General features: G+C 38.5%; 6 pseudogenes; 3 read left to right on the top strand and 3 right to left on the bottom strand.

Annotated features, from left to right (window-relative positions):
• LOC117794868 (nuclear factor 1 B-type-like) overlaps positions 1-3,770 on the bottom strand; it is a 5,604-nt pseudogene extending 1,834 nt beyond the window's left edge.
• LOC139707857 (cGMP-inhibited 3',5'-cyclic phosphodiesterase 3B pseudogene) lies at positions 853-2,622 on the bottom strand (annotated as a pseudogene).
• Positions 3,771-8,919: 5,149 nt separating the features above from the next.
• Positions 8,920-16,345, top strand: LOC114087060 (glucose-induced degradation protein 8 homolog pseudogene; annotated as a pseudogene).
• Positions 16,346-23,843: 7,498 nt separating this feature from the next.
• Positions 23,844-26,292, top strand: LOC114082272 (thymidylate synthase pseudogene; annotated as a pseudogene).
• Positions 26,293-35,655: 9,363 nt separating this feature from the next.
• Positions 35,656-37,445, bottom strand: LOC114087059 (TRAF3-interacting protein 1 pseudogene; annotated as a pseudogene).
• Positions 37,446-47,529: 10,084 nt separating this feature from the next.
• LOC114087058 (phospholipid phosphatase 2 pseudogene) lies at positions 47,530-48,383 on the top strand (annotated as a pseudogene).
• Positions 48,384-72,089: the final 23,706 nt, after the last annotated feature.

Raw genomic sequence — 72,089 nt, 5'->3', positions numbered from 1 at the left:
CTAATAATAATCAAATAAAACAAATAAAAGCACAATGAAAAAGCATGACATATACCTATTTAGAATAGTAATATTATTTCCTAAAGGAAAAAATTCCTATTTTTTAGTACTGATAGAGAGAAATTAATTCCAAATCTAATATTGAAAAAATCAGTGCCTCTTGGTTTATCACAATCTCCAGTGGGTTAAATGGGTGAGGGACAAACAGGGTTCATAAAAATTATTTTTAAGTAACACTGTATAATTCATAAAATGAATATAGGAATTATGTATGGTTTGGGGTTCAATAAGAACAATTTCTGGATTCTAAAGAGTACAACAAAGTAATGCTAGTTTGTTATACAAGCCTAGAACTAAATGTTTTTATTGTTCATACTTCTTAACAATAGCAATAATAATATAAAGTTGTTACCATACAAGCTCTAACTCCTAATATTATTTTTTTAAAATATTAATATTTTAATATTATTTTTTTAAAAGACCTAAATATTCATCTAGAATTTATTTGAGTTTATAAAACCTCATATAAGGTCCCATGCAGGTCAATAAAAGGTAAAAGATTTCAAAAGGAAATTGTATGTAATATAACTTTAAAAGAAGGAGTTTTAGCCAGGTGCAATGACATGCACCTATAATCCCAGTGGGTCAGGAGGCTGAGTGAGACTGGAGGATCAGGAGTTCAAAGCTACTCTCAGCAATAGAGAGTCACTAAGCACCTCTTTGAGACCTTGTCTCTAAATAAAGCACAAAATAAGGCTGGGGATATGGCTCAATGGTTGAGTGCCCCTGAGTTCAATTCCCCCCCTCCCAAAAAATGAAGGAATTTTAATCTGAAAATGTCATTAAATGTTATCAATAGGGATAAAATTGTATTTTAACCTTGTGAAGTTTTCGATCTCCTTTCTCGGTTGGATTCTCTATTTCAGGGTAGGGATAAAATCCAGGAAATGGTGTGAGAGGATTAATCTTCGGCCTACAAGACCCAGAGAATGCACCCATCAAGCTACTCATACTTCGTAGGGAAGAAATGACTTGCGGAGGAAGGCTTGGGTCACTCAGAAGATCTGACACCATATTGCAAGCCTCATTTAGCAATGAAAGATCAACTCCATTTCCACCTCCGGAATTCCGGTAATGAGGCTTACACCACTGCTTCAAGTCCCAATCCCAGCGAATCATCTATTCTCTCGAAATACAAGGCAACGAAGGTCTCCTGAACATTTTGCCACTGCCATAGTGATCGGCTGCCATTTCTCCTAGCGACGCGCACCTGGACCTCCTCCCTGGTCTGATCACGGGCACTTTTTCTTCCATGGTACTGGACAACCAGGAATGATGAGCGGCTTCCCCGAGGTAAAAGAAGTGATCCAACCCAGGGCCAGCAGGCATCTGACGGCCCCGACCAGGAAGGAGAGCAGCGGCCTGAAGGCAGAGAGCAGCGCCCAGAGTCTGGCAAAGGAGACCCACCAGACCAAGCTGGCGACGAGCAGCACCAGGATGCTGTGCCCGAGCCGCACGGGGTGCGCAAGCGTCAGCAGTCACATGCAGCTCAGCACCAACAACCTGCCGCCGCCGGGGGCGTGTGCGGGGCAGCAGCCGCTTCCCCCCCCCGCCCCCCCCCCCCCCCCAGGCCAAGACCACCAGTGCCACACCAAGAAGTTCCCAGGTAGCAGCAGGCGGGCAGCGCCAGTTGCCACCAGGAGCCGCCGCTCCGGCCAGGGCCAGGCCCCGCTAGGTCCGCGTCAGGAAGCAGGTGAGGAAGAAGAAGGCACAGGCGACGCTGAAGAGAGGGCTGAGGCTGTGCGAGCACACACTCGGCAGCGTCCGCAGCCTGGCGGCCCCTGCAGCCCAGCTCCCGGGCCCCACGCCAAGCAGGGCGAAGACAGAGGCGGCCAGGGCGCCCAGCGAGAGGCGCGCCTGGGAGAAGGGGGAGCCGGGCCGCGGCTGCGGGAGGTAGGCCAGCGGTGGCTCCATGTTGCAGAGGTGAAAGAAGAAGCCTCGCGGAGTGTCCTGCCGCAGCGGGCCCACGCAGCTCTTCTCATAGTCGTTCCTCAGAGTGGCGAGCCGGCTCCGTCTGGCGACTGTGGGTACCTCATGGCCTTGGCGTCTCCCTTGTCCCTCCTTATGGCCAACACTGCAGGGAGCCTGGGCTCAGCGCACTCCACTCGGACTACAGCGGCCACTCGCGCTCCAGGACCCCTGTTTCCCGGTTCGGGGCGCGTCAGGGCAGCGCCCGCTGCTGCCACTCGGGGTCTCCGCCGCGCGGGCTGTTGTCGCTCAGCCACGACACTCTGGCTGAGCAGAGGTGCATCAGGAGCTTCTCCCCGGACCCCTACAGCCGCCGCCTCCTTTTCCTTCGGGCACCTCTCGGGACTGGAGACTGGGTGTCACCTCCCAGCTCCTGCTGGCTGCAACAGATACCTCACAGCCCCAGCCTGGTCCACTGGGTGTGGAGCCCACTTTCTGTTTTTGTCTATAATGTTCCTTAAGGAAAGCTTCAACTCTCTCCTTGGTAAGTTTTATGAATTTAAATTCAAGTAAACTAACACTATAAAGGGTTCTAAAGTCACTCTGGAAAAATATTATATACGTACACAAAAAATATTATTCCATTACATCCATAGCGCATATTGCACAATTAAAAGTAGGTGTTGATAGAAATATTAAAATCAAATAAATCTAGTTCTACCTAGATTATGCTTTGATAGTGGCTATCTTATACATTTTACAATAGTAAATGTTAATTCTATTTTTGGTTCCAATAGCACTAGATTCCTGAAAAAAGTTCACTAAGCTTGTTAGTTATGAGGTTAACACAAAGATTACTAAATAGAAGTTTCACTATTCATAAATAAAGTTATATTCCAAATTGGGAAAAGATGACTAAATACAAGAGACATAGCCTAGCACAGAAAGTAAAGTGTGATGAACTAGATGTTGTAGACTACTCTGTGTGTACTCATGAGGGGAAAAAAAAGTAGTCTTTGTGGTCTTTCTTTAAATACCCAAGTCTAGCCAGGTGTGAAAGCTCCGTGTCTATTTACATGACTGACATATGACAGTGGACATGTGAATGGAAGAGGGCACAACACTGTACCCAGATAGGGCAGAGGACATCTAAGGGCCTCGAGGACCATCTAACTCAAGCCAGATATTCCCTAAGCCAGGGTTGTGGACTGTCATGCTAGAAGAAAGAATGATCTGCTCCTACCTTGCTCCTGCACGTAGTACTGCCAAAAATAAGTCAAGCTTCTTAACTGATACTGTGATATGATGTGGCTGGACACAAAATGCTGGGTTTGTGCAATGTGGGGATTTCATGAGCCGCTCTCCATTAGTACTTTCCAAAGGGATGACTTTGAACAGGATCACCATGTCTGGAGCCAGATGCCAGACTTTGTCTGCCTGTCCCAGGATGTGGATTCTTCTAATCTTACCCTTTCTAGTCAGGGATTGGATAAAACACAGCATGGTGCTTCTTGCCAATCAAGGTGAGCACAGAGTCCTCCTGGTACTCCTGGCAGATATCTTTGAGTAGTTTGGCTGGGAGCCTGGATGCCCACTTCTGCTAATTTCAGGCGTTTCACTGAGAAGCTCATCTTTGTCTGCTCTTTCTTCATCCTTTGACATTTGCTTCTCATGCTTTTTAAAGCACTTGGGTTTTCCAACCTTCAGGTTGAACCAAGTATAGGCGATTGCGTGGATATGTGGAAGAAGTGCCTCGATGAATGAGTGAAATTCATCCTGAGACAGATTGGAGAATTCATCATGACTTCGCCTTCAAACACTCTTTCCCAGCGATGACCAAGAAAATCTTCGAGAAGGTAGAATTTCATCTATTCATTTTACAGTCATCTGAGCCCCGAGATGCGATTGATCAGGACCAGACTCTGCGCTGGATTACCACGACTTCACAACAAACCCAGTCCTCCTTAAATAGGGAAAGATTCAAATTCGCGTGGCGTGCGGGGGGGGGGGGGGGGGGGGGGGGATCCAGTGTACACTTTTAACCCTTTGGCAGTCGGAGCGCGCTGGCCTTGCTCGCTGTGCCTATGCCTCTGGTGTCAGCTGCTTTTTGCCTAGGTTTCGGGATTCGTTTCCTGTTTTGCAGTTGTTTTTGCTGCTGTTGTTGGGGGGTTGGGGGTGAGCGAAAGTTCGGTGTGGGTTGGATTGGGGTGGTGGTTGATGATGAAATGCTTTTAAAAAAAAAAAAAGGGCGGGGAGGGGGACGCAGGAGGGCAGCGGCAGGGAAAAAGAGAATGTGTCACCGCATTGGGAAAGTTCAAGGTTACAGTCCTCGGAACACTGCCGCAGGAGTGGCGATCGCAGGATAAATTTTGCAGGGAGATGACCGTGTGTGCGCAAGGGGGACCGTGACTGAGTGAGGGGGGGCGCCCGTGAGCGTGTAAGCGGGGTGGCGGGGCGCGCCACGGGAGAGGGCCGGATGGGGGCGGGGTGGGTAGGGGAGAAAGGAGAGCCTGGGTTGAGGGAGAAGGCAAGAGAGCAGATCTCCTGGGCGGAAGAGTTAAGTGCCCCGTGGTTCCAGGCTGCAGCCGCCGCGGGCCCGCGCAGGGCCTTAAGTGCCTGCCTGCTCGCCCTGCCCCAAGCTTGACCCGGCTGAGCGAAGAGGCAGCTGCTGCAGCTGTTGCTGCTGCTGGCACCGCCGTCGCCCACAGCCCAGGGGGATCAAAAAGATCTCCAGAAAAATCCCAAACATAAATCCTGCTCTCCCGCTTGGCTTCAAACTCCTCTCTTTTCTGCTCTGGGCTCTCTTTTTCCCCCTCCCTCTCTTGCTCCTATTGTTGCAAAACTTGAAAAATTCAAAAGTTGAAAAATTCACCGGTTCCACCCTCTGGACCCCGCTAGAGCTAAAGAAATATTATAATCTTAATGCACTTTTTCAGGATGAGAGTAATAAAATATCCAAACTGAAATTTTCATTGGGTTTGACAGCAAATTTGAGCAGGCAGAAAAATCAATGAACTTAAAGACAAGTCATTTGATATTATATTCGAAGAAGCAAAAAGAAAAAGGAATGAAAAAAACCGAACAGAGAGCATAAAGGACTTATGAAACACCATCAAGCAGGTCACTAGATGCAGTATAAGCATTCAAGAAGAAGGAGGGACAGAGAAAGGAAGAAATATTGGCTAAAACCTTCACAAATTTAAGAAAAGGCATGGCCCTGTAAATCCAAGGGCTCAGTGAAGTGCATGTTAAACCCTAAGAAACTCATATACCAAGACACATTATTATCAAAGCGTCAAAAGACAAAGAGGAAATCCAAAAGTAGCAAAAGAAAAGCAACTCGTTACATACAAAGGACTCCTAATAAGTTTATCAGTGGATTTCTCCAATAGTCAGAAGAAATATTGCAAGCCAGAGACAATGGGACAATGTATTTGATGTGCTGGAAGAAAAACTGTCAACTGAGAATTCTGTGCCTGGCAAAACTGTCTTTCAAAAATGAGGAAGAAATTAAAACATTGTCAGATATACAAAAGTGGAGGGAGTTCATGACCATTTTATCTTTCCTATAAGAAATTATAAAGGAAACCTGTTAGGTAGAAATATGAAAGGGTGCTAGGCAGTAACATGAAATAAAAATGTAAAGTTGTCCAGTAAAAGTAATAATTATATGGACAAATATAAAAATCAGCCTTTTGTTATTTTAGTTTGTGACTTTTTAAAATTTTATTTTAGTTTGTGACTTTTTAAAATTTTGTATAGGATTTGAAACATAAAATGCATACATATACTTATAAATCTATGTTAATAAATACACAATATATAAAGATGTAATTTGTGACACCCATAACTTAAAGTTTGGGGGAAAAGCTAGAAAATGGAAGTGTTATGTGTAATTAAGTTAGTACCAGTTTAAAATGATTTTCTGCAATTTTAGGATGTTATATTTAACCTCCATGATAATAGCAAAGAAAATATCTATAAAATACACACACACACACACACACACACACACATACACACACAAATGAAACCCAAACATGTCACTGCAAAAACACTAAACATAAAAGATGATGGAACTGGAAGAAAAGAGTGATAAAAAAGCTATAATAGATACAGAAAACATTTTTTAAAGGCAATAGTAAGTCCTTTCCTATCAATATTTCAATTGTAAATGGATTAAATTCTCCAAATAAAGTCAGAGATTGGCAGAATGGGAAAAATCTTGATCCAACTATATGCTGTCTACAAGAGACATATTTTAGATTGAAGGACAAGAATAGGTTGAAAGAGAAAAGACAGAAAAAGATATTCCATATAAATAGCAACAAAAATGGAATAGGGATAGCTATACTAATATCGGACAAAATAGACTGTAATCCAAAAACTATTAATAAGATACAAAGGACATCATATGATTAAATTGTGAATTTGCCAAAAGATATAACAATTGTAAACATATATGCATCAAACATTAGTGCTCCAACATATATAAACATTAACTAAACTAAAAGGAGAAATTGATGTTCTGCAATAACATCCAAACAAACAAACAAACAGAATATACATTTTTCTCAATTGCATAAGGAACATTCTTTAGGACAAACCATATGTGAGGCTGCAAAACATGCCCTAAAACTTTTTTTTTAAGATGAAAATATGGAAAGTATCTTTTCTGATCAAAATGGAGTGCAACTAGGAGTTGACATTAGAAATACTGGAAATCTACAAAAAATGTTAAAATTAAATAGTATATGATAAACAATAAGTCATAGGGAAAAAATCAGAGAAATTAGAAAATGTATTGAGGCAATGAAAATACAACATAGAAAAACTTACAGGATGAGGAGAAAACAGTTTTGAGAGAAACTTGTAACTATCAACAGTAAATTTTTGAAAGGAGGAAAAATAGCAAATCAGTAACATAGCTTTACAACTTAAGGAATTGTAAGAAGAGAAACATAAGCCCAAAGGCAGCAAAAGGAAAAAAATAAAGATGAACGTGGAAATAAATAAAATATAGAACAAGAAAGAAAGGAGAAATCAATAACCAAGAGTAAATTCTTGAAAAAGATAAATAAAAAAAAATTATTAACAAGTCTTTAGGTAAATTTACTGAGAGAAATATAGAAGACATAAATAACTAAACCTGGAAACAAATAAGAAATTATTACTGATTTCAGAGAAATAAGAAAGATCACAAGAGAGTATTATAAACAATCATACACCAAAAATTGGATAAACTAGATGAAATGGACAAATACATAGAAATGTAAAAACTAACAAGACTGAAACATGAAGAAGCAGAAAGGTCTGAGTAGACCTAAAACAGTAAGGACATGAATCAGAAAATCTCTCAAAAACAACAACAACAACAACAAAAACCTTCTAGACTAGATCACTTCACTGGTGAATTACTACCAGGTGTTTAAATAATTAACACCAATCTTTCACAGATACTTTCAAAAATTTTAACAATAGAGAACATTTACTAACTCATTTGTGAAGCCTGCATTACCATTACCATGACACCAAAGCCAAATACATACACATAAAATAAATAAAAGAAAAAGAAAGAAGGAAGAAAACTGCAAACCAATATCTCAATGGACACTGATGCAAAAATCCTCAATGAAACAGTAGGAACCTGATTTTTAAGAGCATAGTGAAATTACCATATGCCATAGGTGATATGCTCCTGATATACAAGGATAGTTCAACATATGAAAATCAACCAATGAAAAACATCATATTAACAGAATGAAGAAAAAATCACATGGTCATTTAAATTGATACAATAAAAAAAAGAATTAAATTGAATCATTTGCTGGTAGATGGATGGAACAGAGAATATCACGCTAAGTGAAATAAGCCAGACTCAGAAAGCCAAGGGTCAAATGTATTTTCTCCTATATGCAGAAGCTAAAGAGATATAAGGAACTAAAAAAAGGGGAGAGAGGAGATCTCATGAAGACAAAAGGGAGACCGCTAGAATAAAGGTAGGGAATCCAGGCGGAGGAAGGACGGATGGGAAAGGGGAGGAACTGTAGAATAAAATTGATCAAACTATGCTATAGGCATGTGTGAATGTATCAAAATAAATTCCATTTTATGTATGTCTATACTGCAACAATTGAAAATAATAAATTAATGGAAGAAATATCAATAGAAGAGAGGAAGGGGTTGGTGGAGGGAGGAGGGAAAGGAAAGGGAAATGCTAGGAATTGAAATGGAGTAAATTATGTTGTATACATGTACGGATGTCAAAATGAACCCATTATTACATACAACTAATATTTTAAAAATTGATACAGAAAAAGCATTTGGCAAAGTTCAGTGCTGTCTCAAAATTAAAAAAAAAAAAAAAACACTCTACAGACTACACACAGATGAAACTTACCTCAACATAATAAAGGCATATGTGAAAAGCCCATAACTTTCATCATACTCGGTGGAAATACTGAAGACGTCTCCCCTGATAGGAGGAGGACGACAACGATGCCCACTTTCACTTCTGCTTAATATATTACTGGACACAGCAATCAGGCAAAATAAATAAATAAAAGAAATAAAAGGCTGGAAATAAGTAAAATTACCATGGTTTATGCACAACTTTTTTTATATGTAGAAAACCCTGAGGCGAGCATACACACACACACACACACACCCCGCGCATGCATGTCGGAGCTATTCCATCCCCAGCAGCAAAATGTGGGAGGAAAAAAAAAATTGTCAGAATGAGTAGAGCAAAGTTTCAGGAAATAAAACAAGCATGCAAAAATCAGTTGCATTGGTTCCCTGCCTGGCCTCCGCCTCCGCCCCCGCCTTGGCCTCCACTTCCCTCTGCTGGGCGGTGGCCGCAATTGCCCCTCCCTGGTTGGGTTAGCTGCTGCAGAGGCGCTGTGGCCACCGCCCAGCGCGGGAGGCGGGATCCGAAAGAAATAAACCAGAATGAGTTATGTAGAAGAGCCTGATGAAATCAGGAAAGATGAATGGATGGAAAAGCTCAACAACTGACACATCCAGCGGGCGGACATGAATCGCCTCATCATTAACTACTTGGTCACAGATGGCTTTAAGGAAGCAGCAGAGAACTGTCGCCTAGAATCTGGGATTGAACCCAGTGTGGATCCGGATACTCTTGATGAGAGAATCAGGATTCAGGAGTTGATTCCGGAGTCCACCGCATTGATTAACAGTCCCTGTCCGGAGCTCTTGGACACAAACTGGTAACAGCAACAGCATGTAATTGAGCTGATCCGCCAGCGACAGATCTAGGCGCGCTAGAGGAGAGAGCAGGGGGCAAGGAGAGCAGTGTGCCTTAGGGAGATGGAGCGCATGCTGACCCTGCTGGCCTTCTATAGCCCTGAGGAGGAGTCAAGCTTCGGAGAACTCCTTCAAAAGCAAAAGGTTTGGAGTGAGGTTAAACAAGCTTTTCTAGATTATGAAAATCGCAGGTCAACACCCAAGATGGCAAAATTATAGAAACTGTTATTTTGGGCTCAGAATGTGCTGGGCCAGAAGAAAATAAAATATCCCAAAATTATAGACCTTAGCAAAGGTGTGATCCAGGAGCCCAAGGAGAGCCTTGCAAGCCAACCCCGCACTGTCCCACGCACCGAACCCACCTTCCTTCCACGGAAACCAAAGACTTCCACTGCAGCAGGAACATTTTTTCCCTCTTGTAGATTTCTTTGTTTGTTTGTTTGTTTGTTTGACTCAGCATCTTTCTTAAAAGGAAAATGGCCCTTTTAAATGCTGGAAGCTCCACGGTGAAGGGCGCCTTCTGGGAAGGCTGTCTGTCCCTGCACTTGGTGTGTCCTGAGGACCTCCACACCTTGGGTCACAGTCTGGGAGCTCCTTTGTCTGGCTGCCATAGGGGCTGGGTTCCTAGGGCTGCTGTTATAACCAGGCCTCCCTGGAGGGACAAGAAAAGCACCCATCACTTACTTTCTGCTGGCTTGTAGGCAGACAATCCCTTTGTTAATTTTCCTAAGTCTTCCTTCAACTTGCAGTTTTTCCTCACACCATGTTTTTCATTTGTTTTCGTTTTGTTTTTCTCTTCTCTAGGAAAAAAAAAAACATATAAATTTATAAATCCTAAAAAAAAAAAAAAAATCAGTTGCATTTCATACACTAACAATGAACAATCTAAAAAGAAACAAGAAATTAAGAAAATGATTCTATTTATAGTAACAACAAAGAGAATAAAATACTTGGGTATAAACTAAATTGAGGATGTGAGAGACTTATACACTGAAAACTATAAAAGATTATTGAAATTAAAGAACACACAAATAAATGGAAAAACATCACATGTTCATAAATTGAAGGATTTAATACTGGTAAGATTTCAATATTGCCCAAAGTGATCTACAAATTCAATGCAATTGCTATCAAAACCTCAAACATTTTTTATTAGTTAGTTATAGTTATACATAATATGGGGATCCATATTGTTATAATTATATGAGACTGGAATATAATTTGCTCCAATTCCATCCCCCATACTTCCCCTTGCCCTCCCCTCCTACCATCCCCATTCATTACCCTTTACTGGCCTTTAACTTATTTACAGTTCTTTTTAAATTAATGATTTATAGATTACACATAAGGGTGAAATTCACTGTGGTGTATTCACATATACACATAGCATAGTTTGGTCAATTCCATTCCACCATTCCTCCCTATTCCCATCCCTCCCCCCTCCACTCCAGTGCCTTCCTGTACTCCCTCCCTGCACTCTACTGATCTCTTTTCTATTTTCATGGGATTCCCCTTCCCTCTTTTTTTTTTCCTTATTTTGGTCTAGCTTCTGCATATGAGAGAAAATATTTAACCCTTGATTTACTGAATTGGAATTATTTTAAGTTCCATCCATTTTCCAGCAAATGCCATAATTTCTTTTTTCTTAATGGCTGACTAAAATTCCATTGTGTATATGCTACATTTTCTGTATCCATTGCTCTGTCAATGGGCACCTGGGCTGTTTCCATAACTCAGCTACTATGAGTTGTGTTGCTGTAAACATTGATGTGGCTGTATCAATATAGTATGCTGATTTAATTCTTATCATAAATACTCAGGATTGGGATAGCTGGGTTACATGTGGAAAATAGTATGGTTTTCCTTAAACAATTGAACAGAACTATCTATCATATGACCCAGCAATTCTGTTTCTCCAAAATACCTCTAAAGAATTAAAAACATGAGCTCAAACAGATGCTTGTACCTCCATGTTTACAGCAGTGAAATGAGATACATGTCCACTGATGGATAAAGAGATAAACAAAATGTGTTATATCTGTATAGTGAAATATTCTTCAACCTTAAAAAGGAAAGAAATTTCAATGCATACTACAACATGGATGAGCCTATGAAAAATGCTAAGTGAAATAATCCAGTAACAAAAGAGAAATGAGGTGTCTAGAATAGTCAAATGCAAAGATAGAAAGTAGAATTGTAGGGGGAAGGGGAATGAGATTATTGTTGTATGGGTTCAATGAACTTAATTATCAGTGAATTGCACACAAAAATGGCTAGAAGGATATGTTTTATTCAGTATTTGTTTTACCAAAACAAAAAATTACCCAGAATACAATACAGGGGGACAAGACAATAGAAAATATAAAAAGCCAAGTTAAAAGATATGGAGAGAATTAAATGACTAGCTTGCTCACAGAATAATTCATGATTATTTGTGACCTGAATCTTTGAGGATGACATCTCGAAACTATATTCTCCATACTTGTTGCCCTACTGGCTTCAGAAACTAGAGGATAGGAGAAAGGGAGATGCCAGGATATTTCTCCTCTCTCTTCTCTGAGTTTTGTGGCAGTGTCTCCATCAATGAATGTGTGTCCTCTATCATACCTCTTCTTATAGAACAGAAACATAGTGTTTTTAGATACCCTACACTTCTAAGTTCTGGTAAAGGTATTTTCTCCTTGTATCCCTATAGTCTTAGGAAAGCCAATAGTTTTTTGCTATTTAGAAATAGCAAAAAAACTTTAGAAAGTTTAACTTGTCTCATTATCTCCTATTTGGCTTTTAGATGCACCAAAACATGTGTAACTAGTTCCCTGTATTGAATTCCTTTTGTCAAATTGCCTGGCTTTAACTCTCTTTTCCTGACTGCTTAAGTCAAGCACACATCTCATCTAAGTTTGAGAGGAGAGAGAATAGAGAATGGAAAAAAAAAGCTATCAGTGATGGCTGAGTTTTCCCAAATAAGTTCAAGGTGTAAAAACTCAAATTTAGGAAACTCAAATAGTATTATTAAAAGGAAATCCAGGGGCGGGGGGGGGGGGAACCATCAGAATGAAACACGAGGAAGAGGAGCTCTTAACACCAACTCACCAATGGAAAACAAAAAGAAATTAGTAGCCATAGGTGATTTATGAGAGATCCACATAAAACCTACAGACAAAGAAATATTGGAAGTAAAATAATGGCACCATAGAAATACTAATGAAAGAAAGTGGTGTGTCTCAATTAATATTGGACAAGATATGTTTTAAGACAGAAATATTTATTAGCAGTAAAAAGGGTCACTATATGTAATGAAGACTTAATCCACCAAAAAATGTAAAAGTCCAAAACTGTTGCAAAATACATAAGATATATAAAATTAAAAATGAAAGAAAAGGTAAAATGGAGAAATTCAGTTTTATTGGAAATGTTTAGTGTACTTCCTCTGTGGTGTCATTCAGGTGGTGGCATGGATACTGCAGGCCAAGTTTGTTGTGATAATCAGGAGCAGAAAGTAGGCAGAAAGATCTGAAAAACCTGCAGTTTGGCCAGAAAATTGGGAGAAAAACTGGGACTAAGAAGGTGTGGTTGTTAAAAGGAATATAGTTGTTAAAGTGAATATACACTAAAAAATTGCTAATTACTTCACCCAGAAACAATTGGAAAGATGGCTTGAGGGCATCTCATGCTTAAGGGGTAAAAGTAAAAATTTCATTGAGAAGACACCATAGGGGAACCTGGCTTACACAGGGGGGACCTAGGAAGTTGTTATGCCTTGCTTAGCCATCCATGCACTCAAAGACTGTTGCAGCCATGGTCCCAGGAGGCTTGACTACTGCTTCAGATGGTGGCAGACCTTGGTGTCAATCATGTGGTACTGGTTCTGCAGTAATGTAGGATGCTGGAATTAGGGGGTCATGGAGGCTTTCACTGAGATTTCAAAGACCTTAGAGGCCAAGCAAAGTACAGCAAGGACAGAGTTTTATGGGCCACCCCTGCAAGGGCAATGTGTGAAGATGTGAGAAGGAAAACAAAGCTGCAGTAGAGACTCCCAAGATTAAGAGATGCCAGTAACATGAAACATCTGCCTAGGAAAGTTGAGAAAATCCAGCAGACACAAGCCAAGTGAGAGGCCATGTGGGCTGCAACCAGCAAAGCCATAAGGGAAGAGCTACGTAAGCCATTTGGAGAGAACATGTGCTCCAGATGCAGGACTGGAGCTACAGGACTTGAACTAGTGATCCTCCGATCTCAGGAGTTTATCATTTCAGAGAAATTTTCTCCATCTTTAAAAAGTAGCATTATAGAAAATTTAAAAATTGAAAGAAACCTTTTAAATCATTAGATCAATATTTTAAGTGCTAGTATAAAAGTAGGAGTAAATGTTATAGCTGTAAAATGGAATAATAATGCATGACCAGGGTTGGAGTTGTGGCTCAGCAGTAGAGCACTCGCCTAGCATGTGCAAGGGCCTGAGTTTGTTCCCCAGCACCACATAAAAATAAACAAATAAAATAAAGTTATTGTGCTCAATTACAACTAAGAAATAAATATTTTTTAAAAATAATGCATGACCAAGCAAATTTTTAGAGTTGATATAAGTATCACCTAAGTTTTATGAGGAAATGTTTTGTAAATTGTAATACAGGATCATTTACCTCCACATTTTAAAGGATGAAAGTTGGCTTATAGTTTGGACCACCTAATTAACTGTTTAATTTAGTAAGGGATATTTCCAGAGTTAAACAAAAAATACAAATGCAGATGTCTGAAGGAACAAGGGAGGTTCACACATGAATGAAACAGGTCTTGATGAAATAATTCAGGGAGTGGCAGCCTTGTGGCAAAGTGGAGGGTGTATGCCCCATTAAAAGTGGGCAACCCATTCTAAGTTTTTCAAGAAAAGCTTGGACTCTCGGAATTTATGCAAATTTCACCGATTTGAAAATGTTGATAAGTAAACCGATTCCCACATAAACATGTTTTAAGTTCAAATTCAGCTTTTAAACTAAAAACCTATAATTTTTACATGAGGCTTTGTATCCTTATCAAATAATGTCCAAAAAACAAACTTACCTATGTTTAATTACCCTCAGATATAGGAACAATGGATAAAGACAATAGCCAGCATTGTTCTATTGACTTACTGTATTCCAGGAACCCAGTGTGCTTATAGTTCTATATTCATTTTGTCAGTTGATTCTTATAAGAAAATTTTAAGAAAAATTATTATTGTAACCCCCAATTTCAGAAAGAAGACAGAGGATTGGAAAGTACTTAAGATTGTAATACTGTAAATGAATCAAGACACAAACGAGGTCAAAGTCCACAGTAAATATTAGGTGTTCAGTAACAGATGATTGCAGTTTAGTTTAAAAGAGCAATGCTTCCCATTCTGAGGTTCCTGATTCCCTGTCTGTCCCCTAGTTTAAAAGACTAATAGAAAACTATTTCCTATTAGAAGGGAAAGGGAGTTTGCTAGAATCATCTTTCAAATTATCAAATCATATAAACTAATTAAGGGATCATTGTAAGAAGAAAAGTTGTAAAATACAATGCAGAAATTATTTTTTATATTTATTTTTAGTTGTGGTTGGACACAATATCTTTATTTTATTTATTTATTTTTATGTGGTGCTGAGGATTGAACCCAGAGCCTCGCATGTGCTAGGTAAGCTACTGCTGAGTCACAATCCCAGCTCCAATGCAGAAATTATTAAAATGACAAATATTTTACATCAAATCTTTATATGTTACATAAAGAACTACATATCCGAAAGTATATTTAAGCTTTAAAATATTTGTTTGACAAAACTATTAGTAGCAATTTATGGACCTTCAAATATTTTAGATTTAATAGATAAAACATATTTTTCAAAGAATGTAAGCACCAAAATATTATGCTGAAAAGACCATTGAAAAAAGGAAGTGCAGGATGATATTACATTTTGCAATGTGACCAAAATCTCTTCCAATAGATGCATGTACTAAGGACATATTAAAGGTCATCAAATTGAATCTCTTACTTTGCATTTTTGTTCCCAAGAATAATAATAAAAAGGAACCAAGAAAGATGATAGTAATTTTTCACAAGCTAGACATCACATCAATATATTCATAAAGAATATACATTGAAAGCTTACACATTACTAAATCTTCTCATTTTAAAACAACTATCTTTAATAATGTATTAAAAATCGATATAGCATGAACAACATACACCCGCATACATCTGTCAAAACTTAGCACCTAAGCTCTGCCAAATCCAGAAAACACATCAACTTTATCAACCTACCTTTAGATACCAATACACAGAATACACATCTAAGGCTGCAGCTGGGGTCCTGGGCCTCTAACCACAAAAAAAAATACGCCATTATAAGGATAAATATTCAGAATCTGAACTTAAACACTTGAGGCAAGAACAGCAAGACTGTAACTCATTCCTCAGGCTTAGCACTTTTACACAAGGAACACAAAGCTCCTAATTCGCCTAAAATAACTCTAAAGCCACTAGACTAATATGAGTTACAAAAATTCTTGAGAGTTTGGACTCCTGGACAATCACCAAAGTACAGAAACCACAAGAAAAACCCATGAAGATACATTGGATTTTCACACACACACCCTTTTTTAAAGTTAGTCTCATTACAACAGCTACGTCAAGGTTTACAGGCCCATTTCCATCCTAACAATTAACAACTGCTTTAAAAAAATTCTCAAAGGGGGATTTTACCAAGGTGCTAATACAAAGTACTGGAGAAGAGAATAGGGAGCTGGTGAGCAAGCTGAGATGGGATCCTTTTCAGGCAAGATTTCTCTGTTTCTTTATAAGTATCGCACTTCTCTGCTTTCTCAGGAAAACTCCTCTATAGATGCTTTGGTGGGACAGGGACCTCAGCTCCTAGAGAAATCACCCTTCAATACAATTTGGGGACTCTGGATGAGCTGTAGGCGGCTGCGAATGCCACAGGACCTCACCAAGTGGACCAGACCCAGGGGAGCATTAGCTCTCCAGTTCACCCTCCAGTCCCGCTCAATTGCTCCCTCTTATTCTCTCCTTAAAGTCAGCTCTCATAGCCCTCTGTATCCTAAAATCATTCTTGGCGTCTATGTTAGCGGCTAGGCGGCCTCATGCTCTCCCAGCCCGGATGCATGCCACACATCCCCAGAGGTTCGGCGCCACTTCCCTGCCACTGTCCCTCGCGGGTCACAGACACTGCCCCAACCCTTACCTGGGCATGAAGCTGGGCGCTCCTTAGTCCCTACTGCCCGCTGGCAGCAGGAGCTTCTTGGAGGTAGGCGGTGGGGTGGCCCTAAGGGCGGTTGCCTAAAGTAAGAAATTATACCCCATTTGATTCAAATGTATGTATTGTCAAGATCATTGTACTGTCGTGTGTAACTAATAAAAAAAATTATTGAAAGAAAGAAAGAAAGAAAGAAAGAGGACCTGGCCGCCTGCCAGGGGCGGGACAGAGGTGGGCAGGAAGAGCAGATAGGAGTCACCTATAGGAAAGGCGCCTGGTAGGTCCCTGGACCACCGCCCTATCCCGTGGGGGTTCTGCTCTTCCCCGCGCAGCGCGTGCCACCACCTCTGGTTAACAGCCTCCAGCAACGGCTACTCGCAGGACCTGGACTGGATAACTAGGGCTTCGCCGCCCCTCTGACTTGGCGTTGGAAGCGAAGGGAACCCTGCATCAACTCTGGAGAGCCCTGATTTGCAGGATCGCCCTTAGACAAGGCAGACGCCTCAAGGAAAGTCTCTTCCCTGCTCTGAATAATGTCCACACCCCAAAGAACTTCTCCCAAATACGTGAGTGCTGGGACCACGAGGATGCAGTCTTCTGGCAGTTAAGCTCCTACCCTGGTAAAGAACCTTGGCTTCATTCCTGAGAGAGCGAGTGGCAAATAAGATCGCCCCAGGCATCAGTTCACTTTGACAGCCTGCTAAGGTAGTTAGGGCTGTTAATCACCAACCTTCTCTGGCCTGCTGAAGTCCAGTGGGCTGGACAAACTGGGATACCAGGTGGGAGAGGGATGCAGGGATGAGGTCCAAGCTGGCCAAATCCCTTGAAAAGCCTCAAGGAACATTTTGGGTTATGCATTTTTCCCTTCAAAAGGCAAAGATAACAATCAAAATGTTCTTTGATTTTGTTAATAATCCAAATGGGTCTGTGGATTATATCAAAGGAGAATTATAAAGGAGACCAAAAGAGATCATCTAGCCAGAGTCTGCATCTGTCTTAAATGGGGCGGGGGAATATATATAGTTTCTTAGTGTTCATATAATTTATCAATATATAACATATATATAAATTTTATGTACATATAAAATTTCTCAATAATCCTGCATTTTCTTATTTTTCTCACATTTCTGCTACATTTTTCATTTTTAAAATCATTCCTGGCTATTTCATATTCTTTCTTACAATTGAGAATGGGATCAATTTTTTTCTATTGTATTTTGAGTATTGTTTGCCTATATTTAAACTGCTGCTTTACTGTGTATGTGCATATGGATGTGTGTACTATATAAATGGAATTATTTGCCTGGATGTCAAAAAGACTTTTGGCATATTCACAACCCTTTCTTGTAAAATAACTTAAAATTTAGATACTGAACAGTGGATTTTTAATACAGAGTATATTAAATCAATGGCCTAATGTATAAACAGCTTCAAAATTGCAAATTGTTTTTTTAAAGATCACCACAAATATATTTTTAAACTTTTCTGTTTGAGATGTATCTGAGAAAAAATAAGAATTAACTAGAAAACAGCCATACACACAATAGTGTCCATACACACAATAAAGCAGCAGTCTTAACAGGCAAACAATATTCAAAATATAATTAGAAAAAATTGATTCAATTCACAATGAAATAACCAAGAAAGATAAAAAAAAAATTAAAATGTAGGAGAAACATAGGGAAAATAAGAACAATGCGAGACTGTTGAGAAATTATTTATAAGATTTTACTAATTGGAAAGATATAAGCTGCCTAAGTAAGAACACAAGATTTTAAATGTGCAAACTTCAAGCATACTATTCCTCTCTAATGAAAATATCTATAATGTAGATATCTCTACTAATAAGGAAACTGAAGCAAAGTAAAATGAATTCTCAAAGGTCATAATCTTTGTAATGTATTTAAGATAATAAACCCCAATAAAGCTCTGTAAATGCTGATTACAGTTTGATCGTCACAGAAGTACCAGAATGAAATTGTGCTGCTTCAAATAATCTAGACACCATTTACTAGTTTCCCAAGCACAGGAAGAATAGGATTAGGCTTTGCTTTGCTGGGGAAAAGCTTTCCTGGGACCTTTCTCTCCCTTCTTCTTCTATACTGAATACACATCTCTTCTCTACTTAACCAAACTGTTATAATCTCTGTTGTGATACACTTGTTAGTTCCTTTCCTAGGGAAAAGCATTTGCTAGAATGAGGATGGTTGAATATATTAGTCACTTTTAGTGAAATCCCATCTCTTCATTTCTTATTCATCATGTAATAAATATTTACAGAGTATTTTAGTGTTCCCTGCATTGAATTTGAGGTCCATCTTTGCCATACATGGCTGGAAAATGCATATTTGCCTTCTTGATATGAGCTGGTACTCCAAGGTGAAAATTATCAATATAAATGATACTCAAATAGTTGGGACCAACCACTAATCCTTTCTAAATCATCTAATTATTGTCTGGATTTTCAGCTCCTTAGAACAGGTGGCCCAAGTGTTTTCTTGATCATTATTTTGGGCAATTTCCTCTGTTGCTTTCTTATTGTCAGTTTTCCAGGCCTACAAACCTGTAAACATTTACATCAAGGTTCAAGTACACCAAAACTATTTTTAAATTATACTTATTGAGACTGAAGGAGTCCAAGAGTTGACTTCCACAGTTATTTGTAAAATAATCTACATTTAAAACCTCACTGGTGTTATCCACTTGATGTTTCTCTATGAATTTTGAACTTCTGTTATCCTTTGCCTTTATATTGTATAGGAAAGAGGAGCTGTCCAAATTTGTTCTGTAGTTTTGTATACACTTTCTGTAAAGTGTTTATAAACAGTTTTATATACCACTTGCAATATAGGCTTTTATGGGCCTTTTGTTCTTTGTGTTTAAGGAAGTAATAGAATGAGTAGAAAGGAAACTTATGTTTCATTTGTTGCATGGTGATTTTTATCAACTACTTATTTCTTACCTGAATCTAAAATTCACTTAATATCAGATACTTCCACTAAATCTCATAATTGGAAAATAATATTTCAAATAATCACTATCAGGATAAGAATGTTTGGTTTGGAATATTTTTTGAAGTAAAACTATAACACAAAGTTTCATTTTTTTAAAAGAGAGAGTGAGAGAGAGAGAGAGAGAGAATGAATTTTTTAATATTTATTTTTTAGTTTTCGGCAGACACAACATCTTTGTTTGTATGTGGTACTAAGGATCGAACCCGGGCCGCTCGCATGCCAGGCTAGCGCGCTACCGCTTGAGCCACATCCCCAGCCCCAAAAGTTTCATTTTAATTGCTATGTTTTCTAAGAAATTTATTAGAGCCAATCAATAATGATAAGTTTAAGTATACATGATTTAGGAACAGAGAGAAGGGATGAGAATTGAAAATATGCAGTAGTTTGTAAAACCTCTTTAGAAAGTAGGGGAAGGGATTTGATACCTTTCCTTCAACATGGCTCTTTTAAAATTTGAAATGTATTGTGAGGTTTTCTTATTCTCATTTGCTTTAAAGCCTTCCCTGTATTGTATCACAGTCTACATTTATAATTGTACATTTTCCTTAGTGGGACACATTGGATTGGAGGATGAAAGGTGTGATAGGAACAAAGGGTATTTAAACATCATTGATTCCAATCCATGTTCCTTGGAGTAGGACATCTGGAGTTAATTCACTTGCCTGGGGCCATATATCAAGTCTGTAGCAGCCAGGGGTAGAACACTGTCTTTCTTTGTGTCTATGTTCTTGCCAGGATATTCTACTCACTGCATGTTTGATTTTAGGGTAAGTTTTAGGCTGCTGGGAACTCAGTTAGAAAGTTACCCATGGCACTATATAGATGGATACAGATTGTTCTAGTCTTTCTTTTTAAGCTTATATCCATGGACTCCCAACTCAATTTCCTTAGAAAACAGGTCCAGACTGTTAAGTATTCTTATGCTGATGGTATGGAATCTGATTGGTAAAATATCAGTTTGTAGAAAATTAATTAATAAAATAACTCATTTCTTATTTCATATGGATCAGAACCTTCCTGTGTTCCAGGAGATGTTATAAGTGTAGTAGATATCAACAACCCAAGAAATGGCCCCAAATCCCTGCCCTTATGGAGACAGGGTTCTAGTTGTGAAGATGAAGTTAGGGTCTATGAGGAATAGAAAAGAAGTATATGAGATTACTACATTCAAGTGCTTAATGTCTGTCAAATTCAACAGCACAATGGAAAAATGTAATAGCTGCTGTTATTGTGACTTATAGATAACTGGTTTTTAAAACATTTTCTTATCTTTTCTCTTCTAATAATCCTGTGGAGAATTCCTGGTGGAACCAGGGCTCAAATGCAGTTGATTGGATTCTAAATCCTTTAATCTTTTTGGTATAGCATTTGTTTTTTTAATAAATGACAGAAGAATGCATTATAATTTTTATAACAAATATACAGCATGATTTTTCATATCTCTGGTTGTATATAAAGTATGTTGACACCAATTCGTATCTTCAAACATGTACTTTGGATAATGATGTCTATTGATACAATTTCAAGACCCAGCTTCTCCTCTGAATTTAACACTGACTGGCTTGAACATAACACAACAATCTAGTTTCTTTATCTATAAAACAAAAACAGTAAGCCTAGCCCTAACTTGTTTTGTTTTGCAGGAGATTTTTGAAAATTCAATAAATGGCTTTTATGAAACTAGTCTCTAAACCACTATATAAATGTGAAACATTGTTATACACCATAATTTTCTTGTTTTTTGTCCAGGGAAAACTGAAGATTTTTTTTTAGAACCAAGAAATAAAATAAAAACTTAAAGAATCTTCCCCCGCCCCGCCGCCATTTTTTATAGCCTGTAAGTTGGAAATAGTTTTAGTTTTGTCAATAATCTGATCTTTTATGGGCTATTCTTTGTAAATCCTAAGAATACCTGTAAACCACAGTTAAAAATATTCTCCTACATGTTCTAAAGATTTTCTAATTTTATAATCAACATTTAGTATTGTTTATTATGTATGACTTGGGGAGGGTTTTTTCAATTTCTGTGTTGCCCAGGTCAACTTTTGTAAATAGTCCATCCTTTTGTCACTGGTATAAAATGTCATAAATAAAGTTTGCAAATGTATAGGTTTGTTTCTGGGCTTGCTATTGTGTTCCATTAGTTTATTCTTTGTCCATGTGCCAATGTGATATCTACGTGGGCATAAATCCTGGCTGCTCTCTTTACCATTTGTCTGGCCTTGGCTACTCAGCCTCAGTCATTGCTTAATAATGGTGTGCACTTCACCATACAGCTGTTGCTGAGCTATTATCCCTTAATGCTGACCTTAAAGTTTTAGGACTTTCTTATCTTCTAAGTAATTCCTATGCCTCACTTGAGTTCACAGTGCTGCCTCTCTTGACCCTGGGACATGGAAGATTTCTAAGCAGTTGTCAAATAGTCCTTGTTCTTCCTAGATGCCATCTATCCAGGACAGAAGGGTAAAAGTTTGTCTGAGTTCCCAAACCTATGTGGGATTTCTGTTATCCATGCTTGGCTGACCAGATTCCTCATTTTCTCTATGAGAAAGAGTACTGAACACTTTAGCTAATGCCTTAGTTGAGGAAATATCACCAGGTAAAAGAAATTAGAGAAGTAAATCATTTTTAAGTATAATTACAAGTATATTATAATGCTATAAAATTAATAACACATGTTCAGAGACCTTTAAAATTTTTAAACTATCATTCTACTACATCAGTCTACATTTACATAAAAATAGCCAATGTGATTAATTTTCCATCTATTCTCAAGAAATAGGAGTTTTTATATGTCTCACTTATGCTATTTATTAAGAACCAAGTTTTCAAGATATTTTATAAGGACCCCATCCCACTATTAGCTTACCAAATGGTAACTTGAACTCTTAAATGAGAGGTACATTTTTAACTATTAGCAAAAATGTTTTCATCTGAAAATACAAGTCCTCATTAATTATTCTATAAAATTTTCATTGATATAAATAGTTTATAATTAGGTTATGCTTATAGAGCACTTAGATTTTCTTTCAGGCGGAGAGTGTAACGATTTGACCTACAATAATTGCTGAAAATATCTTTATCAATTAAGACTTACTAAGAGTCTTTATCAGATGACACACACATGTTAGAGCACTAATCTCCAGGATACATAAAGAACTCAAAAAACTTAACACCAAAAAACCACTAACAACCCAATCAATAAATGGGCTAAGAAGCTGAACAGACACTTCTCAGAAGAAGGTATACATTAAATCAACAAATATAGAAAAAAAATGTTCAACATCTCTAGTAATTAGAGAAATGCAACAAAACTATGCTAAGATTTCTTCTCACACCAGTAAGAATGGCAGTTATCAAGAATACAGGCAACAATAAATATTGGTGAGGATGTGGGGAAAAGGTACACTTACACATTGCTGGTGGGACTGCAAATTGGTGCAACCAATCTGGAAAGCAGTATGGAGATTGCTTAGAAAACTTGGAATGGAACCACCATTTGACCCAACTATCCTACTTCTTGATCTATACCCAAGAGACTTAAAATAAGCTATAGTAATGCAGCCACATCAGTGTTCATAGCGGCTCAATTCACAGTAACTAAACTGTGGAAGCAACCTAGATGCCCTTCAATGGATGAATGGATAAAGAAACTGTGGTATATATACACAGAGTGGAATATTATTCAGCATTGAAAGAGAATAAAATTATGGCTTTTGCAGGTTAATGGATGGAGTTGGAGATATTATACTAAGCAAAGTAAGCCAATCCCAGAAAACGAAAGGCCAAATGTTCTCCCTGGTAAGTGGATGCTGATCCATAATGGGGAAAGGAGAGGCATGGGAAAAATGGAGAAACTTTAACTGGGCAAAGGGGAAGGAAGGTAGGGAGGGTATATGGGGGCAGGGAAGATGGTGTAATGAGATGGACATCATTACCCTAGGTACATGTATGACTGCACATATGGTGTGATGCTACATCGTGTACAACCATAGAAATGTACATTTGTGCTGCAGTTGTGTACAATGAATCAAAATGCATTCTGCTCTTATATATACCTAATTATAATGAATCAATTAGTTTAAAAAAAAAGACTACCGAGAGAGAGAGAGAGAGGGAGAGAGTGAGAGAGAGAGAGAGAGAGAGAGAGACTTCATTGTACCTGCCACCAGCTCTGAGTTGCAGTGCATCCTGTTACCAGCCTTGCAGGAACAGGTTACAGAGCAGCGGCTGCAGCCCAGGGAGCTGCAGTACCTGGGGCAGATCAAGCCCATCCTACATTGTGGCTTCAGAAAGGAAGACTGAATAGACACTGACACCCTGTCTTTCTTTTCTTTTCATGAAAGCATGCTATAGCCTGAGAGATGAATTCCTCTGCTGACAACCAAATGTGTATTCTGGAATGGTGATTTGGAGGAATTGGTGTGATTTATCAAGGGATCCACAAAGCTAAGAACTATCTTCCAGGCAAGAAACATCTGGAATACCAGTGCATCTCAAGCCTTTTGGGATGGCCTGGGATTCTCCACCAGAAAAGAAAGGGTCCTGGGCCCAGTTGGAGACATTTTTGGGCAGAACACAAAGATATGGATTCAGATTATTCTGATCAAGGAGTAGGCCAACTGCAAAAAGTGATCGACATCATCAAAACCAACCCTGAAGACAGAAGAATCATCATGTGTGTTTGGAAACCAAAAGATTTTCCTCTGATGGTGCTGCCTCCATGCCATGCCTTCTGCCAGTTCTACAGTGAATGGGGAGCTGTCCTGTTGGCTGTACCAAAGGTCAGGAGTCATGGGCTTGGGCGTGCCTTTCAACATCGAGTGCTATGCCCTGCTTACCTTACATGATTACACACATCACGGACCTGCAGTCAGGTAACTTTATGCATTCTTTGGGAATGCACATTTTTACCTGAATCACATTGAGCCACTGAAAATTCAGCTTCTACAAGAACCAAGAGCTTTCCCAAAGCTCAAAATCCTTCAAAATGTTGAGAAAATTGACAACTTCAAACTTGAAGACTTTCAGATTGAAGAGTACAATCTACATCCAACTATTAAAGTGGAGATGGTTGTTTAGAGTGCTTTTAAAGGAGTTGGAAAGATCTTGTCCCTGTAGGGGTTGGTCCTGATACCCAGGTGAAAGTTTTTTTCTAAAGAAAAGGAACTAGGTCAAAAATCTGTTCATGACTTACCAATTATTCTTCATTAGCTTTTAAATATGTTACCATTGGCAGACATAACTGCTATTGTTTTAGTAATCACGTTTTGTTAACTGAGGGAGCATGGAAGTCCTGAGAGAAGAAAGTGGAAATTTATATACTTTTATCAAAAATATATAGTATTTCAGTCTCTTGGCTTCATGAAGACTGGTGAATTTCATTAGTTGTATAAGCTATTCCCTTCAATTTTGAAGTAACCCATCATTAATAATATAAGAGCTTATGAATGCTTATTTGTTTTATATGTTGATGTAGTAAAGATCTATCTGAAAAAAAGACTTATTAAATTGTATATAATAAAAAATATGCCCTATAGGAAAGAAAGTAGAACAAATCAGACATAACTTTCCTGTGTTCATATATGAATACACCACCAGGTTAACTCCACACCATGTTCAACCCCAAGAATGGGATCCTAACTAGATCCCATTAAGTTATAATCCATGTATGTATAATACATCAAAAATACATTTACTGTTCCATATATCTAAAAAAATCAATTAAAAAAGAAGGATTGCCTTACCAAAATTATATGCCCTGAGAAGGAGATATGTCCATGCCTTTTCCACATTGTTAACTAAAAACTATCTTCTGTTTCTCCCCAAAGACTTTGCAATATTTCTATTCTAAGGTATTATGCATTTTTATTTATGCCCTCCTATAGAGAATTCTGTGAAATTATTGATGTAATTGATCTCAAGTTGATTTTACACAGCAGACCCTTTATTTGCCAACTATAATTATACAATAATTTTTAACGCCTAAAACTTGGAAAATTATTTCTTTCTGTGGATCTCAAATATTTACAAAGTACCCATTTACCCATTGCACAGTCTTAACCATGGTCAGAAGAAATCCCCCATGGGCAATAGATGTTTCTCTCAGTAGCATGTTTGAATCCTTATGATAATGATGTAGTTGGCAGGCCATAATAATAATTTAAGTGTACATATTCATGAGCACTTGTGTAGGTAAGTTCAGACCTTAAGTTGTCTCTCCTTTTCAGAGCAGTGGTTCTGGTATCAGTTCTGTTTTTACCTTTGCTGTGCTGTTTGAGTCTGCCTGATATGCCTCCAGTTCCCGAGGCCTTTTACCCCCTACTTCTCTGGCCAGAGACTTAGTTTTTCTCTTCCTTTCTCTGGGTTTTAAATATCACAATTGCTGCCACAGTAAAGCTGTTCCCCAATGGGAGTTGGACTAAGGCAGGGATGGGAGAGAGAAGAGGAGAAGCGAAACAACTCAAAGATTCCTTCCATGCCTACTAGTATGCAGGGACCCCTCTACCAGACCTGTGGCGAGAATAAAGGGGTCTCTCCTTGAGTTTTTATGGCATGTTTCTGTCATTTAATGCCATCTCAGATCAAAGCTGGAATACAAAGGACGGGAAAACAAAGAAGAAAAAACCCATTACAAATCGTTATTCAAGTTTAATTTTCAGTTCCCCAATAATTTCTTCCACTCCATCTTGGCTGACACCCGAAGTTTGGGATCTTTAAGAACACAAATGAAGGCTAAACAAAGAATGAAGGTTTAACCAAGGCTCAGCTGAGTATGACTTGGAAAATCTGGGTTTCTCAGTTCTGCCGGGCTCCTGCACTCACTCTACGTACCTTGAGGTTGGAGGAGTTTGAGAGTTTTTATGGTGACACCAGTCTCTTCCTGCTCAGAGCATGAATAAAAGGTGAACACTCCTGAATGTTTTTATGTCTTATTTCTGGTGGAAATTGATTACATACAAATACATGGGCAATGACATTTTTATTGCAGGAATTTTCCAAGCATGCATGAAGCCCCGGGTTTGACCCCCCCAGAATCTTTAAAAATAACAATTAAATAAATAATTTTTTAAAAAAATCTTGTATGAACAGAGATGTACCCCTATTAAGAATATCCTTCAATTCTGAAATTTCATGATAAAATAATGTTGCCAATACGCAAAAATCAAAAATTTAAAGTCATTAGAGTCAACTTTACACAAAAGAAAAGTCAATCAACATGAATTTTAAAAATTTTGAATATGGGAAAGCAGGCAAATAAAAACTCCTCCCTAAATTCTTTTACAATGTCCCCTCTCATTGTGCCCACACTGGCCAAAAATGTTTTTATTACTGTAAGCTAAACTTCTGGCACCCTTGAGTGCAGCCTTCTGGAAACACAGCTACTAGTGCTCTGCTTAGGTAAGCTTTCCTTCTGTAAGAATTTTTAGAGCAGCTGTGTTTAAAATCTGTGTATCCTCCACAGCCAACTCATACTGATATGTTCCCCCAGGGTTCATGCAAATATACTATTTTATCAGATTTTTTTCTCATCTGTGCTCAACCAGGCTTATAAGGATACATAAAATACACAATTGGAAAATTAGACTATATTGAATAATAAAAGAAAAACAAGGTGAGGCAAAGTCATCAAGAAATTAGATAAAGATACATAAAATAATGACTAACCATCCTTCCATCAAAGGACTGTATAGTTAACTGTACACATTTATATTAATTGTGGTAGACCAGGTTATGCCATAGTAAGAGCAATTACCAAAATCTCAGAAGCTTTTGACAATAATTTCTCTTTTAGGTTATAGATTTTTTTTTTTCTGATTTCTGTGCTAATGGAGTACCTATTGGCATTCATGCCTGTCACTTTGACCGAGGAAAGAAGCTTTGAAGTGCATTGCCCTTAAAGGCTTTGATAATGTTAAATCTACTGACTATCATTAGCCAGAACAAGCCTCATGACTTCACTCACAAGCAAGTTGGTAAGTCCAGGCTTCCCCCATTGAAAGAGCAGGGGTAGATATTGGTGGGCAGCCAGTTCCCACTGTAGCAATCTCAGGGCAAGAAAGGAAACCAGAACAGTTCTGATTCATATTTTCCTGAGATAAAAACAAATACAACAGCTCAAGAAAATTACAACTATTTTTATTCTACTTTCAGATAGGAATTTCTCCAGGATTCCTCATTAAGAGGACTGCATTTGTAATGCAGTCACAGAATTTTCTCAAAAGGTACTTGTATGAGTTTATGATATCACAACATCTTCAATTTGTTTAAACAGGCTCTGGAGGGCTTAAATATTTGTGGTTTATGTATCTACCTCTTTGCCAAATGCTCCACTCTGAGATGTATTTTAGCATTTTATGTTGAGTTATTGTGCTTAATTATTTGAAGGGCAGCAAGTGCTAGATTGGGTACTTTATGAGGGTTCTAGAAAGAAACTATTCTTTGCTGTGAGGTGAGAACTAATTTACCTTCCTAATACCTACCAACTTTGGGCCAGTTAAGATCCAAATATGGAAACGAAGGAACCAACAAGAGTCTTATCAGAAATCTATGCTATACTTCTGAGGTGAGCTGGGGGAGAACCCAGTGTTTGGATAAAGATCCTTTTCAGACAGTTCTGAATTGTTCTTCTTGTGCAGATAACTCATCCATTAATGAATCTCTCATAGTTGAGCAATTTTGTTTTTAGAAAAGTATTTCAAGATAAAGAGAGCAAGATTCCCTTCAATGCAGAAATTTTATAGCGAAATAAGGTACAGACAGGAATACTTCATTTTAAAAATAATTTTGCCAGCAATTTTATGAATAACCAATTTAAAAGCTAAGAATTTTCTTCTAAAATAAATTAATAATAATAATAAAAACTTTAATTGAACACTTGCTATGGCCAAACAATATTACAAGTAAGCTCTTAAATGCATTTTCATTTAATTTTCACAGCAGTGTTAGGTAAAAAAGAATTATTAATCCTAATCTTCTAGTGGGGTAAAATGAGGTCATATAATTAGTCTAAGGATAAACAAGGTACTAAGCTTGTGGAGCTGGGGGTTTAGAAAAGGCTGGCTAAATGTAGAACACTTAGCAACTCTACTTACAATATATATTTTAGTAAAATAACTCCAGTTTTTATGTATAGAGAGAATTTACTAGCAAGATCAGTTTGGGATAATGAAAGCATCAACTGTGTATAGAGAGGCGACTTGTCTTTCTGAATTGGGTTCATTAAGCACATTCAAAAGAAAAAAGAAAAGCAGGAAGATTCAGCAGAAGCATATTTTCAATTTCAGGGAATTTAACTTCTGCCAAAGGCCATTCTCATCTGTCTCTTTGCAAATGAATATTAATATGTTTTATATCTCCATAAAAGCATCAAAACATGGGGATTTATACTGTGCTCTACAATTTAGTTACGCTTTTTGTCGTGGAGTTAAAAGTTAAAGAAAAGCCCATGTAGTGCTGCAGACTTTGACCTGGATCTGATGGCTTAAACAGCTATATGCTCTGCACTTTTTTGAGGCAACTAGCTTAAGGTAGCTCAATTCCAACCCATTTTTATCCTAAGTAAAGAGGAAAATGCCAGACAAACTCAGGGTTGCTGGGTTTCCATCTTCAATGTTGTCTTAAGCAGTCAAAATTCCCTTTATCTGTAATGCTCAGGTTCTCCTACAAGAAATGTTGTAGAAGATCAGCCTCCTCTTGAAGGAGAAACATTTCTGATAATCTTTCCTGCTAGTATCTAGGTTTAGGTTTTTCAGGCTTTTGCAGATCTGCTATGTTAATTTATCACTCTTTTGTTTACTTTGTGATTTTAAAGTTTTTTTGGTTAGTGTGTTACTGCTCTCGTTTTCTTTGTCCTCTTGCATTCATACCATTGAAAATAATTTTATTGTCATTTAGGTGCAGTTTTTAGGAAGCACGGGGGAAAAATGAACTGAGCATGTCATATGAAGTGCAAATCCTTCTTTAGTTTTCTCACCTGTGAAACTGGGGAGTTGGAATTGACAATGTTTAAGGCAGTTCAATATTTATCCTTTTCTGCTGAGTTGGATCAAATCAAGATAACATATTCTCTCCTTCAAGCAGTTCAGCTAAATCCCATAGCAGGAGCAAACATGAGAGAATAAACATCCAGAGACCTCAAGTAAACCCAAAGCTCCTGAAGGCAGTCAAAGTCCTTAAGAAGGAAATATATTTTTCTGTGTATAGCTTTAGGCAAGATATAGAGGGAAATTCTTGAGAAGGTCACACAGCAACTTAAATTTCCAATGTGGTATAGCTGGTCAAGAGCAAATTTTTTAATAGACTTGAAGGTCCTATGGAGTTGCCAAATGGAACAGAGAGAAGGGTTAAAGCAAAAGATTCAATGACCCAAGCATTGATAGGAACAAAAACTGCCAATTATTGCTTCCAGCCCAAACCCCCAATTGGCCTCCTCAGAGGAGTAAGTATATCATTTTACACAATGTGAATAAAGGAACTGTGAGAGGCGATGACCCCACGGCACAGAAAGAGACCTGATTATCCTGAGTTGAACTAATTTATCTGTGTTCTGTTTTCCCTAATTTATCCTGCCCATTCCTGCCTACTCTGATCAAGCTGATACCTGCTAATGTGTAGGCTTTATATGAATAGAATTATGCAGTACATTGTGTGTGACAGAGTATTTTTCACTCAACATTACCTTCTTTTGGTTTTCATCCTGTTTCCTTATATTCAAAATGTCCTTTACAACCACATATAATTGCTTTATATCCAGTTTGACAAACTTAGTCTTATTTTGAATGTTAAATCCATATAGTTAATGGAATTATTGTTATCTCTAGGTTTACATTATCATCTTATTCATGTTTTATGTGGTCCATCAGTTTATGCTTTCTTTTTATTTTTTTTGTTGTTTGTTAGAGTCTGTAAACAAGTCAAAATAACACCTGGCATTTAGTCAGGGGAATGTTAGAGTTCGTAAACAAGTCTGGATGGTGCCTGGCAAAATGCCAGAGGGAGTGGTTTGAGAAGTAACAAAAGCGAGTCATTAAGTGTAGAGATTCCTGATTGGTTGACTGATGTATCTAGTTTATGCTAATTAGATAAGCTCTGTGGAATGTATAAATACTGCTCCTGTCCTGCAATAAACGGCTCCCACTCCTGCTGTATCAACGTACACAAGTTATTCGTCACCCCCCCTGATTATTTTGCTGCAGCCGGACTGCGGCAGATGGTGGCCCGTTACGGGGAGCCCCGGGACACTTGGGGGTAAGTGACAAAAAAAAAGCTGCCCGTCCAAAGATAGGACGGGAGCAAATCTGCTCGTCCCTAGGCAGATAGGGCGAGAGGAAAAATGGCCATTTTGAGAAAATGGAGAAGATTGATACAGTATGTTTGTGTCTTGTTTTGTCTCAGTGTATTGTATTGTCTTTATGATGAAAATATGGAAGGGGTGAGAAGTAAATTACTAAGGGAAGAAGGCACCCCAGTGGAACCAAGAATAGTTAGGGCATGTGTTGATAGAAGCCCAGGAACTCTAGTCAGAAAGAAAAAGAAAGTTCAGAAGAAGAAGGATTATCAGGAAAAAAGTTGCAGCAAAAGGCTATTACTAAATACTTTTCGTTACCGGAGGGTGCGTGAAGCGGAGAGGCGGCTGCCGAGTGTGCAAGCCGGTCACAGCACAGCAAGGATTTTCCAAGAGGCGGCGGCGACTGGCCCTTCCCCGCCTCCTGGCCGGGGAGCTGGCTGTTCCACTGCCGGGAGCCCAAATCTAGACCTGACCTGGAGGCACAGTCTCGCAGGCTCTTGCTCCCTGTGCCCAGTAGCAGTTTGAGTCCGGGACACTCCCCAGGGCCATCTGGGGCTGCCCAGGACGCTACAGCCGACAAAAGATGCTACTGGCGTCCCTGATGTTTGGTCATTTTCAATGCCAATAACTAAGCTACAATGGTTCTCCCACGCCTGAAAGCTGATGAGTAATGAGCACTATTAATGCTTATTTCAAATGCAAAAAAACCTTGAGATAATGTACTAAATTGTTCAGAAGGTTGTTTTCTTAGTAGAATGCTACAGGATTTTCTTTAGCCATCCGGAGTTCCTGCCTTCGTCCCAGTGCCAGTAAAGACCAAGGTGGAAGAATTTCCAGTGTTGCTGAGAACCAGACGAGACTTCAGCTGAGAAAGGGACAAAACTTCAGATCTAGCTAGCTGCCTGCAGAACTTACCTGGACTGTGATTTAAGCTAACTGCCTGCAGAACTTACCTGGACTGTGATTTACCTGGACTGTGAGTTGATCTGTTGAGACACTGCTTTACCTGGACTGAGACAACAAACTGTAATCTATAACAAATTGTAACTCGGTATCTTTGCTAACAGTGTCATTGCTGGTATAATTTTTCCAAGGGCTTCTTGCATGGAGCCATCAATTGGCTTGGTATTGTGGCATTTTGTATCCTCCCTTTCTGTTTGTAGCAGGTTATTTATGGTGTTTCTGTAAAAACCACTATGGTCGTTATTTAAATTAAACAAAAGGGGGAAATGTTAGAGTCTGTAAACAAGTCAAAATAACACCTGGCATTTAGTCAGGGGAATGTTAGAGTTCGTAAACAAGTCTGGATGGTGCCTGGCAAAATGCCAGAGGGAGTGGTTTGAGAAGTAACAAAAGCGAGTCATTAAGTGTAGAGATTCCTGATTGGTTGACTGATGTATCTAGTTTATGCTAATTAGATAAGCTCTGTGGAATGTATAAATACTGCTCCTGTCCTGCAATAAACGGCTCCCACTCCTGCTGTATCAACGTACACAAGTTATTCGTCACCCCCCCTGATTATTTTGCTGCAGCCGGACTGCGGCAGTTGTTGTTGTTTTTAGATTCTAAGAACATTTTGATGGATTGAGAAGTGTTTTATTGAGTGATGGAGTAGGTATATTTTTTTCTGCAGTTAAGCTATAGCAGTTCTTTCCCTCCCTCCTTTGATATAGGTGTGTAAAGATGATTTTTTGTGTGTGCACTTCCTTTGTCTCTCTAGGGACAGAATTGGTGACTTCCCTGGGGCCAAGATAACCCTATACCAATCTCCCCGCTGGTCATCTATAATTGCCCCAGGCCACAGTGTCTTGGGCCTTACCCTGTTCAGGCTTTCAGAGAAACTTCTTTCCAGTCATCCCCTTGAGCAAGGGCATCAGGTTTGGGCAGGGCACTTGCATTGGAACTTGGCAGATGTACTCCGGCAGGCAGTACTGTAGGCAGTCAAAGCTGACTGGATGAGAGACCTATCTTTTCTCCTGCTCCTCTTTCTGCAACATTTCTCCCTTCTTCCTCAAGATTTTTATGAAATGCTCCTTGACTTTATGGGTCTTAATCTGTACATCTACTAAGATCTACTCTCTGGAGAGAACTATGGGAAGGGTGAAGGCATCATGATCTGCACCCAAGGGTTGTTTTTGTACTGGATCTGAGGTATGCTGAAAAATATAAGTTTTTTGGTGTCCTTATCCAGCTCTACATGCATGTTGTAATTCACCATCGTGACCTGCATTACATTCTTGAAATCAAGTTAAGGTACTGCAGAGTGGGGGCAGATGGGGAACAGACTTTCATGGGCATGGTGGTGATGGCTGAGCAGTGAGGAGATCCTGCTGAACCGGTCTGTTCATGATGTGGAAGACCCTTCCCCTCACTCCTTCCACCACCCCGTGAATGTTTCCACTCCCACTCCCAAAATATTATATATTCATTTATTTTCCTTTCTTTTCTCACATTAAGTACACATGTTTACTATTCTTCTAGTGTTTATCCTAGCAGGTACAGTGTACATCCTGATTTGTTTCAGTGTAAAAAGAATTAATTTTACCCCTTTTGAAATACTTTTAGAATCCCAGACCTCTTTTTTTCAACCTAACACCTTCATCCTTTCTGTGTATCATTGTTATCATGCATTTTAATTTCACATGCATTTTAAAACTCTACACACATTACAAGTAATGATTTGTATAGTTGGTATTCATTATACTTATCTTTTCCAACATCCATTTTTCCAGCTTTATTAAAAACTAACTGACAAATAAAATAATATATATTGAAAGATTGCAGCATGGGGTTTTGATACACATTTATATTTTGAAATCATTATCAAAATCAAGACCACCATATCTATAACTCATGTAGTTACAGATATGGTTGATTGTGAGTTATACGAGTCTTTTACATACTTTGGATGCTAACTTTTTATTAAGTATATGTTTAGCAAATATTTTCTCCTATTTCAAAGGTTGTATTCATTTTATTGATTCCTTTGTTATGAAGAATCATTTTATTTTGATATGTTTCCATTTGTCTTTTTTGTTGTTGTTGTTCTTGTTGCCACTGCTTTTGGTATCAAATGCAAAAACTCATTATTAAGACCAATGTCAAGAATATTTTTCCTATATTTTCTCCCAGCAGTTGTATGGTTTCTAGTCTTATATATAAATATTTAATCCACTTTAGTTTTTGTTGATGATGTAATATCAGATACCACTTTCTTTTCTTTTGCCCATGGATATGTAGTTTCCCCAGCATCATTGATTGAAGAGATTATTCTTTTCTCATTATGAATTTTTGGCTTCTTTGTCAAAAATTAGTTGTCTGTCCGCAAGTGGGTTTATCTTTTCTTTCTGTTTTGTTCTATTGGTCTCCAAATCTATTTTCCATACTGTCTTATTATTTTTACAGCTTTGCCATATTATATGAAATAAGGTAGTATTTGCTTTAGCCATCCAGCATCTTTTGTGGTTCCATATGAAAGTTAGCATTATTTTTTTTATTTCCATGAAAAATATCATTGTAATTTTCATTGGGATAGCATTGACTCTATAGATTACTGAGAAGTATAGATATTTTAACATTAATTCTTCTGCTATATGAACATGGAATGTCTTCCCATTTTATTGTGTCATCAATTTCTTTCATCAATATTTTATATTTTTCAGCAAATATTTCTTTTTTCACATTTGCAATATTGTATTTTAGTGGAAAACTAAATACAAACTGTTTAAAAAATTAATAACTTTGCCTTAAAAAATAATTTCAAAAAAAATTGGATGACATCAACACATTTTAGGTATTGATGTTTCTTTCTAAGTCTTCTTCATGTAGATTCTCCTGTGGCATCTGTTTCTCCCATACAAGGTGCACAGGCCTATGCAAAGGAGAAGGAAGATATTAGTGCCTCATACAGGGGTTCTGTTCAGACTAACCAGGGGAATCCCAGGGCCAAGTCAGGATGAAAGCAAAGGTGACCCTGTGGCAATTTCATATCAGATGAAGACCTGAACAGCCACACTGAAATATCTCATCCATTTGTGAACTTCAAGGGCTAGAAACACAAGCAAAAATTAATAGGGCTAACCTCATAAATATTCTATGCAATCATGAAGAGGAAGAAAACTAACCCCAATAGTTGATACATACCTAAGGATAAGGCTCTGAGCCACACTTTTCATCTTGAAATTTAAAATGTAATTTGATCATTTTCAGGCCTCATTCTATGTATAAAGTATCCATCAGAAAGTTCATAGTGATCCTTCGTCTGGGGCTGAATCAGTAAATACTGACTTAAAAACTGAAATAAAAGACAGTTCCGTAGGGTGCTGATGTCACTTACCTGCATGAGAATTCTGGTACAGGACTAAATAGGCTACAGAGAAACAGAGAACAATCTTTCAAAAAAAAAACCTCTCACAAAAGTGTTCTGAAGAGGGGCTGGGATTGTGCCTCAGCGGTAGAGCACTCGCCTAGCATGTGCAAGGCCCTGGGTTCTATCCTCAGCATTACATAAAAATAAAATAATAAAATAAAGATATTGTGTCCAACTACAACTAAAAAATAAATATTAAAAAAATGTGCTCTGAAGAGTATTTATAACCAACAAAGGATCCAACCAGAAGGAGAGGTAATACATGGCCTCTTGATACACTCAATGTGCTGACATTTTAGAGCTCAGAAGCTTAGCCTATGATAATTCTGCAAATAGTCTGTCTTCTCAGTCATATGGAACATGGGGGAGGGGTAAGGATTTCCTAGTTTTCATTCCATTTTCACACCAAAGTTGACTTTTCATCACTGAGATCCTCAGCATTCACCTTGGCAACGTAAACTTGATACTGTACATTGTCTTCTGGATTTTTTTCTTTGTTTTTTAGGATGCTGGCCTTCATAGCACAGATTTGTTTTGCTGGTCCTTAATCATCTGCTCCAGCTCAGCCATCTCGAATTTCAGGAACTCTGTGGCATAGTCTGTGATACTCTGCTCCTTCTGCAGGGCCTCTATGTGCTGTTTGTTCTCCCTGTGCCACAGCTGGAACTCATTCTGCATGGCATCCACATTTTCATGGATCCAGTCCATGATCTTCCTCTGAGGAAGCACACTCTTACAGGGTCTGAATGAACATTCAATCTTCTTGATCTCCTTGGAAACAATATACTTCTCCTTCTTCCATGCCAACTCAAAGACAAAGGATTTCTCCTTCTCTCCAGATTTGGATGACTGCTGCACTTCCTCATAATCTTTCTTAGTCTCCAATTTTTTTTCACAAGTCCACCATGCTTCTCACTATCCTCTAGCTCCATTGCTAGAATGTTTTCAATTTCTGACATTTCAGAGATCTGAGGAGCAGCCACCACCACAAAATGATCATCATCTTCATTGTCTGAATTATGTTAATCTATAATCACATTTGAGATTACTTTATCATTCCCTGTCCTATCCCTCATTAAGGTCTCCATGCTCTCTCCTGCAATTTGACGGGGGAGGCGCTGGCCTTGCACTACTGGTCCAAGGTACTCTGACACTGGAGGATAGCTCCCTGAGGGCTTCTGGATTCTTGAATAACTCGGATTTATCTTGGCCAGTAGGTCCAGCCTCTCCTTCTGCATCGCTTAGGGACACCTTCCACGGAATATTTGGATTATCGTTTTGATGTTTTGATATCAATGACATGGACACTATCATAGAAATCTCAGCCTCTGGAGTCTTTAAAGGATCCATCTGACAACTTTTCAGACATCTCCTGAGCTTACTTTCTCTCCAGCTTTTTCAGTTCTCTGTTCTCCCTGTTTAGGTCCCTGGAGTGCTCCCCATTTCTCACTCTCCACTGCTCCCAGTCTCTCAGACCCTCCTCTCCCTCTCCTCCAGGTCTGCATCTAGGTCCAGGTCCTTGTTGCGTCTGTCTGTCCCTCTCTTGCTCCTGCTTGGCCCTATTTCTGCTTTTTCTCCTTCTCCCCTTCCTTGTACTTGTCCCTCTCAGCACCTTTATGTCCGTGTCCGTCATTCTCCTTCACCTTTTCTTTCTCCCTTTCTTTCCCTCTTGACTTGCTTTCTTCTTTCAACTCTTCTTTCTGTTTTCCATCTCTGCTTGTACTTCTTTTACTTCAGAATTTCCTGTATCCTCTCTATCCTTGTGAGCCCTGGAATCTTCTTCCCTCGCATTCTAACTGTTCAACTGGTGAGACTTCGAGGTCCGAAGAGAAGGCCCTTTCTCTCACGTCCGGCCTCTCTCCACTGCATCCTCTCTGGAGAGCTTGTTGATGCTGCACTCTGTACTTACCTGACGCAGCTGATTTGTTCTTTCAGGCTGGTGCCCAATAACAGTTCAGTCCCGAAACCATCATGACCACATGTATGGTCTTTAGGAAGTTGATTTTTGCATCTTTATCCTTGACATTGTCTGACTTCATCTCGACGTCTGTGTAGAGGCCCTTCAAGACCCAGTGGTCCTAATAACCTCTGTGACCATGTCCTGCAGGTCAAGGAACGGGGGCTTGTTCTGCAGCTTCTCTGACACCGGCGGTCTGCAGATCACCTTGCCCGGCGACTTCTGCTACATCACCACCGCAAGGCTGCCCGCCCATGGCCTCAGCCAGCCTAGTCAGGTGGAGGTGATGAACCAGGGTCCCATCCTACAGCCACGAAAGGGCTACACAGCCTTAGCAACTGACCCGCATGACGCCCTCCCCACCCAAAGCCCTGCCCCCTAAGTCAGATATTTCTTCAGTGGTGGAATTCTTTAAAAAAATATATTTTTTAGTTGTTGATAGGCCTTTATTTTATTTATTTGTATGTGGTGCTTAGAATCGAACCCAGTGTCTCATGGATGCTAGGCGAGCATGCTACCACTGAGCCTTTAAAATTCTTTCCCAAACTAATACACTGTAGAAAGTATTTGCAATTTATATATGATGACAAGAAATTAACATAAAAGCTCATAATAGCCTTGTAGAAACATTAACAAGTAGAATACAACCACAAAAATAAAGAAATATCATCAGTAAACATAAATATGTCCATTCCCAAAATTTCCAAAAGCAAATTTTTAAAAAGGATATATGCGCCAATTTATAAAAAAATGTATAATTTTTAAACATCTTCATCATATTGAATTACCTGTATACATAAAATTTGCATATTTCAAAAATATTTTCCTCTCATGAAATTTGCAAATTTCAAGAGACAGATGATATCCATCCTATACAGATAACATAGTATACTGATATAATGGTATCAGAAAACACTTTGGCCACATGATTGATCTAGTGTGGATATGCAACTGTTTCAATCATTAGGTAGAAAAATCAGTTATTACAAGGACCACTTTTTAATGTAGTTCAAACCTCATCAAGCATCTAAGTCTTCATTATTTCTCTCTGTAAAAGGGAATTAAGTCAGTCTAGCACAAAAACAACTTGAAGAGTAATCCCAACCTGTAGCTCTTGATTACAAATTATACGCACAACTTCTAAAAGCACATTTCTTTATCCTTCATTTAAAAAAATACAATTATCTAAGCAGCATTTTGTATTGTGTTCTACTGACCTCCCTCAATGTATATACATTTTGGAATTGTGTACTTGTAAACCCAGAAAGGAAATGAAAATGAAATATCAAACTACCAGAACAACAAAAGCAAAAGGACCTTATAAATCTACTGAAGAGGAAAACATTGCTCCAGATGACTTGAGCTGTGCATGATTCTTTGTGCTGAGATCTAGACAAGTTTAAGCCATCATTCATGTGGCTTTCATGGTGCATAATAGCCTGTAAGAAAGCAGAAGTGATACCTTCATTCCCTGTGTTCCCTTCCCAAGCCAGTGTCAACATCATGTGCTCTGAAATCACAGCAAACAGAATCAAAAGGCAGGTAGAGACATCCCAATGCTATTGTGTTCAGATTAAATAACACACACACAGCTCCCTGTACAAACTAGCTTTCAATATATTCAGTTATTGTTTTACAAAATGATTCAATAAATATTGAATGAAATAAAACAAATAGCAGGGAATTTCCACATATTTATATTCAACAAATGATCTCTGGCCTCAGCAAACTGTGAACAAGCATCAAACATTGCCTCCCACTACTGTATCATCATAGGCTTCACAGCAGTTCCCGAGAGGCTGACCAATCACCAAGCACTGAGCAATGCTTCCAAAGCCTTGAAGTTCAAAACCAAATATTTTTATTAGCTCTTCGAATAGGTTCTATGTTTTAAACTTTGTACAAAATGGTAACATTAGGAGAGGTTAGTGCATGAATCTGAAGTGCATAGTTCAATGAATGTTACAGAGGGAACATACATCTAACCAACACCCAATCAGGAAGAAAAACATCAGGGAAATTTAAAGTCCTGCTCCATGCCCTGAGCTCCCTCCTGCCCCATCTTCAAAGCACTCTCCACTTTCCAGACTCCACACCATGACTCAGTCACGCACTGTGAGTAGAATCACACAGCATGTGAGCCTGAGAGTTTGCCCTCCTGCAGGGACACTTCCAACAACGTAGCACAGTACACTTAATCAAGCACAAGAACTGAAAACTGAAATTAGTGATTACAACTAAAATTACATACTACCTAGAAAGCAAGTAAAGAGAAACTCCCAACACCAAACTGAATAAGATAAAGATAATTTGCAGTCAAAAGCAAGATTATAGCCAGGCATGATGGTGCACACCTGTAATCCCAGCTACTTGGGAGGTTGAGGCAGAAAGATGGCAAGGTGGAGGCCAACCTCAGCAACTTAGTGAGACCTGGTCTCAAAATGAAAAGAAAAAAAGAACTAGGTATGGAGCTTTTTGGTAGGGCACTTGCCTACGATGTGCAAGGTTTTGCATTTGATCACCAGCACCACACACACACACACACACACACACACACACACACAGACAAGATTATACCATTACATACCTTCATTAAGAAGGAATGACTAAAATTATAGAGCTCATTACTCATTTTAATACTTCAATAAAAAGAAGACTAGATAAAGTTAAAAAAAATTGAAGTTAATGAATCTAAAAGGAGAACTAATGATCTAGAACTAAAGCACTAGAAAAGATGAATAAACACAAAATTTGATTCTCTGACAAGGTAATTTAACCTCTCTCTAACCAAGCTAAAAATAAAATAGAAAGCAAAATCAAAGATGAGAAATTTTTTAATAGATGAAAAAAGACCAAAGAAAAATGACATTTATAGGGCATGAAAATGGTATGAAACACAAATGTAATTACCAATGAATAAAAATAATTTAATTTTCCTTATGAATACATATTCAATAACTCTGAATAAAATGAATACATACAAATCTAGTAGCATTTCAATATAACAACACATTATGGTCAACTAGAGCTCATTTTATGAATGTAGGGATTTTTCAACAATTGAATATCTCTTAACTTATTATCAATGAAACAAGGACCTTAAAACATGATTTTACCTCCTTTAATTTATCAAATTCAGCAATTATTGCTATTTAAAAGCTAAGTAAAATCAGAATAGCAAAAGACTACTTATATATAAAAATAACATCCATTGTCCTAAGGATGCAAAACTTGTGACTTCTATGAATCAGGAGTGAAAAGATCTCTCTGGCCAAAAAGGCAGGGGCTAATTTGGGAGGTAATGCTGGGCAACTATCCTGGACAACCTTAAGGAAAATGGATATGTCTCCCATGGAGGTATGTGTCTGGCACCAGTGCAACCATCTGTCAAAACTCTACAGCTAAGTAAGCTTTGATGTTGAAATTACAGAAAGTTTATCCCTACTAAATGCAAATAAGGAACAGCCAGAAGCTACTATGAAGAGGCAGGAATATGGAAGTGCCACAGAAACAAAATGAGCATTGTTGATGGTGAACAATGGATTGTGCATCATGCTACTTCTCTGTTATCTTGGTTGCCTTTGATGTATTTAAATTTATTCAAATTCATTATCTCACTGCCTCTTCTCAAACACCTTGGCTCTACATTCTGTTATGACTTGTTCAGTTAGTTAGTTAGATGCAGAATTGACATTAGAAGCATTGGCCTCTGTGAGGTTCTGAATTTTGTACTCCTTTGATGAACAATACCCTGTGTCAAATAAACTGTGCTATGTAGTGAAAAATATAGGTTGCAAAACAACAACAAAAAAAAACACAGACTAATCATCAAAGTTAAAATATGATACACGTAGAATTTGTATATGGAAAGACCCACGAATTAGTTCCACTTCAAGTGGTTTCCGAAGACAACTCCGACTCAACTGTCCACCTCCTGAGCAAATGCCTGGGTCCTACTCACTGCCAGCCATTGCCTGCAGGAGCTCAGGCTCTGCCCAGGATTGCCTCCATCCACCGGCAGACATCTGCAGGAGCTCAGAATCCGCACAGATTTGCCTCACTGACCTGCACGGGAGCCCAGACACAGGGTAACCCAGGGTCCATCCTGCCACCGGCTGACCCCCGCCAGAGGTCAGGCTCCTCCCAGGACCACATTTGCCCACCAGTAGACACACGCCAGAACTGAAGCCTGGCCCCCAGGTCCGCTCTGAGGACCTGCGGGGGAGCCAGGGCCCATGGTAGTCCTGGGTCTGTCCCACCACCAATAGACTCCCACCGGAGTTCAGATTCCACCCCATTCAGCCTTGCTACTCCGGGGGTGGGGGTTGGGGGCAAGGAACAGGGTAGGCTCGGGACTCTTCCACCAGTGACACCCGACAGAGCTCAGGCCCAGCACAGATCCACCCCCCTGAACTGCTCAGGAGCCCTGGCATAGGTTACCCCCAGGCCCATGTCACCACCTGCAAATCTAGATGTCCATCAGAAGATGCATGGGTTTACAGATGTGGCTGATCACACAATGGAGCCTTAAAGAAAGAAAGAAGGCCTGCAGTTCATGACAACACAAGGGAGTCATAGGGAGCCAAGAGAAGTGGGCCAGTTCCACAACAAACACTGCGGGACTCCACTCACATAAGGTCCATAAGATGGTCCAACTCATAGACACAGTAGAAGGGGGGTTGCCAGGAGTGGAGGATGGGGACCTGTCAATCAGCAGGTCTAAAATTTCAGGGATATGGATGAAGCAGTTCTAGAGAGCTGTGCTTGTGGATATCCAGGCCGCACTGCTGTGACCTGGAACTTAGTGAAGGAGGCTGCTCCCCTCTTCAATATTCTTACCAAATTCTAACAAAAAATAAATAAATTGAAGTACAGTCACTTCCACAGAGGCCTTGGAATATTTTCTAAACAGAACCCAATATCTACTTCAGAAATTAAATTCATACGTGTATCCATAGGTGTTTAATATTTTCCCCAAATTTAACAAAGATGTTTGGTCATAAAAGTTTTTTTTTTTTGACAAAAGTCATACTGTACATGATTTTAACTGGGACTTGCATCATCCTGGGCAAAGCTTTCAACAAAGAGAGGCCACCCATGCCTGATCGTTCAGAGTGCGGGGACTACAGGGAGGGCAATGATTTGTTTGTGACCTTCCTGCCACACATACCATCAAGGTCATTGAGTTCCCAGCCTGGGGACCAAGGCATGTAACACACAGGAGTGTGATTTGCCCTGATTTGCTCAAATGTCCATAAGCAAAGCTTTCTAGAATTTTCTGAAATGTTTTCTTGTTGCTCTGGAAGTTCAGTCTAGACCCACGTGGAGCTGGGATTGGTTACGCACTGATCCACCCCATTCAGCAAAACATGCTGTGCCATCACTGTTGGCAGCCCAGGATACAGCAGGTCCTCAAGTGTGAATCTCCCCTGTGCAGTCGCCATAAGCAACGGCAGTTGTTGTGCACGGCCTGACCACTTTGCATGCTTTTTTCTCCATGTTTGCAGTTTGGTGAAAGCAAGGATTGAGTTCAACTGATCTCAAATTCTAAGGGCCTAGAAAATTACCAGCCTGCAAGTATGGCTCAATAGCATTTTTGTTGATTTCTTCCTGAGCAGGACTTCAGCTCACTCTGAACAGAAGATACTGTAACATTGGGATGTGCTTGGCTGCAGTTATAGAACTCCTAACAAATGTTTTTAGCATTTAAAAGATATCTTCTTGTCCCATATGAACAAGACTCCTGAAGCCCTGAGGTCCTAGGGCTGGGGTGGCATCAGTGTGATATCCTGTGGATACAGGGTCTTTCTGCAACTTTCTCAGCACATCAGGTCTTCATCTCTTGCCTGCATCCTCACAGTCACAACATGGATGCCAAGCTCCCACTCTTCAGTTCCTAGAAGGGACAGTGAGGCTTCTTAACTCTGCTCAACATGTAGGCTTGTCTCAATAACTTCACCAATGGAGACCAATCACCTTCCCTACCTAAAAGTACCCCTCAGTCACCTGCCACCATTTTACTGTCTAGCACAACTCCTGATTATGTCCTCCACAGCATGAATGTATCACAATGCAAAGTTACTCTTTTCAAAGTAAAAGAGATTACTAATCCAAAGGGATGCTCTGAAGGTGAGTCTTCAGCCTGTGACTTTTTCATGGAGAGGTGGGGGATCAGAGAGGCCCTTGTGCTATGCCCTCACATGCAGAAAAGGAAGGCTGGTGGAAACAAGGCCAAACCCGGTCCACAAAGTGAAACTGTCCAGATGAACAAATTTAAAGACAGATCTGTGTTCCAGTTTTAGAAACCCTGGAGTTTGACCATGTTCAGTCCATATACCTATGTATGGTGGTAATCAGCTAAAGCTGAGTAGCAGATTCCTGCATCCTTGGCTCTCCAGTTTGCCACAGTCCCCACCCTGATTATTACCCTGTGTGCCAGCTCACCCCTCTGCTCATTCACGTTCCTGGCCTGGCCCTGGAGGTGGCTGGACTTATGTTCCTGCTTTGGTGTACAAAGAATGTTCTTCAAATTAATTTCCCTTCACTCTTGTGACCTGGACATAGTGAATAGGTATGGTTTTCTGATGGGAGCTATGAGATTAGAGAGGTAGAGATGTGTCAAAGGTCAAGCAGGTCACTCCCCATCTGCAGGGGTCCTAAGCATGCACTTGAGGTTCCTGCAATTGCAGGCTATTCCCACCATGTGGAAAGAGCCAGGAATCAGAGCCCAGGTGGGAGACAATCTGGCTGTGCAAAAGGGGCCCAGTGGAAAGGAGCAAGGGGCTACAGGACAAGACCAGGGTCAAAGCCAACTTGTAACAACTCCAACAGTTCCCAACAGCTTCTGCTCCAGCTCCCAACACACTGATCCCTGTTTGTGGTGGTATGTGGGGCCCACAAAGGGACAGAAATAAGACACTTGAAAAGAGAGAGATAGAGACAGAGAGAAGTGTAAGAGGAAGACAGACTTAAAGGGAATAAAAAGAGGCTGAGGGAGGGAGGGAACAGAACTCCAGAGAGCAAGGGGGAAAGAAGGGAAGGATGGAGTGGGACAGAGTTCAAGAGCTTCAGAGAGCTGGGTCACATTAGGCTCCAGGGACCAGGACTCTGAGACAAGAAGCTACTTCCATGTCCCAGAAACTCAGCAGCTTTTTCTTAGGTTCCTGACACTTGACTCACAGGATTGCGAGTGTTGTGAACATTGGACACCACAGGCCTATGTCTTCAGTGGGTCCTGTCTGCCCAGCCCATCTTTGGCTTTGTTTCCCAGGCTGCCAAGGGTACCCCTCCTGGAGAGAACAGATAGCCCTTCCTTCCCCTCTCCCATGGGTAGAGGGAATCCCATGAGGTTCTGGTGGGAGGTGCCCCCCCAATCCCTGCACAGGCTCTGGGTCCTGAAGTGTGGATTCAGAGCAGATGCCCTGCCCAGGAAGTGCAAGGGAACATATGTGCATCTTTTGTCTCCATGGAGACCTGCAAGCAGGGCAACTCCTTGGTAGATGGGTGGTAAAGTTTTTATTTTTATTTTTATTTTTTGGTAGTGGGGATTGAAATTTGGGGCATTCAACCACAAAACCACATCCCCAGACCTACTTTGAATTTTATTTAGACACAATGTCTCATTGAGTTGCTCAGCACCTTGCCTTTGCTCAGGCTGGCTTTGCACTTGCAATCCTCCTGCCTCAGCCTCTTGAGCTGCTGGAATTACAAGTGTGTACAACTATAACTAGCTAAGATTTTGTCTTTGCCAAGTCTTTTGTGCAAACACTATGAGTAAATCTGCGAGGCATTCTGAGGGACAGAAGTTTTCCTCCTGGCCACATGGAGCCTGGTGAGCCAGGAAACCCATTTGGAACCCTTCTACAGAGAAGTTTCAGAAAATATGCAAAAATTTAAAGTGCACCCTTACTTTTAGCCCAAGAATGCCAACTCAAATAATTTATGTATTGTTACTGTGGAAAACTTTTAAATTTTATCTTGAAATTGATCGTTGTAATCAAGGCCCCCACTGGCTGGGGCAGATCTCAGGTCCCTGGGGGAAAGTCACTGGGCACCATTTCTCTGCTCACACCCTGGGGGCTGCTTAGGCTCATAAAAAGCCAAATCTCCTTGCAGAAATGTCTCTTCCAGTCCTTAGCCCATGATTTCAATGGATTATTAACTTTTTTGCTATTAAACTCTAGGATTTATATATATTTTGGAAGTTAAGAGTTTGCAAATGTTTTTTCCCATGTTAAGGTTTTTTTCCGCCCTGACATTTGTCCCCTTCTGCAATTTGGGTTAATGTTGTCCACTATCTGTTCTTGCTTTTGTTGCCTGTGCTATTGATGTTGTATCAAAAAAAAATCATTACCAAGACTAATGTGAATGACTATTGTGAATGACTGAACAATGGAGGTTTCGACAATTTTGCATTGCAATTATCAGAGCATGACAATTCCATTTTCCAACACTGTCAACATTAGGTTTTCTCAATCTATTTATTCTTTGTAATTGATAGGCAAACACACACATGTACTTTATATTTCCTTTGGATTACTATACTGTTGACATGGAATGTCATCTCAAGTGTTTGGTATGTCATTTTTATAAACAGCCTATATTTGGCATTTCCCATTTTTAATGGGCTGTTTGTTTAGTTTTATTGACTTGCATGAACTCCGTATGAGATTAAGCTCTGGGGAGCTGTGCAGACACCACAGGATCAGAATCAAAATACTGTTTTCGAACAATTGGCAAGAGTTTTGCCTCATGCAGAGAGCCCTTTGCCAGCTAGGGAATTCTGGTCAGAATTCTGTGGTCAGAGATACTTAGATTTCTGGTGGCTCCACAACCACACAGAAGCACCTCAGAAAGAAGCATGCAGCAGTGCTCCTTAGAGGATTCTGGCTCCTATTCAATGACTCCAAGATGTGAGTCAGGACAGGGTCAAGGAAGTGAGGCAGCTTGGTGATTGGGCATCTTAACTACTTTTATCTCAGGGGTGGGAAGATTGTTGGAGAGTCACAGTCCATGTTGGTAAAGAGGCAGCTGTCACTCATGTTAGAAAAGGGATGGACACAGTGATTTCTGTGGCTTCAGAGTCAGTCTCCACCTAATTTTTGATATGACCACCATGTAGTCCTGTCTGAGGTTTTCATTCTATTAGCATTGCTTGTGTTGACTTGAGGACATCATGGACAAGCCATCTATTGGCAGGAAGGTCATTTTTCCCTTTCTCAGTTCCTCTCAGGGTCTAGATGTAAACAGCACTAATTTATTTTATCAATGGTTGTATTGCAGAAAGCCTTGACTTTTGGTGTGAGAAGGTTTATACCTAGTATGGTAGATGACATTTAGATAGGAGGTATTCCCCAAAAGCTCATGTGTGAGACAATGCAGAATTGTTCAGAGGTGAAATGATTATATCATAAGAGCTGTTACCTAATCAGCAGATTAATCCACTTGGTGGATTAATAATTTGAAGGGGTTAATGGGTGATAATTATAGGTGAATAGGATATAAGCAGGTCACTGGGGGTGAACCTTTGGGTTTGTATTTTGTCCCTGGCCAATGAAGCTCCCTCTCTCCCTCTCTCTCCCAGGGGCCATAAGTTGAGAAACATTCCTCCATCTTCCACCATGTGTTCTGCCTCACCTCAGGCTCAGAGTGAAAGAGTCAGCCTAGAATGGACTGATCTACTGAAACCATGAGCTGAAACAAGGTTTTCCTCCTCTAGGTTGTTCATTGGGTATTTTGGTGACAGTGATGGAAAGCCAACTCACAGGGTGGATAAGAGAGCCACCAGGACATTTGGGTGCTGGAGTGCTCAGCTGAGCCTCATGCTTGAGGTATCAGCAGTCAGTCAGTCTTTGGAGAGATAGATGATCTGAGTCAGGTCTAGGAAGAGGCAGTTCCAGAGGTACTATTGGACTGAACTCGATTGTCAAACCATACCAAGATGTATACAGATAAAAATAATCATTTCCTCAGTTTCCCTACGAAATTTTCCTTCACCTACAAAGATATATATTTACATTTATATTAATATATTCAAAAACAAGTGGTGTTTGGATTATGAAATTGTATTATGTGGCACATTTTCCTGCAGCTTGCTTTATCACTTAACAGTTTCTCCTGGTTGAGCCAAATGGCCCATACACAGATATAAAACTCATTTTCTATTTAGAACACCATAAACTGAGGTTCTAATTTAATTTGCATTGGAATGTGTTAAAACAGAAAAGGCTTTTATTTTTCATCTATTTATTTTTTTTTTTATCAAACTACGTTTCTATCCAGTAACATGGCATACATGTTCACTTACTGAGGTATTATTATGTCAAGAAAGTTTACAATATGCATATTCTAATTGTTTATTAAATGTCCCTTTTTATAGTTTTGTTTTTGTTTTTCCTATCACTAAAAGCATTCTGTGACCCTGTGGCCCTGGGATGTGTGCTGTGGGTTGCGGGGAAGGCCCGGCAGTGACATGGAGCAGAGCGACTCTATCCTGAGCCATTCTGACCCTGGTGAACGCCCCATACAAGCGAGGATTCTACTGCGAAGATGACTCCATCTGATGCCTCCACGACCGGGACACCATGAACCATGGGCTCATAGCCAGGGTCACCATCACAGCCACCATCATCCTGGTCTCCGCAGGGAAAGCCTACCTGGTGTGCCCCGACTGCCTCTACTCCCGCTCTCTCTTCAATAAGACTTGGCTGTCCTCAAAAAGGTGCTGGACACCTTCCTATTTGGGGCAGCCATGAGCCCATCCTTGACGGGCCTGGCCAAGTACATGATCAGTTTTCTGCGCCCCAAATTCCTGGCCGTCTGCAACCCAAACTGGAGCTGGGTCAACTATTCGGTCTACATGCAGCTGGAGAGGGTGTGCAGGGGGAGCCCTGCTAATGTCATCGAGGCCAGACTCTCCTCCTACTGTGGACACTCCTCCTCCGGGATGTAGTGCATGCTGTTCTTGGCGCTGTCCTTGCAGACGTGGCTCTGCGGGAAGTGGGCGCGGCTGCTGTGGCCCACTGTGCAGTTCTTCCTGGTGGCCTTCGCCATGTACGTAGGCTACACCCACTTATCGGATCACAAGCACCACTGCCGCGATGTCTTCGTCTGCCTCCTGCCAAGGTCACTGGAAGCTGGCATCACTTTTCAGTATGTCTCAGACTTCTTCAAAGCCCGACCCCCTCATCCCTTCCTGGAGGAGGCAGCAGAGCACAATCCCAGCCTTTGATTGAAGTTGACTGTGGGCGAGGCTGCGCACAATCACGGTGGCTGCCAGGTCTTCTGAACCAGGACCACCAGGTGGTAATCTATGGGACCTGGTCAGCAGGAAGGCTCAGACAGGGCCCAGGTTACCAGCTAGTGACAGTGGCAAGCAGTGCCCCCATGGTCCAGGTGTCCTGTGGGCTGACCTCCTTGGTTCTTGAACCCAAGAACCTCCTGGTTCTTGCCCAGGAGCCAGGCACCCCACTGCACGGTAGGTGTGCACACGGGTTTCTAGTAAAGCAAACGTTTGTTGAGGGCATGCTGCCAGGACGGCCCCCTGCTTTTCTCTGGCATGCACATGGAGTTATCTCATGCCCAAAGTACCTGAGCAGCGGGCCTGCAGGTTATGGATCCCAGGGCTGTGGCAGGAAGGAGGTCTGGTGGTGGAGGTAGTGGGCTGAGTGCACTGAGGGAAGGCAATCCCTTGGTGCACAGCCAGGCACCTGAGCCTGCAGTGGCTTCAAAGACCAGCCAGATTCGCTCCACTTCCTGAGTCCTGCCCTCTCCCCTCCTGCACCCTCTGTATGCCCCCAAGGCCTCAGAGCCTCTCTATGTGTGATGAAGATCCTTCCCTCTGAACTGCCTGTCCAGCAACCCCCCTCCCCTCTGCACAGACCAGGGTTCCAGGTCCTGTAGGAAGCACTGTCCCTACATTCCCTGTGCCTCCATGGGACTCTGGCCTGAGCCCTGGGGTCCTGACCCTATGCCAACACAGCTGGTTCTGAAGTTATATGCTGGATTGGTGCCTCTCAGCCATTTCAGAACTTTCTGGGCTTGCCTTTCAGTGGGAGACTGAGTCAAAAATTTTGATTTTTACCAAAAAAATTAAAATTTGTTTTCCATTTATATCTAACTGGTTATCATTTGAATGTTTGACTTCATTATTGGCCATTATCTCTTCCCTCCTTAGTAAGAAGATTATATATCCATGCTTGTTCTATATAACTTGAGTGATTAGTCAACATTTTGTCACTCTAATGAAATACTGGAGGCAGGCTACTTATGAAGAAAAGAGGTTTATTTAGCTCACAGTTTTGGAGGTTCAAGAACATGGTGGAGCACCATCTCAGTTCTGTACAGAAAAAGCAGCAGTCAAGATATCAGCACGTTTGGATCAGTTCACTAAATCTCCATTCCTGCAGTGGTGATGTAAGTGAGTCGGATGTATGCCTGGACAAACAGTGGCTTGCATTACAGGAAAAGTACACTAGGCTCAAAATCCCATTATTTTGTCACATACAGTGAGCAATTCTGTTTGTTGCCTCAGAAGTAGAAATTAACTCATCTATCAAGGTTGCTCACTGTAAAAACAACCCTGATAAAATGATGGGTAGGAAAAGATCAGTTTCTTGCATATTTAGCATATCTAGCAAGATGTGAGAATGTGAGAAACCCTTGTAGGAGTGACCTTCAACACTAAGTCTCAGCTTTCGTGTGATGTTAATAAGAAAGTTTGGCTATCATAAGTCGCTGTGACATTTATAGTCCTTTGGTAATTCAACAAAGTTGCAGTAGTACAGAGGAAGTCCATTGATATTTGTATATTTATATTACATTTTGCCACTCTACCTAATTCTCTTATTTTAAAAAAGTGTTTTAATTTTTTTTTGTTTCTTGGGCTTCCTAGGTATTATAGCATCTGCAAATAATGCAAATTGCCTATGGATTTTCAGTACTGAAAGTAACTCATTTACTGGAAAAGGAAACATTCCTTATTTTCATTGATTTTTTTTCCTTCTGTATTAACACAAGTTTCCAAAAACAATTTTGAATAATAATGATGATAGTAAATATGCCATTTATGAGGTTATTATATCTTACCTCCAAACCTACCATTTGATACTAAGCTTGTGATACTTACTTTGGAAATTTGTAATTCAAATCACATTTTTGCTTTAGATTTTGGTTCCCCATTAAAGTCTGCAGATAGAGGCATTGCAAGGAGATCCCAGGCTGGGGGGATGACTTAAACATAAGGAAATAAAAATAAGTTTGTAGGGTATGTGACAGACCCAAGGGGTCTATTTCAGGGAGTCAAAATGGGAAATTGAGGGGATTTGTTTTTCTTTCAAAGTGAGTTTATTAAGACATATAAATTTTCACATTCACATTAATTATGTAATAAGTTTAAAATTCTATACAATTGACTTAAAGAAGAAGTTTTTTCACCAGCCTTCTGGAATGATAATCAAAGGATGAAAATATAAACTACACATCTATTGTTGACATATGTTAGGCAGCCTCCTCCTTGTGTAGTCTGTATAGTTTTTTTTTTTTTTTTTTTTTTTGCATTTACTTTGAAAAATCTGATTTTCTCTTCTGAATCCAAAAACAAGTGTATTTGTGTTAAATTTAGAATGTTTAGCTTTTCCATTTGTCTTTCAAAATACTTTCCAGACTGTGCTCAGAACTGTGTAAAAGTTACCATCCAATACCATGTTTTCTAAGAAAACTTTTCTTCAAGGCACTAGCAATTTAAAAATAAAAGAATTTAACTACTATTGGAAATCTCTGTGACAATGGGTCTCAAGAGCTTAATCAGATTTCTTTTAAGACAGAATTTAAAAAAGAATTCTGAGGGACTCATACCTGACAACTCCAATTAAACATAAAACCTCCCAACATCCAAACTATTAGATGCATCATTTCAATAGGATAGGAAAATTATAAAATGGAATTTTATTTCATTTCATTTTATTTCACACATAGATATAAATACACCATTTTAGCCATCATGTTTGCTAGCAGAATCATTAAATAAAAACAAATTCTACATTCAAGGGAAAGAGTCCATCTTATTCTTTGTTGTTTTCTACCTCTGTATTTTAAAATCATGACCAAAGTCCAAGAGTCGATCCATTTATCTGAATTGAACAATCAGTAGGTTCTGCTATTTCTACATATAGCACATGTATCCTTTAACAAGCCTAGGACTCAAAATGTTGGAGCATTTCTAAAAAAATCATATTTAGGAATACTTGAGAATTCCAAAGTGACTCAGAAAGCCGCATCCTAAAATCTAGTAGACATTCATTCATGGGTACTGAAGTATGTCCAGCATGTACACAAAATTACTTGTTCAAACTGACATAAAACAAAGAACAATACTTAATATTAACATAAGCTGCATAATTAAGAATAACCTCCTTTTGTTGCTTATTTCACAAACTTTTAAATTTTCTCACCAAAAAAAAGAGACACTCAAGCCAATTTTTCTGATTTCAGTCATTGAAAAATTAAGCCATTTCTTTCAAATCCATTATTAGTGAAGAATGTTTTGAAGGAAAAGGTTTCCCACAGAACATAATACAATTTCTCATTGTTTTTCGAATTTAGAAAGAACTCATGCCTGGATTTGATATTTTTTTCAGATAGCAAACAATACTGACAGAATTCATAAATAGGATTTTCTGACACACGCAGGAAAGTCAGCTAACACAACATTCCAACCACTCTTCTTTCAATCACAAAAGATGGCTGAGCATTAGTAGTTATTAGTTGTCAGTAGAAACACACATTTAAATCTATATTTTTTGGCCAACATTTTAAATAGACAAATTTTATTCCACTTCTAGGGCTCAAATCAAACAAACAAACAAATGAAAATTACAACAGGCAACAAGGCCCATAGGCCAAAGTTATTTTTAACCAGTAACTGTAACCTACTGCCAGTAATTATTTACAGATATCTGCTTGTCTTATTAAATAAACACTGGTCAATTATGTAAGAGAAAATTTGCAAGAATGGTACTTGGCAATGTATTATCTTAAAGCTTCTGGAATAATAAGCATTTAGAAAACACCAGCTCTTAAGCATTTTTTTATCTGTAATTTGAGTTAACAAATACATTTTTAAATATTACTTTTCCATTAATAGATTCTGGGGAGTCTAGACACAGATAACAAGGGTAACTAAAAAAAATCCCTAAGCCACATGGTAATGGAATACTGTACTTTTAATGTGATATGGAAACAGTTCCAGGCAGACAAAAAGAAAATCTGTGAAATCAAAGTACTGTAAATAAAGTTATTTTATGTACCCCCAGCAGAAAACTGCAAAAACATCACAATCAAAAGACTACCCACTCCCCCCACCAGGCAAAGAAATCACCCCAATTGTTTTATTTCTGAGCTTAACATTTCCCTCGGATGTTAATAGAAGTTGTAAAGCACTTAAAGCTGCAGCAGTAACTGTTGAAAATGCCAAACTTCAGAGAAAAAGTCCTAAAGGGTTCAGGCTGCCCATCCATCCCTCACCACCCCTCACCCCAGTAATATGTAAAAGCTCATGTTAATTTTTTTTTCTGTTTAATTTTTTTTTCCTTTAAAAAATTATTTGCTTGTCATGTATGACTAAAATAAATAAATAAATAAAAATAAATAAATAAAAAATAAAAATAAATCATATGGTTAAAAAAAGATATAAAGAAAAAAAATATTTGCTGATTTTATTTTTTTTGGTTGTTTAAAAATATTAATGCTAGTTTCAATAATAAATAAATAAATTAAATATTTTAAAAGTGTAGACTGAAGGAAGAAATTATGTCAAGCAAATATAAAGGAAAATTACTTAGGACACTTTCCTGGTTTTAAAAGAGAATGTGACACCTTGGAGTCTTGAAGTGCTGTGTTATTGCTGTTTGTTTGTTTGTTTTATCAAAATCTCAAAGTTTGAGAATCACTGAAATCTAGAGATGGTCTGAATGGAAAAATATAAAAAAAGCAAAAACAGAATAGTGAAGGAACTTTAGCAAATATTTAGTTCCACAGCAACATCTTTTCCATTTTGAAAATAAGTCTTTGCAGGAGCGTTTCCTATCTTGATTTCTGCTCAACAATGTTTATCAGGTTCTGAATTCACCAGTAATTGGTGTGTGCTGAAGGCTCATTTATTTCTTACAAAATGTCATTAATTTGTTCCTGTCCTCTTCAATTTGAAAGAGCTGCTACCCATGGGAGCTGCTAAAATCTTCATAGAATTCTGGACTCTGTGTTTAATGTCTGATTAACAAGGGAACAATGTGCTTTAATGCACGTTTTCTCTGTCCATATATAAGAAGCTAAAACTTTCATTTTGTTAATAAAACTTATGATTGAATAAAAATAAACACTGATTTTTAGTGACATTTGAAGCACTGTATTTAGTTTTGCTTGAATTACCATAGCTCCTAATGCTGCTTCCTTTCTATGGAGCTATATTTTTAAATATTTGTGAATTAGAGGAACTCATTTACTGAAGGGGTAGCAGAAGAGTCCAAATGAAATGTTAAAAAGCAAAGCAAAATTGGAAAAGGAAACATTCCTTAATTTTAAAATGGTTTATAATTCATTTGCTGATTATATTTTCACAATTTATAATCTTTTAAACATTTATTTGAAAGGAAAGCAACAATTCCAACTTTCTCACTGAATGCGTCACTAACATATATGAAAATATGAACCTTGAAATCATCACTACATTCTTGAATTTTCAAAAACACAATGTTTTTGTCACTTTACCTTGTATTTGTATTGTTATATTATTGAGAATTGATCTTGTTTTTCTTTCTTTAAACTTTCTTGCAGAACAACAGTTGAATTTCTATAAAGGTAGATTCTTTTTTTAAAGAGAGAGAGAAAGAATTTTTTTAATATTTATTTATTTATTTTTTGTTTTTGGTGGACACAACATCCTTTTTTTTTTTTTTTTAATTTTTATGTGGTGTTGAGGATCGAACCCAGCGCCCCACGCATGTCAGGCGAGAGTGTTACCACTTGAGCCACATCCTCAGCCCAAAGGTAGATTCTTATGTTTTGAAAAATGTTAAAAATTATTTTCATGTGGAAAATATTGAAATCCTGATGCTCTGCTCTAACCCCAGGGGTGACACCTTGTTTGCTGTGTTTCTGGCAGTCTCTTTCCCTATCTGTTGAATTTCCCAAGCCCAGGCACAGAATTTGAGCAAAACTCCTGTCAGAGTTGTGCTGACAGGAGTGTCCACGCCCTGGAAGCCCATGGGCATGAGGCAGCACCGGCCACCTGCGCCTGTGCCCAAGGACCAGGAGCGGTGCTGAGGACCCACCTCTCTCCTGCTGTAGTGCTGGGGGCGGAGCCGGAGAAGAGCGCCTGCGCCAGCCTACCTGACCTCCTGACTACCTGACCTCCTGACTTCCTGACCTCCGGGATCGCCGCTCTTCCCTCCGCCATGATGCGTCTGCTGTAGGAAAACTGTTTTCGCGTATTCTTGCTGCTTCCTAGTTTTCCTGTGCAAGCCGGCAGTCCTGTGGCCGTGTTGGCTGTGAGCGTTTGAATCTTGGAAGATCAGGGGAGCCGCTGGACATGGTCAAGGGACAGGTGCCTGTTCAGAACGGGAGTGTGGCCTTCTGGGAGGGAGGCACCAAGATGCGGGAAGGCCAGGCCTCACCGGGTGGGGCAGGGTCCGCACCTTCTCCCCTAGAGGCTTAGAGAGCCTGGGAGTCAGGGGGACATCCAAATGGACAGGCCTTTTAAAAATTCCTGGTGAAGGGATTTAGATGTCTGTTTCTCTCCCCTCAGTACCTCAAGTGGACATGTGAAGTCTGGCATGTAGAGCACCTTCAGAGACTGGGAATCCTTATGTCTGGGCTTCCTGTGACATCCCGCCAGGGCCCAAATCACTAAGGACAAGTTATCAGATAACCACCTGCCCTCAGTTTCCTGTTCAAGCTAATTTTAAAGCTCCTTCATTGCAAGAGTGCGAATATAAATATATGGACTTTTTTTTTTCTTGTTATGTTTCAAAGCTGCTAGTATCAAGCTCCATTCTGAACCACCAATCTGTAGAGAGATAAATATTGGAATTTGGTACTATGAATTTAGACCAGTAAAAAGATAATTTTGTCTTCTTCAACCCACTCTGGCGATATTTTGCAATATTTAGAGACATCTTTGGTTGTCACAACTGTGTGTGAGATATCTAGTGGGTTGATGCCAGAAGCATCCAACAATTCATCCGACCACCTCCTAACAAAAAAAAAAAAAAATTAACCAGTTGTAAAAGGTCAGTGCTGCTGATGTTGAGAAATTGTATAAATCTCTCTTATCACTTCATTTATTTCTTCCCTCCTTTCCTCTCTTCTCCTGTCCACTCTGCTCACATCACTCTTTCTTTTTGTGTTATGTTTCTATCACTGGGACAGAATATCTGGGATTAAAATTAGGAAAGATTTATTTTGGCCTAGGATTTTGGTGTGGGTCAATCCATGACTACTTGGCCCATTGCTTTGGGTCTGTGGTGGCACAGTACATCATGATGGGGAGTGCATAGTTGCTGGGGAGCAGAGAGGGAGAGAGATAAGGAGTGGAAGAAGGGGATGGGATACCAATAAAGCTTTAAAGGGCATGCTGCAATGACCAGACTTTCTTCCACTAGGCTATATCACCTGAAGTTTCCAGCACCTACCAATAAGGCCACAGGCTGGCATCCAAACCTTTAGTACATGAACCTTTGGTGGACGTTCAAGATCAAAACCATTATTCTTTTCTGCTCTGCTCTGCTCTCCTCCTCTCCTTTCTTCCCCAAAATTTTCTCTTCTATGTTCTCTTTCTCTTTTTAATCTGTCTTTCTCTTGGCTGTCTCCCTCCTTCCCTCTTTATTCTTTCTGCTTTCCCCAGTGGAGATGGTAGTTTTAAGTGGCAAATGCCTGAGCTGCTTTTAGTTTGTTGGATAGCTGGGCTAATTTGGTTCATTAATTACACAGAAAATAATTCTTGAAACTAGTGACAATAACTTTAAATATTTTTAGTTGGCATTGATCTAGAGTTTTTGTTGTTTTTTAACTATAAATTTTTTTTCTTATAAAATTAATGTAATTTGGACATTATACAGTCCTGCATTGTAACAGGTTTGCTAGTATAAATCTTCTTTAATTTTTTTGTACATGCTCTCTTACAGTTACTTGATTATAGTTCAAAGATCCTTTTTACATTAGTTTTCATATGTCATTGTCATGAAAACCCTGTAAAATATGTAGTACTATATTATCTTCATTATTTGATGGATAAGGAAACAGACATAGGTCAGAGGACTTTCCATATTGTTGAAGCAATTTAGTGATAAGGAAGTCTAAGATTTGGAGGTAGGTCTTGATGCCTGTGACCCTTTTAAAGACACCAATTATTTGTTAGCCCATTTAATCTTCCTGAAAACCCTTGAATTGAGTAATTGTTCCCACTTTATAGATAAGAAAGTTGGTTTAGGGAGATTACATTGTGTATTCAAGATCACCAAATTCATAATGTCATTTTAAAAAATATTTTGTTTTAGTTGTAGGACACAATAACTTTATTTTATTTTTATGTGGCACTGAGGATTGAACCCAGCACCCCCTGCATGTGCTAGGTGGGTGCTTTAACCCTGAGCCACAACCCCAGCCCCTTATAATGTAATTTTTACTGTTTGCATTGAGCTGTGTTGCCTCTTCAAAAAATAAAATTGTAATTTTTTTGTATAAATTCACCTAATCTTTGGTTACATGACTAAATAGGCCTCTTGACACATAGTGTAAATTGTCACTTGAATTGGTTGGTAAATTGAGTGTTTCTAATACTGCTCAAAGTTGAAACTCTAAAAGTTCACTGAGTTTTGTTTTATCATAAGGTAGCACTGTTTGCTATTTAGAATATATTTTTTGAGGCCACTGAATCCAGAAGTAGTGCAAGAGATAGCTCTCAGCTGTTTTTTGAGCATAGTTAAGGCAGGTGGTTAGCATGGTAGGATTAATGTTGCCATTCTGATACAGATGGATTTATGCAAGGGTTAAGCCTCCCATTTATCTCATTTTATAATTTGATCCTATAGATATAGGATATATCTATATATAGGATATAGTTTTTCCCAGAAAATATCCCCCAATTTCAACAATTTTCTTTGGAAATAATGTTGTATTTCTATTTCTTCACAGTACTGCAAATTTTCCCTAAATTTCAATTCCCTTTTTAAATAAAGGTTCTGTGTTACTTAAACAGGTCTATTTATTCATATTATTATAAGGTGTATATGCTTATTTCTATAACTGTATAATATACAACAATTATCTGTTGTTCAGTGATTAACTTCAATTTAAATATAATATGTAGCCTAAGAATTTGGCAATACAAAAATCTAGATGTTGGTATTCACTATGGCATTTCAAAAAATAAAATAAAATAAGATATAATAAAAAAGTTTAGAGTGCATTTTTTGCAATATATACCCATCATTAAAAGAGGCATATTTTGTACAGGTGTGTATATATATACCTGAACACACACACACACACACACACACACATATATATATATATATATATGATATAAATTGGGTAGCCATTGTTTATATTATGTTTGAGGCTGTTTCTTTCCACTATAACCTAAACCTCAAACTGACTTGACAATAACAATAAAGTAAATGATAATAATATAGTTTTTATTTTCTTTCTGGAACATTCAGAGTTTATTCTACTCTAAATGAGCATGTCATTTTTGTGAGGTGATAGGAACTGGTAATAGTTATTTTATTTTCTAACTGGGGAATTTAAGACTTTGTTACTTTGCCCAAATAAATCCAAGATAGGATTTTGAATTTGGAGTTTCAGGTTTTACAGAACAAAGCTAGATAATCATTTTTATTAGGTTAAAAAGAATATATACTTAAATAGTTAAGCTGTATTTAAAAGATTATTTGATGTTATTCAATTCTTTGTATAAGTTTTAGTGGTTGGATATTATAATATTTCATATAGTACATTCATTGACTGGATTTGGACCATTAATAATATGAAATTGTGGGTTTTGGAGGAGGGGAGAGAAGGAGTCTGACCTTTGCTAGTGTGCATGTATATTGGGCAAGAAGAATTGTACTTTTTTATAAAAGATGAAGATTCCAAACTTGCCATTATATTGGATTATTGTATATTTTTCTTACTTCAGTGAGGAAAAATACTAATGTCTAAATACTCATTTATTCTAATAATGAGTGAGGAGATCACCATCAAATATTGCTGAAATAAAGCTGAATTGCATACTCTGCTTGGAGATCACTGTTCTCCCAGCAGGCAAAAAAATGTTCTTAAGTGGAATTTGAAAAAAGCTTGGAGTTTTAAGATTGGGTGATTTTCAAAAGTTAGACAATTTAAGGATTGATTAACTTTAAGCTTGGAATTTTAGAGACTGACTGACTTTGAGGAGGTTACTAAATCCAGGAAGTTGCTGATTAGCTGATTTTCTAGACTGAATGGAAAAGTTGAGTTGACCTTAAAGATTGATTGGTCATGGCAAATTTAAAACTAGATTTCGAGTTAAGTTGTTTCTAGCTTGGGGCAAGAGCAGAAAAATAATCTTTTTCTTTCTTGAAGTTGAAGAATAGGTATTCTTTATTCTCTACATTTATATTAAACATATTCATGTTAACTATTGTGATAATATAGTTCTGATTTTGCTCTTGAACCTTTAAAAAAAGGGGGATATAACAAATATTACTTTTTTTCAATCTACCAATTTCAGAATTATTTCATATTTGAGACTCAGGCTGCTTCAAGAATTATTAAATGTATTTTTTGGTAGAAGTACTGTAAAAATAATGGTGAAGATTGAGTTACTTTTATGTTTGTTATTCTCTGGTTGATCATGTGTTTGCCAAGATTAACCTTCATGGATGATGAATTATGGATCTGAAAGTTTGTTGCTTTTTTGCTTTTTATTATATATATATATATATATATATATATATATATATATATATATATATAGTATTACTTTTGGAAGGAAAGTTAACTAGCAATTATTCCTGTTAACATTTTAGAAGGTTTGATGATTATATCATGTCTTTTATATGATAAGGTATGTTGAATCATTTTAGTATCTTTAAATCATTTTACCACAATTATTATATCATAGCAGTATTCATATAAATTAATTCAGTTATTTAATATTTATAATATATTCTTCAGAATGAAATAAAATACTACCATTGAAATACCAATGAAATAAAATGACTACTGGAAGTGTAGCAAAGCATTTTTAAAAATTGATTTATAGTAATTTTATTTAAATTTATTTTTCTTATATACATGTTAAGATAAAGTGGGGGCATTGATTATCTTGGAAGAAAGAGAAGCCAAAATGAGTTTTTCATATAATTTCTTTGTTAACTTCAAATTTTATTTTTAAGTACTATATTTACATATGTAATAAGTTCAGAATAATTTTTAAAATAGTGGGTATTTTTTTTAATGAAGACTGTACTTTTTTTCTTAACCTCGGATTTTATGTCATACCTTGTACCTTCCAGATAGGTATTATCTAGTAGTGAGGCTATAATTGTGATTCTGATAAAACAATTTTATATGAAATCTCTTGAAAAAAAATGTAAATCCTTACTCTTATTTTTCTTTAGAGGCCAAATTTCTTAACCTGTGAGGATCATCAATTACATTAATCTTAACCCAGCATTAAGATTGGTATTATAGTATTATTTATGAAAGAGCTATTGTTTATCTACCACATGATATTCAGTAATTTTATTCTTAACATTTAAACTTTAAAAATTTATAGATTTTTGTGAACATGGTGGCGGGCACTGAGAGATCAATTCTGTGACCTCTTCAGCTGCGCCGACAAAGGGAGTCTTAAACCGACTGAATGCTGTTTGCTCAGGATCACTTGGCAATGCTGGGCTGAAGTGGACCTAAGGCGAGCAGTTTGCTCCCCTCAGAGCCCACATCGAGCTCAGAGCAGGTGAATTCAGGCTGCCCACGCGCAGTCTCTGGTTGATTGTCTGTAGCACTGTGACTCAGTGCTACAGACGCTGCAGCGGAATAGAGAAACAACTCTTTGATTCTTCTGTGAACCTTTTGAGGTGATGCCAAAGAGAACGAACGGATGCCCTTCGCATTGGACGTCATCATGGCAGAGAACTGACGTCACCAGAATTCGGCGGAGGGGATAGCTTCATCGAAACCGGCGACTGCAGGTGTGTGACCCCCATGACCATCATCTCCACACAGCGGGGAAATCTCAAGGACCCTCCCCAGCTCTCCTGAGAGCACGATTGTCAGACCAAGGGAATCAGGAGCGGCGCCTGGCCGCCAGCTACCACTCCCACCAGCTACCACTCCCACCAGCGCTGACAACCGAGGTCTCTTGCGCCACTTCCCGGGGGCGTGGCTATCGGAGGGAAGCAGGCAAAATAAGCTGACGGTCCCCAGCCCCGCGCTCCACAACCCTGGATCTGGGGGAATGGCAAACAGAGAGAGTGTGCCCAGTCGTTCAAGAAAATAGGGCTCCTGGGAGCGGCAGACCCGGCGTGTAGCCAGTTTGTGGTGAACGCCACCAGTAAGTGGGGCCTGGCTGGAGGAAAAGTGGGGAAGTGGCTAGGGACCAGGAAAGGCCCTGGGTGCCCAGGATTGGAGAGCCGCAGAGTGGGGGAGGAGGAGCCTCCTCTCAGGGATTGGTTCCTGCATATCGAGAGGAGAAGCTTGGCCTGGTGGGCACAGCTCCACCTACTGGAAGAGAAGTTAATCAAATTTTAAGACTGCATTATTTTTTGTTTTTGTTTTTTTGTTTTTTGTCTTTTCATTTATTTTCAATTTCCTTATTCCCCTTTTCTTGAATTCTACCTATTTACTCTCATTCTCTTTAGCAACTTCTTCCCTCCCCTTATAATACCTTTCCTCCCAAGCATTACGATGCTGTTTATGTGTAATTTATTAAATGTGTATAGGTAAATGTTCTGAGGCGTTATATAGTGCTACCAATTCACTAGCTACCCCCAAATACTCCGGACCATTCTCCTTTTAATATCCCTCATCACTAGAGCAATCTTCCAAGGTTGCCAAGATATACCAACCTCTATACCATCACATCAATCGACCTAAACATAAGTCCCAAGACCAAACTGCAGATCGCTATATGCCATCAGAATCCATACACATTTTATGAAATAAATGAATCTGCTTTAAAGTGCAATAAAATTAATCATCTCTAGTCATAGTCTCCCATCACAAAGGAGAGACCCCGGAGATACACAAAACCAAAATAAATTTATAGGAGTAAACAGTAACTTAGCAGTCAAACAGAGCCAGAAGTAACATGAGCATCATGAAAAAGCAAAGAAGAAAAGGAGTACAAACAATGCAGGACAGCCTAAATCTACAGGAGAACCTAGAGGCATCAGAAAAATGGTCAAATAAAGAACTCAAGGAATACCTTATACAGATGGAATGGAATCTTAAAGAGAACATGAGACAGCAAATTCAAACAATGAAAGAACACATTGAAAATGAATCACATAAACAGATTCAAGAAGCAAATAAGCAACTTTGCCAGGAGATAGAGATTATTAAAAAAAATCAAACAATAATCCTAGAAATGAAGAAAACTATAAACCAAATTAAAAACTAAAATGAGAGTATCACTAGCAGAGTGGAGCAAATAGAAGTCAGAACGTCAGACAATGAAGACAAAATATATCATCTTGAAAAGAGTATAGCCAACTCAGAAAGGCTGGTAAGAAACCACGAGAAAAACATCCATGAGATATGGGATAACATAAAAAAAAACAAACTTAAAGAGTCATTGGGATAGGGGAAGTTATAGAGGTCCAATCCAAGGGAATGAGCAATCTGTTGAATGAAATAATTTTAGAAAACTTTCCAGATATAAAAAAGGAATGGATGTACAAATTCTAGATGCATACAGGACACGGAGCATACAAAATCACAGTAGACCAACTCCAAGACACATTGTTATGAAGATATCCAATACACAGAACAAAGAGAGAATATTAAAAGCTACAAGAGAAAGGAGGCAGATTACATTCAGGGGTAAACCAATTAGGTTAATGGCTGATTTTTCATCACAGATGCTGAAAGTGAGAAGACCCTGGAACAACGTAATCAAACACTGTAAGACAATGGATGCCAACCAAGAATCTTGTATCCAGCAAAATTAAGCTTCAGGTGCGACAACAAAATACAAATCTTTCATGATAAACAAAAGTTAAAAGAATTTGCAGCCAGAAAACCAGCAATGCAAAGCATCTTGAGCAAAACACTACACAAGGAAGAAATGAAAAACAACAACCAAAACCAACAGTGGGAAGTACCTCAGTAAAGCGAGAGTGGGGGAAAAAAAGCTAATCATGGAGAAACAAACCAAATTAAAAAAAAAAAAAAGATAAATAATCAAACATGACTGGAAGTACAAACCATATATCAATAGTAATCCTAAATGTTAATGGCTTAAACTCACCAATAAAGTGACATAGGCTGGTAAACTGGATTAAAAAAAAACAGATCCAACAATATGCTGCCTTCAGGAGACACATCTGATTGGAAAAGACATACATAGGCTGAAGGTGAAAGGTTGGGAAAAATCATACCACACACGGTCCTCAGAAGCAAGCAGGGGTGGCCATCCTCATATCAAATAAAATCGATGTCAAGACTAAGTTAATCAAAAGGGATAAGGGAAGGACATTATATACTTTTAAAAGGAACCATTCACCAACAAGACATAACAATTATCAATATTTATGCACCAAATAATGTTGCTGCAATGTTCATAAAACAAACTCTCTTCAAGTTCAAGAATCAAATAGACCACAACACAATAATTATGGGTGACTTCAACACACCTCTCTCACTATTGGACATATCCTCCAAACAAAAGTTGAAAAAAGAAATTATAGAACTCAATAATACAATCAATAACCTAGACTTAACCAACATATATAGAATATATCAACCATCATCAAGTGGTTATACTTTTTTCTCAGCAGCACATGGATCCTTCTCAAAAATAGATGATATATTAGGCCATAGGGCAACCCTTAGTAAATATAAAGGTGTGGAGATAATACCATGCATCTTATCTGATCCTAATGGAAAGAAACTGGAAATCAATGGTAAAAGACGGAAGGAAAAATCCTACATCACTTGGAAAATGAACAATATGTTACTGAATGATCAATGGGTTACAGAAGACATAAAGGAGGAAATCAAAAAATTCTTAGAGATAAATGAAAATACAAACACAACATATTGGAATCTATGGGACACAATGAAAGCAGTTTTAAGAGGGAAATTCATTGCCTGGAGTTCATTCCTCAAAAAAAGAAAAAGCCAACAAATAAATGAGCTCACACTTCATCTTAAAACCCTAGAAAAGGAAGAGCAACACAACAGCAAATGTAGCAGAAGGCAAGAAATAATTAAACTCAGAGTGGAAATCAACGAAATTGAAACAAAAGAGACTATTGAAAAATTTGACAAAACTAAAAGTTGGTTCTTCAAAAAAATAAATAAGATTGACAGACCCTTAGCCATGCTAATGAAGAGAAGAAGAGAGAGAACTCAAATTACTAACATACGGGATGAAAAAGGCAATATCACAACAGATGCTACAGAAATACAGAAGATAATTAGAAATTATTTTGAAACACCATATTCCAATAAAATAGATGATAGTGAAGATATCGATAAATTTCTTAAGTCATATGATTTGCCCAGATTGAGTCAGGAGGATACACACAATTTCAACAGACCAATATCAATGGAGAAAATAGAAGAAGTCATCAAAAGACTACCAACCAAGAAAAGTCCAGGACCGGATGGGTATACAGTGGAGTTTTACAAAACCTTTAAAGAAGAATTAATACCAATACTTTTCATATTATTTCAGGAAATAGAAAAAGAGGGAGGTCTTCCAAATTCATTCCATGAGACCAACATCACCCTGATTCCGAAACCAGACAGACACTTTAAAGAAAGAAAACTACAGACCAATATCTCTAATGAAGCTAGATGCAAAAATCCTGGCAAATCGGATACAAAAACATATCAAAAAAATTGTGCACCATGAACAAGTAGGATTCATCCCTGGGATGCAAGACTGGTTCAATATATGGAAATCAATAAATGTTATTCACCACATTAGTAGACTTAAAGATAAGAACCATATGATCATCTTGATAGATGCAGAAAAAGCATTCGACAAAATACAACATCCCTTTATGTTCAAAACACTAGAAAAACTAGGGATAACAGGAACTTAACTAAACATTGTAAAAGCTACCTATGCTAAGCTTCAGGCTAGCATCATTCTAAATGGAGAAAAATTGAAAACATTCCCTCTAAAATCTGGAACACGACAGGGATGCCCTCTCTCACCACTTCTATTCAATATAGTTCTCGAAATACTGGCCAGAGCAATTAGTCAGACAAAAGAAATTAAAGGCATAAAGATAGGAAAAGAAGAACTTAAATTATCACTATTTGCAGATGACATGGTCCTATACTTAGCAGACCCAAAAGGTTCTACAAAGAAACTTCTAGAGCTAGTAAATGAATTCAGCAAAGTGGCAGGATATAAAATCAACATGCATAAATCAAAGGCATTCCTGTATATCAGCGACAAATCTTCTGAAATGGAAATGAGGACAAGCACCCCATTCACAATATCCTCAAAAAAAATAAAATACTTGAGAATCAATCTAACAAAAGAAGTGAAAGATTTATACAATGAAAACTACGGAACCCTAAAGAGAGAAATAGAAGAAGATCTTAGAAGATGGAAAAATATACCCTGTTCATGGATAGGCAGAACTAACATCATCAAAATGGCGATATTACCAAAAGTTCTCTATAGGTTTAATGCAATGCCAATCAAAATCCCAATGGCATTTCTTGTAGAAGTAGATAAAGCAATCATGAAATTCATCTGGAAAAATAGAAGACTCAGAATAGCAAAGAAATTCTAAGCAGGAAGAGTGAAAAAGGTGGTACAGTGATACCAGACTTCAAACTATACTACAGAGCAATAGTAACAAAAACAGCATGGTACTGGTACCAAAACAGGCGGGTGGACCAATGGTACAGAATAGAGGACACAGAGACCAAGCCACAAAATTACAATTGTCTTATATTTGACAAAGGTGCTAAAAACATGCAATGGAGAAAGGATAGCATCTTCAACAAATGGTGCTGGGAAAACTGGAAATACATATGCAACAAAATGAATCTGAATCCCTTTCTCTGGGCATGCACTAAAGTTAACTCAAAATGGATCAAGGAGCTTGATATCAAAACAGAGACTCTGCGTCTGATAGAAGAAAAAGTTGGCTCTAATCTACATATGGTGGGGTCAGGCTCCAAATTCCTTAATAGGACACCTATAGCACAAGAGTTAAAAACAAGAATCAACAAATGGGACTTATTCAAACTAAAATGTTTTTTCTCAGCAAGAGAAACAATAAGAGAGGTAAATAGGGAACCTACATCCTGGGAACAAATTTTTACTCCTCAAACTTCAGGTAGAGCCCTAATATCCAGATAATACAAAGAACTCAAAAAATTAAACAATAAGAAAACAAATAACCCAATCAACAAATGGGCCAAGGACCTGAACAGACACTTCTCAGAGGACATACATTCAATCAACAAGTACACGAAAAAATGCTCACCATCTCTAGCAGTTAGAGAAATGGAAATTAAAACCACCCTAAGATACCATCTCACTCCAGTAAGAATGGCAGCCTTTATGAAGTCAAACAACAAGTGCTGGTGAGGATGTGGGGAAAAGGGTACACTTGTACATTGCTGGTGGGACTGCAAATTGGTGTGGCCAAAATGGAAAGCAGTATGGAGATTCCTCAGAAAGCTGGGAATGGAACTACCATTTGACCCAGCTATCCTCCTTCTCGGACTATTCCCCAAAGACCTTAAAAGAGCGTATTATAGGGATACAGCTACATCGATGTTCATAACAGCACAATTCACAATAGCTAGACTGTGGAACCAACCTAGATGCCCTTCAATAGATGAATGGATAAAAAAAAATGTGGCATTTATACACAATGGAGTATTACTCAGCACTAAAAAAATGACAAAATCATGGCATTTGCAGGGAAATGGATGGCATTAGAGCAGATTATGCTAAGTGAAGCTAGCCAATCCCTAAAAAACAAATGCCAAATGTTTTCTTTGATATAAGGAGGGCAACTCAGAACAAAGCAGGGACGGAGAGCATGAGAAGAAGATTACCATTAAACAGAGAGGAGAGATGGGAAGGAAAGGGAGAGAGAAGGGAAAATGCATGGAAATGGAAGGAGACCCTCATTGTTATACAAAATTACATATAAGAGGAAGTGAGGGGAAAGGGAAAAAACAAGAGAGAGAAATGAACTACAGTAGATGGGGTAGAGAGAGAAAATGGGAGGGGAGGGGAGTGAAGGGGGGATAGTAGGGGATAGAAAAGGCAGCAGAATACAACAGAGACTAGTACGGCAGTATGTATAAATGTGGATGTGTAACTGATGTGATTCTGCAATCTGTATACAGGGTAAAAATGGGAGTTCATAACCAAATTGAATCAAATATATGAAATATGATATATCAAGAGCTTTGTAATGTTTTGAAAAACATATATATATATATATATATATATATATATATATATATAATTATTTTGACATATTGAAAAGACAAAAAAAATAAATAAATTGTTTGGTAAAAAAAAAATTATACTTAATTAGTACCTGTATTTTATAAGAAAAAAACTGTCATTGATTCCCAAATGTGGTTATTTATTTATTTCTGTGCTATTTATGCTATAAAGTAATGGATTTTAAATGTGTCTCTGTCGCGACCCCTTGCCCGCAAGGAAGACGCAACACTCGGGAATCTTCTTTCAGCAGTTTATTCAGGTCCCTGATATTTCTTCTTCTCCTCTTCTCTCCGGATGCCCCTCCCAGCCTTAATAAAGCATCCCAAGCCCCAATGCAAAGCTGCCGCGTGGAGCTTTCTCACAGGGTGGTATACAGGGTGGTGAAAAATCATGTGCCAACTCTCTCAGATAAGGAGTTGTTTGTCACATACCACAGCGGAGCCAGCGCCATCTCGTAATGGCGACCATAGTCTGCAGAAACGGCAGAAGCGGCTCACCACATGTCTCTTTGCATATCCAGAGACTAGTTGAGCATTTATTGCCTAGTTAACTGATTTTAAAAAGTATCTAGGTTAGGTGGTAGGTTGTACTTTGTAATAAATTGGAAAAAAATAAGCAAGCATTGTATGCTTTTCAATATATGCTTTGTTTTCTAGTCTTTGCTAATATAATAGGTAAAATGGCATTTTTGGTTTAATTTGCATTCTTTGATTGCTGGTAAAGCTGAACTTCTTTTTGTACACTTGTTAGCTCTGTGGATTTTATCTACAGTTGCCAAATGTATGAAATAAAAATAGAGGATGCCCTGTTAAATTTGAATTTCAGATAAACCACAAATAATATTTTTGTATATCTGAATTTTTAATTTAATGGGGCATACTGAATTTTCTTGTAATTCTCATTTTTTAACATATTTATTTTTAGTTTTCCATGACCTTTATTTTATTTATTTATGTGTTTCTGAGAATTGAACCCAGTGCCTCACACATGCACTCTACCAGTAAGCTACAAGCCCAGCCCATGGTAACACTCATTATACTTTCTGATTTTTTTTCCAAATTTTCAGTTGTATTTCCTGTTTTTTACTGTTTTTGTAAGAGTATTTTGCATAAACTGAATATTAGTCCTTTGTCTTTTTTAGATGCTGCAAACATATGCTTCTGATGTTTTCTGTCTTTAACTTTATATTGTCCTTTGTTGAAAAACAAGTCCATAATTTCAACAGAATCAGTTTCATCAAAATTTCCCTTTGTTCCTTATACTTTTATTTTAGAAATCATTTACAGTTGCAAATATATTATTCTACCTTTTTTTCTTCATTGGTCTTATAGCTTCATTGTTCATATATATATATAGATTTTTAGTCTATTTGGTTTTATTTCATGTGAAGAGAGCACTGGTGGCTCCACTTAAAATGGCTAGATTCATAATGATTTGATTCAAGGATTTTTCATCTTGAAAGCAATACATATTTAGTAGGACAGTATTTCATATTTTGAATTTAATCTTTTGTTATGCTAGTTATATACAGTATGATATTTATTTGGGGTGGAAAAGAAATTAGATCCAGTGGTTAACTATCACTGAGCTACATTTCCAGCTCTTTTTATTTTGAGACAGGCTCTTGCTAAAATACCCAAGCTGACCTGGAACTTGCAGTCCTCCTGCCTCAGCTTTTTGAGGAGCTGAGATTACAGGCATGTGCCATTATTCCTGCAGGATATTCTTTTTTTGATGCTGAGCAACAGCAGGGAGCTAAAGATCCCAGATCATGAAGCCACCAGATCATGAAGATAAATGACTGGTGCTCTAAAGTGTGCTGGGCTGCCAAGCTGTGATGTTTGGTAGGCCAGGTATATTAAACACATTCTTGAACTGTATTTTACATTATGATAGTTTTGAGATGTAACCCATTTAAATTGAGGAGCATCTTTATTAGGGATGAGGTTAGAGAGTTAATGGGGAGAACAGAAGTGGGAAGACTTGTAAACCATGGTGAGGACTTTGGGTTTTATGCAAAGTGGATTTTCAACAAAAGTGTCATAATCTAAAAAGTGCTTTTAAAAATGAGCTTTCTAATGACTATTGAGGAAGAATTGTATGAGGGTATGGCAGAGACAAGCGAATGCTTCTCCATTATCTAGTTCCTTCTCCTTTAATTCTAGAATTAGATGCCCTGTGGTTTAGCTGGCAGCATGGCTACCAGTTAGACAATCTAGATTTCATCATCCTCTAATGTTAGTATTGGCTGTGTGCTTAGGTTTAGGCCAGTTATATATAAACAGCAGTGAAATATTCAGCTTCTGAATTGTCTTTTTAAAGGTGATTGTCCTGGATTCCATGTGCCCATCTTCTTTTCCTTTCCACTGACTGCAGTGTCAACTCCTTGAACTTATATGGAATCCCTGTCTTGAGGGTATCAGCCCTGGACGACCTTGTGGAGAAAACCAGTACTGCTTGTTCTCCCCGGCAGCCACCTGTGTAGCTCCATGTTGTTTCATGAAAAAGAATACCTTATTTTTCTTCTTTGAGCCAGTGTATTTTGGTATCACTTCATTACAACTATTTAACCCATACCCTATAAAATGCCAAAATTGAGTACCTGAAGTGAGGTATTTTATAATAATAAAGTTTAAATGCATGATATATGCTAAATAATTGGCTGACCTACTTTTAAAAAACATTATAAACTAAAAAACAGTGACTCTCAATTATACAGTGGTACAATATTTGGTGAAAGTGTCACCTCTGATAATTTTTATATGGCACAGTTTGCCACTGTGTTCCTGGCAGCTAGAACTGTTCCTGCACCCCCATTACCTACTGGGGCTTCCTGAGATCCTCCTTAGCCACTGGTTATGGGTTGGGTCGTGCTTTCCTGGGATAAACCATGTTTCCTGTACTCTTCAATGCTCTCGTGCCCTATCATTTTTTTTGTATTACAATTTTAATACACATATATACCACAATTTTTCATAACTCTGTTTGTATATAAAGTATGTTGACACCCAATTCAAGTCTTCATCCATGTACTTTGGATAATGATGACCATCACATTCCATCATCCTTGCTAATCCCCTTCCCCCTCCTTTTCCCTCCCACCCCTCTTCCCTATCTAGAATTAATCTAATTCTCCCATGCTCTCCCTCCCTACCCCATTATGAGTCACTCCTCTTATATCAGAGAAAACATTCGCATTTGTTTTGGGGGGATTGGCTGCCTTCACTTAACATTATCTTCTCCAATGCCATCCATTTGCCAGCAAATGCTATGATTTTTGTTTTGTTTTGTTTTGTTTTAATGCTGAGTAATGTTCCATTGTGTATAAATGCCATATTTTTTAATCCATTAATCCACTGAAGGACATCTAGGTTGGCTCCACAGTTTAGCTATTGTGAATTGTGCTGCTATAAACTTTGATGTGGCTGTGTCCCTGTAATATGCTGTTTTTAAGCCCTTTGGGTATAGTCTGAGAAGAGGAATAGCTGGGTCAAATTGTAGTTCCATTCCCAGCTTTTCAAGGAATCTCCATACTGCTTTCCAAATTGGCTGCACCAATTTGCAGTCCTACCAGCAATGTATGAGTGTACCTTTTTCCCTACATGGTCACCAACAATTGTTGTTGTCTGTCTTCATAATAGCTGCATTCTGACTGGAGTGAGATGATATCTTAGAGTAGTTTTGATTTGCATTTCTCTGATTGCTAGAGATGATGAGCATATATTTGTTGATTGATTTTATATCCTATTCTGAGAAGTCTCTTCAGGTCCTTGGCTCATTTATTGATTGGGTTGTTTGTTTTTTTGTTGCTTAGCTTCTTGAGTTTTTATATACCCTAGAGATTAGTGCTCTATCTGATGTGTGAGGGGTAACAATTTGCTCCCAGGATGTAGGCTTTCTGTTCACCTCACAGATTGTTTCTTTTGCTGAGAAAAAAACTTTTTAGTTTGAATCCATCCCATTTATTTATTCTTGTTTTTTAATTCTTGTGCTATAGGAGTATTATTAAGGAAGTTGGGGCCTAATCCCACATGATAAAGATTAGGGCCTAGTTTTTCTTCTGTTAGACACAGAGTCTCTGGTTTAAAACCTATGTCCTTGATCCATTTTGAGTTAAGTTCTGTGTATGGTGAGAGACAGGGGTTTAAATTTATTTTGTTGCATTTGGATTTCCAGTTTCCCCAGCACCATTTGTTGAAGATGCTATCTTTTCTCCAATGCATGTTTTTGGCACCTTTGTCTAATATAAGATAATCATAATTTTGTGGGTTAGTCTTTGTGTCCTCTATTCTGTACCATTGGTCTACCTGTCTGTTTTGGTGCCAATACCATGCTGTTTTTCTTACTATTGCTCTGTAGTATAGTTTAAGTTCTGGTCTAGCGATACCACCTGCTTCACTCTTCCTGCTTAGAATTGCTTTAGCTATTGGGATTTTGATCAGAATTGTATTAAATCTGTATAGTACTTTTGGTAGTATGATCATTTTGATAATATTAATTCTTCCTATCCATGAGCAAGGTAGATCTTTCCAGCTTCTAAGGTCTTCTTTGATTTCTCTCTTTAGGGTTCTATAGTTTTCATTGTATAGATCTTTCACCTCTTTTGTTAAGTTGATTCCCAAGTATCTTATTTTTTTCGGATATTGTGGATGGGGTAGTGTTTCTCGTTTCCTTCTCAGAGAATTTGTCACTGATATACAGAAATGCCTTTGATTTATGGGTGTTGATTTTATATCCTGCTACTTCGCTGAATTCATTTACTAGCTCTATAAGTTTTCTGGTGAGTTTTTGGGTCTTCTAGGTATAGAATCATATCATCAGCAAATAGTGCTAGTTTAAGGTCTTCTTTTCCTACACTTATTCCTTTAATTTCTTTCATCTGTCTAATTTCTCTGGCCAGTGTTTCAAGAACTGTGTTGAGTAGAAGTGGTGAGAGAGAGAGCATCCCTGTCTTGTTCCACATTTTAGAGGGAATGCCTTCAATTTTCCTCCATTTAGAATGATGTTGGCCTGAGGCGTAGATAGCCTTTACAATGTTGAGATATGTTCCTGTTATCCCTAGTTTTTCTAGTGTTTTGAACATAAAGTGGTGGTATATATTGTCAAATGCTTTTTCTGCATCTATCGAGATCATCATTTGGTTCTTATCTTTAAGTTTATTGATGTGATGAATTACATTTATTGATTTCCATATGTTGAACCAACCTTGCATCCCTGGCATGAATCCCACTTGATTATGGTGCACAATCTTTTTGATATGTTTTTGGTATTCAATTTTCCAGGATT

This window comes from Marmota flaviventris, chromosome 12, assembly GCF_047511675.1.
Source record: "Marmota flaviventris isolate mMarFla1 chromosome 12, mMarFla1.hap1, whole genome shotgun sequence".
Taxonomy (NCBI): Eukaryota; Metazoa; Chordata; class Mammalia; order Rodentia; family Sciuridae; genus Marmota; species Marmota flaviventris.
This window is presented reverse-complemented; position numbering and strand designations above follow the sequence as displayed.